The sequence below is a fragment of the Dipodomys merriami genome, unplaced genomic scaffold (genome assembly GCF_024711535.1).
Source record: "Dipodomys merriami isolate MVZ:Mamm:240054 unplaced genomic scaffold, mDipMer1.0.p SCAF_912, whole genome shotgun sequence".
Classification (NCBI taxonomy): Eukaryota; Metazoa; Chordata; class Mammalia; order Rodentia; family Heteromyidae; genus Dipodomys; species Dipodomys merriami.
The window spans coordinates 1-59,239 of record NW_027206527.1 but is presented as its reverse complement, the minus strand read 5'-3'; the positions used below and the strand labels follow the sequence as shown (position 1 = coordinate 59,239).

Genomic DNA, 59,239 nt, shown 5'->3' with positions numbered 1-59,239 from the left:
GTGTGTGTGCGTGTGTGTATATATGCACATGACCCACTGTGTGCTTATATATATTTATAAATGAGGTCTCTCTTCCATCTATGAGAAACAACATGTGAGCTTTTGTCTTTCTGGACCTGAGTTACTACCTTTAACATAATTTTTTAGCCTGACACCGCTGGCTTACACCTGTAATCCTAGCTACTTAGGAGGCTGAGAGCTGAGGATCATGGCCCAAAGCCAGCATAGGCAGGAGGGTCCATGAGACTCTTATCCCCAATAAACGACCAGAAAACTGGAAGTGTCACTATGGCACAAAGGCTAGCCTTGAGCAGAAAAAGCTCAGGGTCAGCATTCAGACCCCAAGTTCAAGCCCCCCATCCAACAGAAACAAAACCAACTATAATTTTCCCCAGGCCCATTCATTTCTAGGCAGCTTCCTTTTCTCCCTGTATAGGCATTTGCAATTGCTGGCTACAGAAAAAGCTATTTTAACTCAAAAAAAGTCTGGTACCTCACAGGGCTAAGGGGAGTGGTGAAATGATATAGACAGATCCTTGATGATATTATTAAAATGCAGAATCCTGCTAGCCTTGAAATTCATTTAAATGCTATACTTACCAGTTCTATGATCCTATAAATCCCCTTTATTGTTTAAATCAATTTGAACTGTACTTTTTTCTTATTTCTAGCTCTAATGCACCCCAAATGCTATTGACCATTCCATTAAGGATAGCAATTTGACATGTTCAAAAGTCTTAAAAGTGTGTATTACCCTCCAAGCCAGTACTTCCTCGTCTCAGAATTTATCCTAGGTAAACAGTTGAGTGGCTATGAAGATATTTACATACTTAAGCCCATACATAATGTTTCTCAGAACAGCTAAATACTGAAAGTGATTTAAATGTAAATATAAAGACACTGCCAAACACTGTCCAGCTCATGGATTATGATAAACGAAATAATTAAACATAGTTGACAGTGAAAGCTAGACCTCACTGATTAACTGGTTTTGATAATCTACTCTTATTTAATCTACTCTTATTTAAAAGCCATAAAAGAAATGCAAATCAAAACAACATTGAGATATCACCTCACCCCCATTAGAACGGCAAAAATCAAGAACTCTAACAACAACAGATGCTGGAGGGGATGTGGACAGAAAGGAACCTTACTTCATTGTTGGTGGGAATGTAAACTTGTTCAACCACTTTGGAAAGCAGTATGGAGGTTCCTCAAAAGACTTCACATAGATCTCCCCTATGATCCAGCAATCCCACTTTTGGGCATTTACCCAAATGTTTACAAACAAGACCACACTAAAGCTACCAGCACAACTATGTTTATTGCAGCATTATTTACCATAGCTAAGATAGGGAACCAACCCAGATGCCCCTCAGTAGATGAATGGATCAAGAAAATGTGGTATATATACACAATGGAATTCTATGCCTCCATCAGAAAGAATGACATTTCCCCATTTGTTAGGAATTGGAAAGGCTTGGAAAAAATTATATTAAGTGAAGTAAGCCAGGCCCAAAGAAACATAGGTCCCATGGTTTCCCTTATTTGCAATATCTAGTATAGGTATGAGTCAAGCGGAAAAGGTCAGATAATGTGATGTTAGGAAAACGAACCTTTAAATGTGTATTTTAATGTTTTCGTTTCTTTCATGCATGTGTTTCTAACGCATTTATAAGATTATTTCTTTGTTGCTTTGTATGTCCCTCCCCCACAGTGTAACCCCCGCTTTCACTATATTTGATGTCAGTATAACATGTGGAGGAGATGGGGACAAACAAGTCGTTTAAGGATTCAGGTGGACCTGTTGCAACAATGAGAAGTACAAAATGTCATGTCAAAACCAGCTTTACAATGTCGGTGTGTGTGGGGGAGGGGGGTATGATTGGGTGGGGGGGAGGGGGGAGGCTGGGAAGGGAGGTGAAGGGTAAACAAAGGAGGAGTCTGCAATGCTTGGTAAGAAATATATGCATTATCCTGCCCATGTAATTGTAACCCCTCTGTACAGTATGTTCTCAAATAAAATAAAATAAAATAAAATAAAATAAAAATATAGAACAACAATGATGTATTAAAAATAACTTTTAAGTATCAAAGTCATTACTTCAGAGCTTCTCATCCCTGTCTATATATTAATTATCTAGGAAAACCATTTAAAATTGGGCTGTCTGGTGATATGCATTTGAGTGGTTCAAGTGTACAGTGAAACGTAAAAATTATTATTTTTTTAACCAGTAACTGGGCTTGAATTTGCTGCTTATGGCTAGGTGCACTACTGTATGAACCATTTCTCCAGCCTTGCTTTTTGTTGGTTATTTTGGTGATGGGTTTTTGCAGACATTTTTGCCCAGTCAGGCCTCAAACTACAATCCTCTAAGTCTTAGTCTCTTGAATAGCTAGGATTTCAGACACAAGCCATTAGTGCCCACCTTACTACTTCTTTAATCCTCAGTTTTGCAGATTGACAATTCTTCTAAATATTACTAGTGTCACCTGCCTTGTGTTGATGATCAGATCTCAGATAACTTGTTAGTGGCTTGTGATACAGAAGGGTCTAGACTGTATGCAGAGAAATTTGATTTTAAAAGCCATCATGTTGACAGTAACATTGAATTGTCTTTTAGTGCATGAGGATCAACATGAGAGGAATTCTGGAGCAAAGAAAAAAGACTGAAGCCAGGTACCAGTGGTTCATGCCTGTAATCTTAGCTACTCAGGAGGCTGAGATTTGAAGATTGCAGTTCAAAACAGAAAAGTCAGAAAAGTTCAGAGCAGAAAAGTCCATGAGACTCTGATTTCCAATAAACTACTCAGAAATTGCCAGAAATGGTTCTGTAGCTCAAGAGGTAGAGCACTACCTTTCATCAGAAATGGCTTTATTTATTCAAGGATGTGGGCTGAATGTTGAGCTAGCCAGCAAGAATTAGATTGGCTCCAGAAGGAAAGTAAGGTAGTTCAGAACCATGAAAGGTAGGAGGATCAACTAGCTTTTAGGTACAGCTACATTTAGAACTCATGTTTCTTACTGGTCATCATATGGAAAATTCTAGAAAGTGTCAGACAGAAGATGGTGTTCTGTCTTTGTGTAAAACCCTGAAGAGCCTCAGAAGGAGATGGAATACTATAGTGTGTGTGTATGTGCGCGCGCGCGTGCACGCATGTGCACACGTGCGCATATATGAACAGACCTAGGGTTTGAACTCTGGGTGTGGATGCAGCGTCTGAGCTTTTTTTTCTTTTCTTTTCTTTTTATTTATTTATTTTTTTGCTCAAGACTAGCACTCTACCACTTGAGCCACAGCTCCATTTCTGCCTTTTTTTCTTGGTAGTTATTTGGAGATGAGAATCTCAGAGGCTTTCCTGCTTGGGCTGACTTTGAACCACAATCCTACCACTACTCAGCCTCCTGAGTAGCTTGGGTGACAGTTGTGAGCCGCTGGCAGCTGGCAAAGGATTGTTTTGAATAGTCTAGAACTTTGGTTGGGAGAGGGGAAATGGTGGTAATTATTGGCTGCAAATACTTGGAGAACTAAGATATGAAAATAGAATAGATACTTTTATGTGCAGCAGAGAAGATAAAACCAGAACCAGTGCAAAACTGGGAACTGGTGACTCACACCTATAATCCCAGCTACTCAGTAGGCTGATATCTGAAGAGAGTGGTTTGTAGACAGCCCAGGTAGGAAAGTCTGTGAGACTCATCTCCAATTAACCAACAAAAAGCTAGAAGTAGTGCTGTGGCTCAAGTGGTTGAGCACCAACATTGAGAAAAAAATTTAAAAAATCAAAAGCTAGGGGACAGTGTCCAGGCCCTGAGTTCTAGCATAATTCCAGTATGCATGTGCATGTGCTGTGTGTGTGTGTGTGTGTGTGTGGTGTGCTGTGCGCGTGCGTGCACACACACATGCATATAGACACAATTTTTTAAAAAAGATCAATGCACAATTAAAGAAAAAAAGATCAAGAAACAGCTTTTAGCTTAATTTAGGTTGGTCCCAAATAGAATGCATACACTTGTATAGAAGGAGGTTGTCCAGTCCTGGGAATGTTCATGTTATTCTGTTTCATAGGCTAGAATGCTTTCTAAATGGATTATCTAATTTGATCTCCCTAGGGGGGAAAATACATTTAGTCCCATTTCGTAGATGAGTGTCCAGACCTCAGGAATCCTACCTTCTCTGCCCAAAACAAAACAGTGGTGTGTGGGTCACAGTCACACACACACTCCTTTTCCAGGTTTTTATTCATCTTGTTGCTACAGAGATGGGGGATAGGTAGATTCCAGTTTCTTTCTGAGTTTTCTCTTTTCTGAGAGTCCAGGGTATAGCATCTCTGCTTTTCACTTCCAGCGTCTACACATGTAGTGCAGTGACTGACCGCCTGCTTCCTGCTGAGTCTTAGGTGGCTAATCTAAGTTTTTGAAAGGCCAATTATACAGTGTGTATACCTGGAAAATTTCAACTTTGTATTTCCTTCCAGTCTACTAGAATCTTCTCTTTCTCCTCCTCCTCCTCTTCCTCCTTTTGTACCAATCCTGGGGCTTAAACTTAGGGCCATGGTGCTGTTCTCGAGCTTTCTGGGGCAAGGCTAGTCCTCTAAAACTTGAGCTGCACTTCTGACTTTTTTATTTAGTCGTTTATTGGAGATAAGAGTCTCATAGGCTTTCCTGTTCAGGCTGGTTTTGAACCTTGATCCTTAGATCTTAGCTCCTAAGTAGGTAGGATTATAAGAGTGAGCCACTGGTGCCTGGTTTTATTATTCTCTTTATACACAGTTGTAGTCTGTCTCTCAAGGTGCAGCTCAAATCTCATCACCCCCTAGAGCCTTCTTAGGGAATGAAATTTGGGACTTCTTTGAGCACCTGTAGTATGTATCCTGTGTCCTGTTTGTCTCAAGTCATGGAAATTCTGCTCTCCATGCTTCACATATGCCAGCCATAGCTTCTTGCTTGTGCTGTGGAATCCTCTATGGTGTATTTTCTTCTCCTTTTCTGGGGAACTGCACACCACCCACGGCAAAGCTGGAGTTGACCCAAAAATGATAAGCATCTACTTGATGATTTTTTGTTTATCTCCATGGGGTTTTGATCTTCTTATTAATAACATCTTACAATATGCCCCAAAACATTATAGAATTTCAACTCCAGCACTCAACCATCTAGTGTTTGACTTGTGGCTCTGCTACTTTCTACAAATGTAATCTTTATTTTTTGTCAGTCATGGGGTTTTAACTCAGGCTCTGGGTCATGTCCCTGAGCTTTTTTGCTCAAGGGTAGCACTCTACCACATTGAGTCACAGTTCCACTTCCTGTTTTCTTGGGGTATTCTCATGGGAGGTTGGCATAAGACAAAGAAGTGTACACTCTGGCTAGTTTCTTAGGACTGGGTCACCAGGACATTTCATTTTCCTTAAAAGATACTGGAGCCTCAGCAGTTTGCTTACTGAGAGGCTAGGATTACAGGCATGAGCCAGTGGCACCTAACAAGGACCCTCACCTAAGTGAGGCCCTATGAAATTAATAAATAAGGGTTCAGTAGCCATCTTGCAGGCCTGTGAAGTAATGTAGGTAGAGGAAAGGCTGCAACTTGAACTTGAATTCAAGGCCTTAGTGCTGTCCTTTTGATGCTCAGTGCTAGCACTCTACCCTTTGAGCCACAGGTCCAATTCTGTCCTTTTGCTGATTAATTGAAGATGAGTGGCTTTAGAGTTTACTGACTAGACTGGCTTCCAACTGTGATCCTCAGATCTCAGCCTCCTGATTAGCTAGGATTACAGGCATTTACTTTGGACAGACGCATACAAGCCTCTTCACAGAATTTTCACAGAATTGTAGAGACATACCTCATCTGTTTCTCTGTCACTTTTATACTACCATGTAGGACTTAGCCAGTCCCATAGTGTCCTCTTAGTTCAGAAAAGGAGAACCATAGAGTTGACTTCCTTCTCTCTTCCTCTTGGTACAGATCCCTTCACCATAACTGGGAGGAAGATGAACAAGTAAACCAGTAAGTGGATGTTGGTACAAAAAGAAGTTCTGTTCCTGAAAACTGGGTATCTTTGAGGCTTCTGAACCAAAGTGCAAGTTTGTTTGCCTACCACTTATGAGGGTTGATGCTTGGCACTTCAGTGAATGCCAAATAACACAGTTGTGAATGTGGTTGCAATTGTGGATTCTCGTGGATGACAGGGAAAGCAGTGTGCAGAAAATCAGATCCTGTGGGGAAACAACATTCTCACTGGCTATCACAGGGTGAGTTTTGGAGAATTGTCTTTCAGAAGCTCCTGGAAGTATGTTGTGATGATCATTCTGCTCCCAGGAGTCTCCTCCCTTTCTCAACATGCAAGTCTGCATATATGATGGACTGCCACAGCATGAGTCCTGGCAGAAAGGGGCTGTGGTAGAAGGCTCAGGATTGGGAGGTCAGGCTCTAACTTTCCTTGTCACCAAACTGCCCACAGCATCATTTGTTTCATCTTCACTCTGTGGATGGACTTGTACAATGATGACTTTTATGAGCGTAAGGACCATGACACCCTGAAAGAACTTACACAGTATGTCAAATTCAACTTGCTGTCTTCGGACTGGTCTTCCCCTTACATATTCTTCTTGACAAGCTGGAGGAGTGTGTGACCAGTGAGTCCAAGAAAAAGAGGAAGAAGTCCTTGTTTAGATGCCTCATAGCCTATGAATAGGGTTGGAGCCTGGGTGTCTAGGGATAGGCCTGAATGGCCAAGAGCCCCTAGTACTACCCGGCTTGGCAAAATGTTCTTTTATGGATATTCTCTGCCAGGTAATTTTTCTTTTTGAAAATACATGAACATAGCCACTCATCAGTGTTCAGTCCAAGTTCAAACTATAGAGATCCCCCATTAGATCCTCATGGAAGTTTAGTTGCACCTTACCTTCTAGATTCCACTCTAAAATCCTGTGCCTATTTCCATTCTCAGGTTAGCATTACTGTACAGCAGCTTCTCCTGAACTCCAGATAAGGAATCTATTAGTGATGTTGGTGTTGGTAACCAATGGAGATCAGGAGCCATCCCTGCACTCCAGAAAGCATGTGAACATAGAGGGGTTTATTCCATTGGTAGCAAAGCCCAAACAGGTTTTGAGTCCTGTGCATATTCCAGTGGTTCTGAACCCCACATGTGATGCAGGTGTACCTGCATGAACCAGCAAGGAAGAACATGATCCAGAATGACTTCCATTGACGTTTAGAATCCACCTAGATCTGCTCTAAACTAGTCAAATCAGCACTTGTTTTGTTGTGCAGGATAAAGTATTACCCATGGGGCTAATGGAAAATGCCCCCAGTCTATGTTCAGGAGAATCAATAAGTTCCCAGCCAGTGATATCTGGAAAAATCTGAGTTTCTACAAAATCATATAATGAGGTCCTAGAAAAGCTTTGAAGCCTGACTTAAATGTGACAAGCAAAGAAATTGGCCAGTTTGAGGCAATTTAATATCCTGGGTGGTATTTATTGTCATTTTGGGAGTAGAAATCAGACATTTATGGCCTACTAAAGTACTGTTCAATTGTGCTATAGGCTCTGAGTCCAGAGATTCAAATTTCTTTTTTTTAATTTATTGTGAAAATACTGTACAGAGGGGTTACAATTACATGGGCAAGATTTCTATAACCTATTAGCTCTCCATCATCTATACCTCCATTTCCAAGGAACACAAAGTTTTACAGGACTTCTACATTTCTTCTTCTGTTTCCACAACTGTTCCATTTATATAATTGTTGGTTTGTAAATCTGGTAGTAGAGCTGCATACTTATAATCAATCACAGCTTTTGGAAAGGCAAATCTGAATGCCATCCCAGGGCAAAAACTGAACACCTCATCTGAAAATAAACAAAACCAACTGCCTAGGGCAGGGGTCAAGTAATAGAATACCTCCCTAGTCAACTTAAACTTCTGAGCTCTATGCCAGGACAGCTTATTATTTTTTTCTCTCTCTCAGTGATTCCCAAATTGAGAACACAAAATTCCTTACATCATTGCATTTTTTTCCACAGTGTTTTTGTCCAGGATCAAAACCGTCTGAAGATAATTTCTCCTACATCAGAACAAATAATAAAAGTATTACACACCTCTAGCCTCTAGCTTCTTGGCTTCAGCATACCTGCTCACTCGGCTTAGTCTTCCAACTCTTCTAAAACTGCATCTTTCAAACTATTATTCCAGCCAGGTGCTTGTGGTTCACACCTGCAGTCGTAGATACCAGGATGAGATCTGAAGATTACAATTGAAAGCCAGCCTGGGCAGAAATAATCTGCTCTAACCATCCAAAAAAAAAAGCTGGAAGTGGAGCTGTGGTTTTAGCACTAGAGTGCTTGTCTTGAGCAAAAAAGCTAATGGACGGCACACAGGCATTGAGTACAAGTCCTTGGCCAGAAGAAAACACAAAACCCCATTATTCATAAAAATATCCTTTTCTTGTTCAAACTGCTATAATTTTGTTTAAATTTTAATTTCAGGTTTTAGTCTTTTATTTTTGTATTATTTCCTTAGCTCCAGTTCTGTCTCAATTTTCCTAATTCAGTCTGTTTACCCTTGAGTCTGGATACGCATCGTCTGGACTAAATACACATTACCAACTTAGGTTATTAATTGTCAGGACTAGTTTAGTAATAGAAAATGGTTTTTGTTGCTGTTGTTGCTATGGTACTGGGATTAGAACTCAAGTCTTGGATGCTCACAAAATGCTCCCAACTCCATAATTGCAGAGGTCAGCATATATTGCTTTTCTTATAAAATTCTTCTTAGGTTTACAGTATTTTTTTTTACAATTTGGCTATGGCTCCATTTCCTGTTTTTTTAACTAATTAAGTGAATATGATGGAGTTATACAGGCTTTCCTGCCCTGGGTGACTGAATCCTAGCATCCTCAGAACTTAGATTACAGGTGAGTCTCCAGCATACATGAAATTGATTTTTTTTTTAAATTGTATTTTATTTTATTTGAGAACATACTGTACAGAGGGGCTACAATTACATGGGCAGGATAATGCATACATTTCTTACCAAGCATTGCAGCCTCCTCCTTTGTTTACCCTTCACTTCCCTTCCCCGCCTCCCCCCTCCCCCACCCAATTTTACCCCCCTCCCCCCACCCAATTATACCCCCCTCCCCCCCCACACCGAAATTGTAAAGCTGGTTTTGACATGACATTTTGTACTTCTCATTGTTGCAACAGGTCCACCTGAATCCTTAAACGACTTGTTTGTCCCCATCTCCTCCACATGTTATACTGACATCAAATATAGTGAAAGCGGGGGTTACACTGTGGGGGAGGGACATACAAAGCAACAAAGAAATAATCTTATAAATGCATTAGAAACACATGCATGAAAGAAACGAAAACATTAAAATACATATTTAAGGGTTCATTTTCCTAACCTCACATTATCTGGCCTTTTCCGCTTGACTCATACCTATACTAGATATTGCAAATAAGGGAAACCATGGGACCTATGCTTCTTTGGGCCTGGCTTACTTCACTTAATATAATTTTTTCCAAACCTTTCCATTTCCTAACAAATGGGGAAATGTCATTCTTTCTGATGGAGGCATAGAATTCCATTGTGTATATATACCACATTTTCTTGATCCATTCATCTACTGAGGGGCATCTGGGTTGGTTCCATATCTTAGCTATGGTAAATAATGCTGCAATAAACATAGTTGTGCTGGTAGCTTTAGTGTGGTCTTGTTTGTAAACATTTGGGTAAATGCCCAAAAGTGGGATTGCTGGATCATAGGGGAGATCTATGTGAAGTCTTTTGAGGAACCTCCATACTGCTTTCCAAAGTGGTTGAACAAGTTTACATTCCCACCAACAATGAAGTAAGGTTCCTTTCTGTCCACATCCCCTCCAGCATCTGTTGTTATTAGAGTTCTTGATTTTTGCTGTTCTAACTGGAGTGAGGTGATATCTCAATGTTGTTTTGATTTGCATTTCTTTTATGGCTAGGGATGTTGAACATTTCTTCATGTGTCTATTGGCCATTCTTCTTTCTTCTTCAGAGAAGCTTCTCTTTAAGTCTTTCGCCCACTTATTTATTGGGCAGTTGTTTCTTTGAGGATTTGTTGTTGGGTGGTTTAATTTTTTGAGTTCCAAGTATATTTTAGATATGAGACCCTTGTCCGTTGTATGGCTAGTAAAGATCTTCTCCCAATCGGTGGGCTTTCTATTGATCTTGCCAGCTATGTCATTTGCCCTGCAGAAGCTCTGCAATCTTATGCAATCCCATTTGTCCAACCTTTCTTTGATTTGTTGTGCTTCCGGGTCTCTATTCAGAAAATTTCGACCTGAGCCAAGGAGACCTAGGGTTTCTCCTATTCCATCCTGTAATGTTTTCAGAGTGTCTGCTTTGAGTTCAAGGTCTTTGATCCATTTGGAGTTGATTCTGGTGCAGGGTGATATATAAGGATCTAGCTTTAGTTTTCTACATGTAGTTAACCAATTTTGCCAGCACCATTTACTGAAGAGGCTGTCTTTCTTCCATTCTATTGTTTTAGCTTCCTTATCGAAGATTAGATGGCTATAGGTCTGTAGGTTCATTTCTGGGTTTTCAATTCTATTCCATTGGTCCTGAGGTCTGTTCTTATGCCAATACCAAGCTGTTTTGATTACTATGGCTTTATAGTAGAGTTTGAAATTTGGTATTGATATTCCTCCAGCAGTGTTCTTTCCGTTGAGGAGCGTTTTTGCTATTCGGGGTCTTTTATTGTTCCATATGAATTTTTGGATTGCCTCCTCTATTTCCTTGAAGAATGAGGGTGGAATTTTGATAGGTATCGCGTTGAATTTGTAGATAGCCTTGGGAAGTATTGCCATTTTCACGATGTTAATCTTGCCAATCCAGGAGCATGGGAGGTTTTGCCATTTTTTAAGTTCTGTGTTGATTTCCTTTTTCAAGATTTTAAAGTTTTCATCATAGAGGTCCTTCACTTCTTTGGTTAAGTTAATTCCTAGGTATTTTATTTTTTGTGGGGCTATTACAAATGGAGTTGCTTTCCTAATTTCAGCCACACTTTTCTCATTGTTGGCATATAGAAAAGCCATTGATTTTTGGGGGTTAATTTTATAACCTGCTACTTTGCCAAAGTTTTGAATCAGCTTGAGTAATTTGGGAGTGGAGTCTATGGGATTCTTTAAATACAAGATCATGTCATCTGCAAAGAGGGAGAGTTTTATTTCTTCTTTCCCTATTTGGATCCCCTTTATGTCTGCATCTTGTCTTATTGCTGTAGCTAGGCATTCTAATACTAGATTGAAGAGAAGTGGAGAGAGTGGGCATCCTTGTCTTGTTCCTGAGTTAAGAGGAAATGGCTTTAGTTTTTCACCATTGAGTATAATGCTGGCTGTAGGTTTGTCATATACAGCCTTTATTGTATTGAGGAATGTTCCATGGATTCCTAATTTTTCCAGAACCTTCATCATAAAGGGGTGTTGGATCTTGTCAAATGCTTTTTCTGCATCTATTGAGATAACCATGTGGTTCTTAGTCTTGCTCCTGTTGATGTGATGAATAATATTAATTGATTTGCGTATATTGAACCAGCTTTGCATCCCTGAAATGAATCCTGTTTGATCGTGGTGTATGATTTTTTGGATGAATTGTTGAAGTCGATTGGCCAAAATTTTGTTGAGAAGTTTTGCACCAATGTTCATCAAAGAAATGGGTCTATAGTTTTCTTTCTTTGATGAGTCCCTGCCTGGTTTTGGGATGAGGGTTATGATGGCTTCATAGAATGTGTTTGGTAGTGAGCTTTCTCTTTCAATTTCATTGAAGAGTTGGAGGAGTATTGGTGTGAGCTCTGCTTTGAAGGCCTTGTAAAATTCCGCTGTAAAACCATCTGGTCCTGGACTTTTCTTAGCTGGGAGGTCTCTTATTGCTGTTTCTATTTCAATGCTTGATATGGGCCTGTTAAGCTGGTTTAACTCATCTTGGTTTAGTTTTGGCATGTCAATATTTGCTAGGAAAAGGTCCATTTCTGTCAAGTTCTCAAACTTATTAGCATAAAGTTTTGAGAAGTATTCCCTTATAATGTTCTGAATCTTGGTTGTTTCCGTGGTGATGTTTCCATTCTCATCTCTGAGTTTATTAATTTGGGTGTGCTCTCTCCTTTTTCTGATAAGGTTTGCTAAGGGTCTGTCAATTTTGTTAAGTTTTTCGAAGAACCAACTCTTTGTTTTCTTGATTCTTTCTATAGTTTTTTTGGATTCTAATTCATTTAATTCTGATTTAATTTTGATTATTTCTTTCCGTCTACTGGATTGGGGTTTATCTTGCTGCTCTTTCTCAAGGAGGTTTAGATGTGTCATTAAATTGTTAGTTTCAGATCTCTCCAATTTGTTGATGTAGGAGCTCAGAGCTATAAACTTGCCTCTGAGTACTGCCTTTGCTGTGTCCCAGAGGAGCTGGTAATTTGTGTGTTCATTTTTGTTGAATAGCATGAACATTTGAATTTCCTTTCTAATCTCTTCCATGACCCACTCATGATTCAGCAGTGTGTTGTTCAGCCTCCATGTGATACCGGACTTTCTTTGGTGGCTTTTGGTGTTGAGTTCTAATTTTATTCCCTTGTGGTCAGAGAGAATGCAAGGTATAACTTCAATGTTTCTGAATTTAGACAAGTTTGCTTTGTGGCCTAAAATGTGGTCTATTTTAGAAAACGTTCCATGTGCTGCTGAGAAGAACGTGTATTCTGATGCTGCTGGGTGAAATGTTCGGTAAATGTCTGTTAAGTCTAGTTGATCTATGCAGCTGTTTAGATCTGCGGTTTCTCTGTTGAGTTTTTGCCGAGTTGATCTATCTAGTGGGGAGAGTGGTGTGTTAAAATCCCCAACGATTAATGTCTTTGGATCTATCTGGGATTTGAGGGAAAGTAGTGTTTCTTTGATAAATTTGGGTGCTCCATTGTTTGGCGAATAGATATTGAGAATTGTAATATCCTCCTGAAGGAGAGATCCTTTAATTAGTATGTAGCGACCTTCTCTATCTCTTCTCAGGAATTTTAATTTGAAGTCTATTTTATCTGATATTAGGATTGCAACTCCCGCCTGTTTATGAGGGCCGTTTGCTTGGTAGATTTTGTTCCAGCCTTTAACCTTGAAAATATGTTTGTTTTTACGGGCAAGATGTGACTCCTGCAGGCAGCAGATAGAAGGGTCTTGTTTTTTAATCCAACTAGACAGTCTATGTCGCTTAATTGGAGAGTTCAGTCCGTTAACGTTAAGAGATAGGACTGAGAGGTATTTGGGAGTTCCTGCCATGTTATCCACCTTCTTGGGGGCTGTGAAAACTGCGTTCTTCCTAAGGTTCTTGGATTCTCAGTTTGGGTGCAGTTTCTTGGCCTTTGTTGCGTTCTTGTTGGTTTTCTATGTGTAGGACATCTTTAAGAATCTTTTGCAGGGCTGGTTTGGTGGAGATGTATTGTTTCAATTTTTCTTTGCTATGGAAGGTTTTTATTTGGCCTTCAGTTATGAAGGAGAGTTTAGCTGGGTACAGTATTCTTGGTTGATAGTTGTTTGTTTTTAGGGCATGGCATACGTCATTCCAGGCTCTTCTTGCTTTGATTGTCTCTGCTGAGAAATCTGAGGTAATTCTAATTGGTTTCCCTTTATAGGTGATTAACCTTTTCTCCTTGACAGCTTTAAGGATCTTTTCCTTGGTCTGGGTTGATCCTGTGTGGATTATAATGTGACGGTGGGATGTCCTATTCTGGTCTGGTCTATTTGGGGTTCTAAAAGCTTCTTGTATCTGAATAGGCCTATCTTTTTGTATGTTTGGGAAGTTCTCTGCTAGGATCCTGTTAAACAAATTTCCTAGACCATTAACTTCTGTTTCTAGGTGCTCCTCTACACCCATTATCCTTAGATTGGGCCTTCTGATGGTGTCCTCCAGGTGTTGGATAGACCTATCATATTTCTTGGACTTGTCTTGGATGGTTGTATGTTCTTTCTCTATAATATCTAGGCTGTCTTCAATCCCTGAGATTCGATCTTCTGCATGGTCTAACCTGCTGTCAAGACTCTCTACTTTGTTTTTAATCTCTTTTCCTTCTAATTGGTCAGCTTTGATGGCTTCAAGTTCTTTGTTGAAGCTCTGTTTTAGGTCTTGTATGAATTTCTTTACTTCCTTAATTTGGTGTTCAGTGTTTGTTCTCAAATCACTTAGTTGATTGGTTATGGTTTCTTTGGACACCCATTCCTTCTGTTGGGTTCCATTCAGCATTCCCTTTGTGGTCTCCCTGACTTCCTTCAGCTCTTTGTTAATGGATTCCATGAATGTCTTTAGTGATCTTTGTGTATTCTCTACCTGGTCTCTTAATTCGTGAATTACTCTTTGATTAGTTTCCTCCCTTCTGTGGGATTCCTGCAGTTCTCTTTGAGTGTTCTCTGCCTGCTCACGCCATTCCTCCCTTTCTCTTTGAGTATTCTCAAGTTGTTCACGCAAATCCTGTATCAGTTTTTGAGAAGCTTCCTCACGCTTATGATATTCCTGTATAAACTTCTGGGATGCCTCCTCTCTCTCCCTATCACGCTCATACAGAGTCCTTTGTACATTGTCAAACTTCTCATTTATCATGTTTGCTATTAGTGTTTGTAGAGCTATTTGGGAACTCTCCTCTGGATTATTCTTTATCTGTTCTAATCCCTGATTATCAAGGTTGGGAATTGAGATACCCGAGTTTGCCATTTTTCTTGTGTTTTTCCGGCTTACTCGGCCCATTTGAGATAAAGATTGCACCAGTTTTGTGCTAGAACACTATCTTAAGGCAACTATCAACCAAAGTTTGCATTTGTACAGTCAATAGTCTACAGATACAATCTAGTTCAACAGATACATCTATTCAACATCAAACGACTATATGTTAAAGGACTTCGAACCGCAGAAAAGAATTTGGAAAACCAGAAATTATTAGGATTAGGGAGAGATGTGGGTAAAAAATAGGAATAGATTGGTGTGGGGAGGCACAGGGAGAGTTAACTATGTCCTAATCACAATGCAGGAAATGGGTTGGGTAGGATGCAAGTAGAGAGAGAGAGAAAAAGAAGAGATGGAAAGGGGAATAAAGAGAGACCAGAAAAAGAATAGAAACGTAAAAATTAATGTTATTATAGAGGTTAAAAGACCGTCTATTTAGAGAGGAATGTGAATATGTTCAGAGAAGGGGAGGGACATAGAGGAGATGTGAAAAGCTTTAAGGGAGAAGAAAAGATCAGAAGTTCAGTAGAGCTAGACAAAAAACTAAAAGATAATTAAGAAAGAAAGAAAAAGAGAAAGAAGACAAGAAAAGAAAGGAAAACTCTCATTCACGTAATTCTGAAATAAAAATTATAAGATGAGAAAAAAAAAGTTACTGGAAAACAATTATTTTTTCAGAAGAGGCAAAAATTAAAGATTAATAAAAGTTTTAGAAGGGAAAAAAATTTATATACATATATATATATATATATAAGGTAACAAAAAACAAAAAACAAGCAAAAAAAAGAAAAGAAGAAGAAGAAGAAAAAAAAAAGTCTTTTGATTTTTTTTTGGGGGGGGGGAGGAGTGGGAAGAATCCTGTATCTCCCTTTTGTCTGCAACCAGTCTCTTGTTGGAGTCTCTGGTCAGCTTGAGGTCCTGTGGCTTGATTGGTTTCTTAAGTCGGTTGGTTGGAAGAGGCAGAAAAATGCTCTGCTTTACCCAAGATTTTGAGATCCCCCTCCCAGGTTAGTTTAATGGGAGGGTGGTCTGCTTTGAGAGTCACAAAAGAGGGGGATGTGGTGATGAGGCTAGGTTCTGGGTAGAGTTGAGGCCTTTCAACAAACAGTAGCTTTTCCCTGGGGCTATTTTGTGATAAAGCTCACAGTGCCCAGCCTGGAGCCATTCTCAGGGTTTCTGTTTTTCAATTGATTGTGGTGGCTGCTAGAGGGAGGGGCAGCCTCTGGCTCTGGTTACCCAGTGAGGCTAGGCACTCTGATGGCTGGCGCCTGAGCTGGGTGACTTTTCCCTGGGTGGAGCTGAGTCTGGCAGGTCACTTCGCAGTTAAGTTCTTGTGACCTGCTTGCTAAATGACTCGTTTTATTCCAAGGCCTGAGCTGGAGCTAGCAGCTCCTCCGAGCTTTGTCGGTATCCAAGATGGAGATCACCGGTGCTGGGGGGGGAGGGGTGGCCTTCCTTCCTCTGCTCCCTGAGGAGTGAGGATGTCGGGCTTGTACTCACGCCGAGTCTTGGATCCTGGGTCGTCTCTGGTGCCGAGTCTTGGATCCTGGGACGTCTCTGGTCTGCAAGCTGCAGGGTGAAGATGTCCGCTCTTTGTTGGTTCTTGCTGGTGTTGAGTAGAATCCGCTCGGCCGCTGCGTCTGGCTCCTTCGTCCCGGACTCTCTGTGTGAGCGCTCAGGTATGGCCCCCGGCTGTGGTCTCTGCCGCTTGCGACCCTGCCGCCGCCGCCGCCGCCGTGGCGGCTGCTGGCGACCACTCGGGTGCTTCTTTTTGCCTTGGCTTCCCCTCTCTTGTCTAACTCTCTGTCCTGTGATGGCACACTTGGTGTGATTCTCTGGCTTAGGACTGTTCACTGGAACTCTAAAGCTGCTTTCTATGCGAGAGCTTGTTCAGATTCCAGCTTCTCCTCCGCCATCTTCCCGGAACTCTCTGAAATTGATTTTTTGAAGTTGTCCCTCACTATCATTTCTAAAATAGTTACATTGCATGTCAGATCTGTAAAATTTAGGAAAATGAATGATTGATGTCAAGAAGTCCACCAGAAAAGCAGTATGGACAGACTCCAGATGGACAAAAGTAGGGAACTAACAGTGAAATCAGAAGTAATGGCAGGTACAGGGCAGGGAGAGGATAGAAAGGGGGATTAAAATGGAAACATTCAATACAATACACATTTTAAAGGATATGTATGCCTATGTACATATAGACAGACACATATGTACACAAACCTACCCAATGTAACATATACATATATTTCTTCCCTTTTTCTTCCTTTCCATTTCTTTATTATGCTTCTGAGTAATGACCTAAGGGTCTTTTACATACTAAACACATCTGAGCTTCCCTGCTGTCATTAAAGAATGACAAGCCAAATGTTTTCCTTCCATGTCAGTCTTGAGTAGCTAGGAGTACAGGTGTGAGCCACAAGTACCTACTCTGAACAAATTCTGGTATATCAAATTGTTAATGGAGAAGACTCATACACATGAATTGTTTTAAAAAGGAGATTGATGATGAATACTTGCTTGTCTGAGAGAAGGCATGGATTGAGACTAGAATAGCTGAATTCTAAATTTGTGATTGTTTTCTGTTTGGGTAGTGCCTGTAAGTGTTGATTCCAATATATTAAGTCTCTAAAGATTTTGGGAAAAAAAATGCATGGGTTGTGGAGGTTTGGGTTGTGGAGGTTTTTTCCTTCCCACAATTTCCCATTCTTCCTTTTTCTATTATTTTATTTCTATCATCCTAGTTGTATATTTTAATTATTGAGGCTTTGTAACTCACCACTGTGAATTTTGCAAGCCTTATTATAATAATGTATTTCCTGACAACAGTAAAATAGATTTAGATTTAGACAATTATCATTGTCTAAATGGTTCTGTAATTAATTGGGAAGGAAATCCATAATTAAATTAGTTATATGTAAATACATGTTATATTCTTTACACTATATTATATATAATATATTATATAAGACTGAATATGATTTTTTCAAACTATGAGAGCATTTAACATTTTTAGTCTCAAGGGTATTTTTTCACAAACCAATGTAAAAATTATTGGAGAAAGTGGTGATATAACTTTGATTATAATTATATAAATATATATTTGTGTGTGTGGATATAATACTGTTTATTAATAGATGAATAAATACATGTGTATATACATTTGTGCATCTATGTATGAAGTGAATATAATTAAGTTGACCACATTATGTCCCAAAAAAGGGCTATGAGTTGTATGTACAAGGTTCAGGCCTATAATCCTAGTTGTATAGGAAGGTGGGTTCTGAGTTTTAGCCTCTTTTACCATCATGGCATTAGACTTTGAGAGGAAGTCTGGGCCCCTCCAGGATAGCAAAGACACATATGCCGTTGGATCACCCTCCCTGACCCCAGAGAAAAGTCAGTAGAAATAAGGACAAGCTTCTTATCCTATGATAATCTACTCAATTCCTGTACCAAGATGGCCACCTGTAGATGGAAAGTTAGCATTCTCTCCAAAAGAGTCTCAAAAGAGCCTTCTGAACTATAGTCTCTGACTATACTGAATTAAAGATTATTATTGTTCCCAAGCTGCAAACACATATAAATATTCCAATGGCTCCAGAGATGGACAAAGTCTAACAAATACTCATATAAAATTATATATTATGTTTCAATAATTCTGTGACAAATCATCAAAGGCATGTCTTGATTTTTTCTTTTCTTTTTCTTTTTTTTTTTTTTTTAAAGAAATGGAAACACACTGAGTGCATCAGGGGGTGAGGGATGGTTTGGTTGCTGAACTTTTTAATGTACTTCTGGGCATGGGAGATCCCTGTCTGGGTGACCTTTTGTGGGGGTGGGTGTCCTCACAGCTTCACAAAACAATGGCCATAACTTCTATGACATCACAGATACTTTTGCCATGGCAGCAGATAGGTTTCAGGCACTGATCTGGCCATCAGGTGGACTCAGCTACACAGAGAGCACAAAGGATGAGAGGAAATGACTGCTAGACACCAGGCTACAGCTTGATGAGCTGTCCTGACTGGTAGCTAGGATTACTTGAGCTGGAACAGGCTTATTCCCATGCTAAGGCTCCTGAGCACTAAAGACCAGGCACTAGGGGTTGGAGAAACAGAAGTGAATGTGGCTGCCTCCATGCCTATTTCATGCTGAGAAGAAAACCAGAAATCATAATGACAATTTCTATAAATCAGAGGCATGACATTGGTGGTATTGTGGGTACAACTTCACAGTGGGGATAGGCAGAGACATCCCCGAGGAGGGGACATTTGATCTGAAAGCAAGGCCATCATCCATGCAATTTTCTAGGAGCAGATGTTCCAGGTAGCAAGAACAGCAAGTACATCCCCCATGGTGGGAACGGACCTGACTTGTTTAAGAAAAGGAAGACAGCACTGACATGCTGAGGTTCATGGAACAAGGAAGGACTGGTACAATGAAGAAGAAAGAGATCAGAGATGAAGACAGGAATAAATTAGATATTGTGTGCTACTTGTTACAGGAAGAAAAGTTCTGATTTTACTCTAAATCTGACATGACCCACCGGAACCAATGTTCTCAAATTGTAACCAGACACACCAGACTAACCTAGAGAATACTTTTAAAATGTGATGCTAGCCGGGTACTGGTGGCTCATACCTGGAATCCTAACTACCCCCAAGGCCAATATCTGAGGATGAGGTTTGAAACAAGCCCAAAGAGGAAATTTGGTAAGACTGACTTTCAATTAACCACCAAAAATCTGGAAGTGACGCTGTGGTTCAAGAGGTAGAACATTAGCTCAGAACAAAAAAAAAACCTAAGGGACAGTACCCAGGCTCAAAATTTAAATTTTCACAAGACAAACCAACAAACAAAATATGACCCGTTGTTCATCATTGGGCAATCTAGTTCAATATATTTGGTATGAGCCTTGGAAATTATATCCTTAGCAAATGCTCTCCTCTGAAATTCTGCTTCATAGCCAGTTTTCAGAGCTCCAGCATCACCACTGTCTCCTCCAAGTTAGCACAGCAGCCTACCACTGGAAATTTGAAGAAATCTTTTTAGTAATCATAAGAAATCTGATCATTTGTCCACATACATCAAATCAGTAGTTGCCACATTCCACTATTCTGAATGTATTTAATCCCTTTTTGAGTTAATAAGCCTTAAGGAATAAAATCTATAGAATAGTTACTAAATTAATTCAACAATCATCATTCTTCCAACCAGTCTTATAAGTTTATAAAAGCAGAGACTGCCGGGCACTTGTGGCTCACGCCTGTAATCCTAGCTATTTAGGAGGCTGAGATCTGAGGCTCATGGTTTAAAACCAGCCTGGGCAGGAAACTCCGTGAAACTCTAATCTCCAGTAAACCATCAGAAAACTGGAAGTGGTGCTGTAGCTCAAGTGGTGGAGCACTAGCCTTGAGCTGAAGAGCTGAAGGAAAGGGCTTAGGCCCAGAGTTCAAGCGCCACGACTGACCTAAATAAATAAATCAATAAATCAATAAAATAAAGCATAGACTATACTGAAGAGTGCATATGATAATTTCTAACTATAATACTCTCATGAAATTGGGTTTTACAGAAACATCTTGATTGCTTTGCCAAAGCAAAGGATAAATGATTTAAATAAGCTACCTAACATCTCAGAAGGAAAATGTTACTGGGTTTAGATCAACTTCATATACCCAGTACTGAGGAAATAAGTTTCAGAAATGGCAGAGGCAAAGTATTATAAAAATCACTTTATCATGAGGTACAACCAGGCTGCCTAGATCAACCTTGCAGGAAAAAAGGGATGAATGAAAAGCAACTAAGGCTTCTAAAATGAGCCAGTTGGTGGTGCTTTATGCTTGTAATCCTCAGAAGCCTGAAAGCAGAGGGTTTGGATTCAAAGCCTTCCCAGGAAGAAAACCTTTTTCTCTGCAACCAGCAGATAGAAAACATCAACTCTGTGCCTACAGCCCAGCTGGATGCCTTCTTCCCACAGAGCTCCAGACAACCAAGACCCCTCATCTGAAATATTGTCAAATATATTAAAATATTATCTCCTGTTTGGGAGATAATATTTGAAAGATATATCAAAAACATTTCACTGACTTCTAAAGAAAGAGTGAAAGAGGAAATATGTGCTCACTAAAGGGTAAGTTACCTACCAAAATGATATTAATATGGCTAGATGCCCATTTGGAAACTTATCCACTCAGCCATCTTTCCTCACATCTTGTCAGTTAGCCTGAACTGTCAGATTTTTGGATGCAAGGGATGTGTATGAGTATGTAGGTTGTAAAAGTAATAATGAAAAGCTAGACACTGGAGGCTTAGGCCTGTAATCCTAGCTACTCAGAAGGCTGAGATCTTAGGATCCCAGTTCAAAGCCAACCCATGTAAAAAGACCCTTACCTCCAATTAACCAGAAAAAGACAGAAAGCTGAGCTGTGGTTCAAAAGGCAGACTACCAGCCTTGCAACAACAACAAAAGTTAAGGGACACCATCCAGGCCCTGAATCCAAGCCTCGGTAGTGGCTCTCACACACAAAAAATAACCATGATACCACCAGAGGATGTGCATATCTTAGGGAAGGATGCAGATGGATGGGATGATGAATGTATTGTAGCCCAGTCTATGAAAAACGCTAGGTGAAATCTTTCCTCAATACATCTTCATTTCCCTCTACACATTTAAAATCACACACACACACACACACACCCACACCCACACACACACACACACACACACACACACTTACATGATTATATTTGTCTATATAATTATGTAAAATACATATCATACACACTTGCTTCAGAATTTTGTCCATCTTTTGGTTTTATAGGTAGTACAATATATCCAGGGTTTGGCTCATTCTTGTAATTTCAGCTGCTCATGAAGGTGGGATCTGAAGATCACAGTTTGATGCCAACCCAAGGAAACAAATCCTCAAGATTCTTATTTCAATTAAGTAGCAAAAAGCCAGAAGTGGAAATGTGACTTAAATGACACAGTGACTGCATTGAGCACAATAATCTAAGCAAGATACCAGACCTCCGTTCAAGCCTACGTACTTGCCAACTACCACTCCAAAAGCCAAAATCCCCAAAAGACCAAACCAAAAACATGTCAAAATATTTTATAACTTTTGAAGCAAAATCCAATGAGGCAATGTAGTTTGTTGAAGATTTGGTGGTAAAATGTTGAAAAACCCCAAATTCCACATGTGTTTAAATGATGCAACAGACAAGCAACCAAGTAAAAATTTCCCAATAATGTTCCTTAGTATTCACTGGGACCCTTGACAAAGATTTTTTTGTATGCTTTTCAAAAAATCAGTTAATTTTCAGTAGTATAAATCTTTATTATAAGTTATAGAAGTTTTTTAAAGTTCCAAAGTGAATTGAATGTAAAACAAAAAGCACTTAATATTACCAGTTTCTATGACTCTGGTAGAAAACATGTAGTACTGTGGCCTTTATGAAGGAAGAGAGGGAAGACTGATCATGAAATGTTGGGAAGAAGAGTTTCCAATTGACTGTTTGAAACCCAATCTTCTGCCCCCTACCCCAACAGGCAGAGGCTTGAACTCAGGGATTAGGTGCTGTCTTGAGCTTCTTCTGCTCAAAGCTAGCATTCTACCACCTGAGCCATGGCACCACTTCTAGCCTTTTCTGAGAAGTTTGTTAGAGTTGAGAGACTTACGTACTTTTATGTTTGGGATTGGCTTCACATCTCAGTCTCCTGAGTAGCTAGGATTATAGTCGTTAGCTTCCCATGCCTGGCTTACATTCCACACTATTGAACACATAAAATTCAATTAGGAGGCTAAGATCTGGAGAATGGTGATTCAAAGCCAGGCCAGGCAGAAAAGTCTGCAACTCCATCTTCAACAAGCAAAGAGCTGGACTTGAGCAGTGGTTCAAGTAAGGTGAGTATGAGACCCTGATTTCAAATACCATTATGGGCAAAAACAAAACAAAATAAAGCAATGTCCCAAATTAAAATAATAAAATTGCTCAAAACCAAAATAATGGTCATTAAATAAGGGTTTGAAAAGTAGAAAACAAATACAACCCTCCATAAATCCACATATAAAAATCTTCCAGCCAGATACCGGTGGCTCAAGCCTGCAATCCTAGCTACTCAAGAGGTTGAGATCTGAGGATCATGGTTCAAAGCCAGCCCAGGCAGGAAAGTCCCTGAGACTCTTATCTCAATAAACTACTCAGAAAACCAGAAGTGGCACTGTGGCTCAAGTGGTAGAGTGCTAGCCTTGAGCTGAAGAACGAGGGACGGTGCTTAGGCCCAGAATTAAAGTCCCATGACTGACAAAACACAAAACAAAATCCAAAAAACAATAAACAAAAAAGAAACTTTCACAAAATATTTGAAATGGGTGAATTTTCAATAAGGAAACAACATTTTTCTTTCCTTTTTTTTTCTTGCAACAGCAAAAGAGATGGTTTATTGTACATGTGTCACACTTGGCCACAACTATGAACAGAACTAGTCCAGAATGTCACAGGTCCGGGGCACAGGACCATCAGGGGATGCTTGGTTATGATCAAGGTGTGTCTTTCAGAGATGATCTTGGCAATGAAAGTTCTGGATCCACTGGGAAATCACAGCGGCATGCAGTCCAACATCTCAGCATCCCAGCCTATGGCATTCCTTATTCCTCCTGCTCCTCTGGCCTCGATGGGTGCACAAACTGGTTTACTTAGACCTCTGCCTCCTCTTTCTTCTTTTGCCCTTCAGCCTGCGCATTCGCTTCCTCTACTTGGCTCTCATGGTGCTGTTTTTTCTAGGAAGATGGTGCTAAGGCAAAGAGCAGGAAACAACATTTTTGTACCTAAAGATGTCTGTGGGGAGAACAGTGGAAGAAATAGATTTATTCCCAGATATTTAGACCAACATGCCAATTCTGATATATCTATGATGATAGAGACTAGCTTTAGAATGATAAAAATAAACCAAAGGATTACATCCCAAACTATTGGACAAGGCTAACAAAACAGAGTAGGGCATCAGGGTATAGGGTAAGAGCTATGTAGAAAAACTAGTTGTTCCTACAATGAAAAGTATTACCAGGCCTAGCAATTCAAGTTCGCCATACCAAGTAGATTTTGAAAAATAGTCTGTTACTTATTATATTAAAGAAAAATTTAAACTTGTAGGCTCTTCAACTTTATATCAGACAACCTAAACTTTGCTCAGTGGACTTGGTACTTAATATTTGGATCATCAAGTGCCAATTCCAAATTTAATTATACAAATAATAACTCTACTAATAGAGAATGTTAATGGTTTCTTATAGATGGAGCTGAAGGTAAAACTGTTGAGACTTTTCCCACGGAAGAGACTATTCTTATTACACCTCTTCCCATGGTCTTCCAACTGCCTCAGTTCATTAATTTTTTTTTTTACAAAACTCGAAAATTTCCACTTTATTCACCCAGATGTCTTTTTAACACTTCAAAGGCTGTTTTTGAGAAATAATAAAAATTTCAAAAGCACAAAAAATGCCACCCAATTAAGAAGTTTTGAGATCAAGCAGATGAAAGGGAAAATTTGAGTAAGGAGCGAGTTTAGTGTCCTAGCCATGACAAAATCCTAAGAGTTAGTGAGTGAACACATGACTCTGCACATATCCACAGAGTTGAAGTCACATGATGATTCTGGCTCCTGGTCCTCCTCTTTGCCTTCCTGGTCTGACACACCATTCTCTGGGATGCTGAGCTCTTCTTTAGGCTTTCTTCATTCCCCTCCAGTAACTCCTGCTTTATAGGCTTGCACAAGATAGGCTTTTTCTTCATTTTGACATTTGGTTTAGGTTGAGAAAGCTATTTTTTTCTCCAATTCAATGCTGTTTGCCTATAAAAATCACAATAAGAAAAACCCAACTAAGACAAGCATCCTTGGTTAAAGGCATTCTAGGTTGTAATCTCTGAACTTTTAGGACCTACTTTACTCTTGGCTTTGACTGTCTTTTGTCTTCCTTCTCAATCAAACTCCCCCCACTCCCACTCCTAGGGCTTGAACTCAGGGCTTAGAATCTGTTCTTGTTTGCTTTTTTTCCCCCTCAAGGTTAGTGATTTTCCACTTGAGCTGCAGTTCCACTTCCATCTTTTTGGTGATTAATTGGAGATAACTAAACCATGATGCTCAGATCTCAGCCTTCTGAGTAGCTAGGATTACTCAATGAATTTTCAGGAAGAGGCATCATGATGTTATGGGATTTCATGAAGTCATAAATATGATGATACCCAAAACCTTGAACAAGGACATTCTCAACTTCACCCCAGCATAACCATTGAAGTGAGGGATTTTAAACACTTATACATTAGTACTGCTCATCCTCCCCTCAGACTTCAGGATCACACATCACATTTGACTATCAAGCCTCACTGGTTACCTGGAACTCGCAACAACATTTTCTGCTTTCCTTTTACTTGGAGACCTGAAACTTGAAGATTAGGATTTACTTTGTTCAATTTTGAGTCTCCTCGGTATTTTTCTTTAATTTTTGTTAATCAGTTTTTAACTTGAAGTGATACTCTGCTAAGATCAAGGCAACCTAAGACATAGCATATCATTTTTAATTGTCTCTTTGCTTAGTTTACTTTAATCAAGGGATTAAGAAAGCTATTATAAGGTTTTTGGTGGGGGTAGCATTGTGAGGGGAAGGGCAAATGGACAAATGTGGTGGAAGTACTTTATGTGCTCCTACAAAAGTAAACAATGAAGGTGGGGGAAAGTGGCTCACAACTTTAATCCCATCTATTCAGAAGCTTGTCAGCAGGAAAAATCAGTGAGTTTCATCTCCAAAAAACTACCAAAAGAAAGGAAATGGGTTGTAGCTCATGTGGTAGCATGCTAAGATTAAGCAAAAGGAGCATAGATATGGTACTCAGGCCCCGAGTTCAAGACCTAGAATAAGCACAAAACAAACTAACAAAACCTGCTGAAATTGCTTTAAGAAGGGTCTATGAGAGAAAAATGGTTAGGGTAGATTTGATTTGGGAACATTTGGTATCTGTCACAGTATATGCGAATAGATCCACTATAGGTTGCTGTGGAAATATTATTCCTTGTTCCATTATGAGCTATTTGGATTCACTATTTCAGTGTGAAATGATATTTCTTGAGAGAAAATTGTCAGTTTGGAGCCCAGCACTGCTGGATCATGCCTATAGCCTTAGCTGCTCAGGAGGTGGAGATCTGAAGACCAATGTTTGAAGCCAGCCCATGAAAGAAAGTCCATGAGACTCATCTCCAAAAAACTACTAAAACACTCCTGGAAGTGGTGCTGTGACTCAAGTGGCACAGCACTAGTCTTGAGCAAAATTAGCTCAAAGACAGCATCCAAGCCCTCAGTTCTAACCCCAGGATCAGCATATACACAGAAAAATTTTAGTATGACTTCTGAACAAGGTTTTGTACCATTTTTCCATGAGTTCATTTTCAGACAGCACTATGTTCTGTGGGAGGCTTCTGTGTTCTGGCTTACATGGCATTTCTATTAGATGATATGTAATAGGCATGTACACAAAATTCCCTCACTCAAATTATATTTTTCAGTTAACAATCTATTATGGGAAAGAATTGAATTTCCCCATTTTTTAAGTACTCAATGAATTTAACAGTATAAATTTGTAGATTGCTATTTAAGTTATATTCAATTTCTATTAATTTACTCTTTTAAAGTTCTTATTCTTAGTTTATGTAAGTATGTATGTATGTATGCATGTATGTATTTTGTTGGCCATGGGGTCTGAACAAAGGGCCTGGGAGCTGTCCCTCAGCTTTTCAGCTCAAGGCTAGTGCTCTACCACTTGAGCCACAGTACCACTTTCTGCTTTTCTGCTTATGTGGTTCTGAGGAATTGAACCCAGGGCCTCATGCATGTGAGGCAAGCACTCTACCATTCAGACACCTTCCCAGCCCCTCTTTGTTTAGTTTTAAAGTGCCTTTAATGACCTTTCTTAATATAAGATGATATAATTCTATAACTATATCTAGTTTTTAATAGGTTGATGATTTCCCATAGATTCACCGCCATCAAAAGATACAAAGTATTTCCTTCACCCTTAAAAGAACAGCCAACTTCTGTTTCCTCAGAAGTTGCACAGAGGTTCTTCCTGCAGAGTATCTCATACTTATATCTAACACCATGTGACAGAACAGACAATAACAATGTCTTGTTATTCTGTTATCCTCAGAAAATAAAATGCTATTCAAAAAGACTTTGGACCTTTGTTTCCTCATGTTATTTATAATTTAAGGGAGCTCAATGCCAGACATTACTATTTTCTGTAGTTGTATGTTACAAGATCTACATTCATTCCCATGGAATATTTTATTTTTGTTGGGTGTGGTGGTCCTTGTACTAGGGCTTCAACTCAGAACCTGGTAATGTCACTTCAGTTTTTTGCTCAAGGCTGGGACTCTTCCACTTGAGCTACCTCACTGCTTCTGGCTTTTTAGTGTTAACTGGAAATAAGACTGGGTAGGTGATGGAGTGGGTATGACTGTGATACATTGTATCCATGTATGGGAACGTCACAACCTCCTTCTTGTACAACCAATACTTGCTAATAAAAAGAAAGATAATTAGAGGTCTAATTGTTCACAGTAAGTTTCTTGTAATTTCCCTTCTTATGTCTTTCTCATTTTTTTCATGCTAGCATGTGCTCAGTGCTGACCCTTAGCTCTTTTTCTTATGGCTAGTACTTCAGCCACAGCTCTAGTTCGTTTTTGCTAGTTAATTGGAAGAAAGAAACTATCTGATATTTGTGCCTAGGTTGTCTCTGAACCTCAGTACTCAGATCACAGCATCCTGAGTAGCTAGGATTACAGGTGAGAGCTACTCAGATCCTTGTTGTCTCCTAAATTATCCCATGTCCATTTCACAATGGCAGTCCATTTCCATGCTTCCCAGCTTTGCAGAAATAGCTTAATTATAATCCAACACCAAGTCTAACCTCACCACAGATGCTATTTTTTGTGTCATACTCTGACTATAGACACCCTTCTCCTGGCTGATGCATTGCAACAACCTAGATGGCTCTCATACTACGCCACAAGGATAGGAAGCCAGGAAACACTAGCTTAGAAGCTGTTAAATCAGAGGAGCAAAAAGATATCGTAGTGCATTCTGCTGTGATCTTATTCTGACTTAAACAGCCTTGTCATCTATTACCAGGAGTAGCTTTGACATCACATTCTGAGTAGTGACTGGGTGTAAGCTGGTGTGTCCGAGCTGACTATAGTATTGTCCTGAGCCTGTGCAGACTGAAGAGACAAGCCAGTGCCAGTAGCACACACATTGGAATAACAAAGCAACCTATAGTTAGGCATTGCCACTCTTTGTTCTAGAGTAATGAATGAATGACTCTCTAATTTCTTGACAAGAAATTCCTGCAGACCCATATGCAGCTGCCTCATCAGAGCAAGTAAAGAGCCTGGTGCTGCCTGGAGGAAACACTGTGAGAAGCTGCCAGAAAGCATCTGTTTACTGGACTCATGGGGCTCCTCTGTCCTCTAGAATTAATGACAAATGAGGAGCAAACACCTCCCCCTCTAGACAGACATACACAGGAAGAGCATTGCCACAGCACAACAGGGGACTCTCAAGACAAACACTTGATCTGTGCTGTCAGAACTGAGAGGTTATTTTGGGGGGGGAGGGTCCGGTTGTGGGGCCTGAACTCTGGGCCTGTGCCCTGTCCCTCAGCTCTTCAGCTCAAGGATAGTGCTCTACCACTTGAGCCAGAGCGCCACTTCTGGCTTTCCATTTTGCTTATATGGTGCTGAAGAATCGAACCCAGGGCCTCAGGCACGCAAGGCAAGCGCTCTACCACTGAGCCAACTTCCCAGCCCCAGAGCTGAGAGTTTTTAATGACACTTCATCCCACAGTGCTCCCTAAAACCTTCATCCCAACCCTGCTCCTTTCATGTCCCTGACAATGTTTATAGGCATCCCACATCCAGACTGAAGATGTTCCTTCATGTTTGGAGTAAGTCTGATCAGACTTTATATGGATCCACTGCTCAGTCAGAACTCTCGATCCCTCCCATCCCCATTTTGATACTGTGTGTCTCTTGACCTATTCCTGTCTTCTCTTTTCAAGATTCAGTCAGGGCCGGGTACAGGTGGCTCACACCTGTAATCCTAGCTACTTAGAAGTCTGAGATCTGCGGATCGTGGTTCAAAGCCAGCTCAGGGAGGAAAGTCCGTGAGACTCCTATCTCCAATAAACCACCAGAAAACCAGAAGTGGCTCTGTGGCTCAAGTCGTAGAGTGCTAGCCTTGAGTTGAAAAGCTCAGGGACATCACCCAAGCCAAGCCCAGAGATCAAGGCCTATGACTCAAAAATAAATAAATAAATAAATAAAAGAAAGCAAAAACATACAAAGCTCAGAATGGCAAGCAGCTGAAAACAGGATGGAATAAACCAACATTATCTATGACAGTTTTCAGGTTATGCAGAGAATTGCCTGCATTGTTGAAGCCCAAACCCACCTGATAGCTGAGTTTTAGCTGGCTGGCATGCCCATGATGCCAGGTAATGATATTCACAAGTTTTGTTATATTATTGGATGAGACCAATAGGCTTCAAGTTGGGAAGCTGAAAATTTTCTATTGATCTAGAAGGAGAAATATATCAGGACAAGAAATGGGATTAACACAATGCCAAAAGCAAAAGGCCATCCAATCCAAGGAAGACAGAATAACTCTGTCTCTGAAAAGATGATTCTCTCAAAGGAATCCTGAGCTGAGTATGGTGGTCTATGTTTGCAATCTCTGAATTTAGGAGGCTGAGTCAGAAGTTAGGTTGAGACTAGCCTAAGTTCCATGCCAAGAGAAGAACACAAAACCAAACCTCATCTTACAAAATAAAAGAAGGACTGGGAATGTGGCTTAGTAATAGAGTGCTGGCCTAGCACATACATGAAGCCCTGGGTTTGGTTCCTCAGTACCACATAAAGAGAAAAGGCTGGAAGTTGTACTGAGGCTTGAGTGGTAGAGTGCTAGTCTTGAGCAAAAGAAACTCAAAGTGAATGGTGTTAGGAAAAATGTAAAATTAATGAAATAGCATCTCTCTCCCTCCCCTATATCCCTTCCTGCTTTCCTCCCTCCCTCCTTTTCTCAGTACTAGAGTTTATACAAAGGATTTCATGCTTAGGCAGGTGTTTAACTCTTAATCCACACCACGGCCTTTTTGTACTTTAGTTTTTAAGTTAGGGCATCCTGTTTTCTTCCCATCCCAGGACCAGCCTCCCATCTAGCTGAGATTATTGGAATCAGCCCAGCTTGATGATTGTGATCAGATCTCACTTTTTGCATGGGTTGGTCTTGGATTGCCGTCCTCTCAATCTATGCCTCCCAAGTAGATGGTACTATCATGCTTAGCCTTTAAAATGATCACTTAGAACTGGGCGCAAGTGGCTCCTGCCTGTAATCCTAGCCACTCAGGAAGCTGAGATCTGAGGATCGAGATTCAAAGCCAACCAGTGCAGGAAAGACCATGAGACTCTTATCTCCAATAAACCACCAGAAAACCTAAGTGGTCCTGTGGCTCAAGTGGTAGAGTGCTAGTCTTTAGCTGAAGAGCTAAGGGACAGCAGCACCCAGGTCCAGAGTTCAAGTCCAAAGACAGACAAAAAAAAATCACTTAGAAAGATAAAAAAAAAAAAAAAACTCCCGAATTCTCACATTTATTTAAATAACGGCTGCCAGTCATATTTTATAAAGCACTTATGGGGCCCATGAAGTCTTTTATTTTTAAAATACAATAAAATAGTACTAGAGCAGTTGGGATAGTGTTCTGCCAGTAACACAACTCTAAGAGCCTCGGAGGGAGCAAACAAGCCGGCTACAGGCCAGCGCCGCCGCCGCTTCTTCTGAGCAGCAGTGAGAAGCAGCAAGCAGCCATGGCTGGGGCACAGGCTCCTCAGGCCAGACCCTGCAGGCAGGGCAGCCCCTCCAAATCCCCCAGGTCTCAAAGGCTCCAGCGCCGAGCTTCCTGGGCTCATCCCTAGGCTGGAGGTGCAGTGTGAAACAGCAAAGGAGCCAGCGAGACTCCTCCAGTGTCAGGGCAACCAGGCAGGAGTGGAGCCAAATGGCCAAACTTGCAGCAGCGACTGCAGCAGTTGTTGCTGCCTCTTGCAGCATGGGCCAGGGCTCCTGCAGCTGCTCAGGCACAGCCAGAGGCAGAGAAAAACTCCAGGACTGACACAGCCTCCTTCCACCCAATCTGCCTAAGATCTGGGAGCTGGATCGGGAGCAAAAGGAGAGGGGTTCATATGGGTGTTGGAGGCATAGGCCTGCAAAACCCCATCTGAGCACCTGTGTGCTCTGAGGGTGCATGCAGGCATGCATTCCTTCCTTCCAATTTATTTATTTTTGTTGGTCGTGGGGCTTGAACTCTGGGCCTGGACGCTGTCCCTCAGCTCTTCAGCTGAAAGCAAGTGCCCTACCACCTGAGCCACAGGACCACTTCCAATTCTTCTCGGGGAGGAAGGGTCACCCTTTCCTCCATGCTGGCCAAAGGTTCTGCCCCCGGTGCAAGGCTCAGGTAATGGTTTGCAAAAAGTACCATTCGTGCTTCATCTTCTTAATCATGTAGAACAGCACCTGGAGACCCCCCCTATGTGTAATCAACTGTGCTTTACCTGCTTTTACAACCTTGATTAGTGGAACTGCTCCACTTTTGTTGACAAGGATTAGCTTTTTCTGTTTAAACTCTCATTGTCTGTGCTCCCATAAAACTGTTTAACTCTCTGCCCCTGACTGAAGATTTACTTCTCCTGCTTGTGTGCTGTATATAAACATGTGATGTTCCAATAAATTTTGTCTATACTCACATGGTGTAGTCCCTTCTTGCCTATACCACACATCGTGTTCCCAGATCCCGTTGTGGAAACAGCAACAGATGGGGTTATGCCGGTTGATGCCTCTGACATCTCCCCCCTTTTTTGTTTTTTAAGTACAACCGTAAGCAAGAGATCCTTTGCAGAAGGGATTTGCAGAAACTATTTTGGAATGTAGACAGCAATATCTTGACAAGACATAATGCAATCAATCCTGTAGAAACACTATGGGTAAAACTGTGCCACCAGGTATGAGGGTCCAATTGGTTTAGCACAGATGCAATTCCCTCAGCCAGACCTTCATATCCCACGCCAGGGAGTTGTGCCAAGAAAGTCTCAATGACTTCCTGCTGTAACTAGTGGATGTCCCAAGTCAAATTTCCTTGCAAGACCGGCAGGTGGTAGTGAAGTCCCTGCCAAGTAATGTTAGAAGTGTTGAATCAAGTAGGAGTGATGCACAGTTTATTGAGCTCTAATCACACTTGAAGGTTAGCTGTTTCTGCAGATCAATTATCTGGTCTCCCATCCACTGCACCGTGTGTTGCAGGGTGTTCAGACGGGAATCAATGTCCTGTTTAATATTGTGCTGATGAGTCTATAGCTGGTGACAGTCCAGCCACTTCTCTACAAAGTCCTTGGTTTGGATGGAGGAATGCAGGGCCACTCCGGCAGTCGCAGCAGTCATGGTGATAGCAGTCATTTCAAGGATCACAGCTACACTCAGACCCAGGAATCTCCTAGTTCTCTTCAGCAGTTGCTGGAAGACTCCTGTCAACAAACCAACAGTGGGGCTCTCCTGCCAAGGTCGGGTGAGATTAACAGGCACCCAGACCCCTAAGCGAGATCTTAATATCAGGAGAGACTGAGAAGGCATTTTAAAAGAAATAGTATGATTTAAGCATGTAAAGAGTCCAGGCTGCGTGGGTTCTCATTGATTGACACTGTCCCTGTGGGCTAGTACATAGGAAAGTTTAATACAACCCTGTACAGTAAAAGAATGGTTCCTGTAAAATGTATAATTTGCCTCATGGGCCCTAGTAAAGTGACCAACCCAATTCTGAGTTGTATAAAATTGCGTGGCAAGTTTTATAAATGCCACTGCTCAGGCCCTAAGTGTCCCCTGAAATTTATATGTGGCCTATGAGGCACAAGGCCTCCATCATGTCAGGTGAGCAAGCCAATGGGTTCTACATGATTTATAACTCCATTGTATAGACGTCACCATCAGAAGAATTATTAGTATACCAATCACCAACATGCTTTTCAGAATAATTGGCAATGAAACATCCATGAGGACCTCAATCTATAAATGAGATGTTATCATTATGCTGTATAATCTTTCCTCTAGGGTTTTGACACTGAGACCACTGAATAGAAACATAAACAAAATTCAATAATTAATGTCCTGTCATACTAGGTTAGGTGGTTGCCCAGTCTTATTTGTATAAGAATGATCCTTACCAATAAAATTTAAGGAAATTGTGCTGAATCGCCCCATATGATTGTTGATTTTATCATCAGGCAAGATGTATGCCCATACCTGTCTTCTGGTTGGTAAGCAAGGTGATGTCCCTAAACACAGTGGTAAAGACTCAAATCCTAAGGAAATAATATAAGGTATTCCTTCCTCACCTGGATGATTAGGGTCTGCATGATCCCATGGTGGAGGAAAATACGTGCTGTCATTTGTGTACGCCACTGGACCTTGGTCTAGCTAATCCACTAATTTTAACAATGGTGGGTGAGTGATATAGGCCCAATATGCATGTTCACTACCCACTGCAGAAGTATTCACAAGCAGTGCAATCATGGCCAAAACAGATATTCAGGTATTCTAGGGGTTTTTGTACTGACCAGGGTGGCTTCGGTCTTGTGTCAACACCTTATTCTGACCCCATGTTGCTGGGGTCAAGCTGGTTTTCTTAAGATAAGGATGATGGCTTCCTCCGGACTTCAACCTTAGGTATGCAAAGCTGCTTACTAGATCTTCTTCCTCAGGGTTGTGTTGTGTTGTTTTTGCTTCTCTGGAGGTCGGATGAGTCAAAAAGGGACCCAGATGTTGCCAGTGGATCCATCTGGAATGATAGAAACACTGTTTTCCCTTATGGGGCATTAGTCTTAGTCTTCATTGATTAAATTTTTTAAACCATATGGGAATAGATAGTGAGATGCTGCTAGAGGGATAAAATGCTTTTCAGCTTTAGTGAAAGGATCACTTTGAGTGAAATTTTAAAAATTTAGAGTAAATAAGGTTAAGGCAAAAGTTTCCCTTAGGGATTCCCCTTTTTTGTTTTTTTAATAATTGAAGCTTAAATGTTTTATGGGTGTGTAAACAGTTGGCATTAGTCTACACAGGTTGATTAAAGAAGTTTTACCTAGGGACTAACTTTAGTAAACTCTCCTAATATTTTTCTGATTGTACACTGGCTTTTATAATATAGTGTGGGGTAGTTTGTCAAGGTGACAACTTTTTACTAATTACATTTTATTCCAAACTAGAGTTTAGGCATAATTTTTTAACTTTTCATAACTGTATGGACCCTTTTGGGGGGGGGCTATAGCAGCATAGCCTGTTTAGTACTTTGGTTTGTAAAAGATTTAAATAGTCTAGGATGTTTAAAGGTAAGATCCATAAGAAGTTCCACTTGTAGGTGTTCAGTGGCAGTTTTGTAATTGACAAACAAGTTATAAAAGCAGAACGAACAGTTAGTGATTACAAATTGCATCAAGGCAAATAGGGTGGTTAAGTCCACACAACTGCCTGTAGACATCCTGGTATCTAGGCTGGAGATGGGGGCATTGCACCCAGTTTCAAGGCCTGGAGGTGGGACAAGTCTTACCTTGAAATCCTAGGAAAACATTACCTCCCCAAATACGCCAAAGCATTGTTTAGCTCCTCAAATAGCCTAGGAGGGAAAGGCCATCCTTTGGAATACAGATGTTTAGTGTGGCTCCTGGTGCTTAACTCTCTACTTAAGCCCTTATCTTCGAAAATTTAACATTTGGTCTAAATCTTGATATAAATGATCTTTTTAGTAATTATCAGACCACAATTTTGTTTTATTTTGGTGTTTATACCAATGTTTCTCTCCTTACTTGGGACTTATTTGTCTCAGTTAAATTTGAATTTTCTCCTTCCTTGTTCTAATTAATACCCTATCTGTTTACTTTTGATCTGGTCCTAACAATTTCATATTTTATTCTTAAACAAATTTATTTGGTTAGTGTCAGCCCAGAATTTACTGCCAATTATGGTTTTAAGCACATACAGAGCAGTTTGGATTTAAGCTATTCCCCACATTTCACAACCTCAGCCTTTTACAGCCAACTATTACAAATGGTTGACAAGTTCTTGCCCAGTTAGGCATGCTTATAAAGTAGCTTGCCATGACCTCAGCTCTGATCAATTTTAGAAGAGCCAAACATTATTGCCAAAGTCCCAGGAGTGCTTCTTTCTTTGTTAGGGTAAACGCAACCTTGACATTTCCCTTGGTCACTGGACTTGAACTTAGTGCCTGAGTGCTGTTTTTCAGCTCTCCAGTGCAAGGATTGCACTTTGCCACTTCGGTCTCCAAAGCAACTCTGCCCGCTTTTTTGGCACTCTGCTGGCTAGTTAGAGATGATAATCTTTCTCTGCCTGGACTGGCTTTGAACTGCAGTTTGTAGATCGCTCACCTTTGGTCCTCAGCTCCACCCTCATCTGGGCCCCCTCCCATTTCTGGAGTTCCCTCCATACAACTGGTCTCTCCCTCTCTCCACCCAGATCCACCTGAACTCCCATCTACCTCACTTCCTTTTCTCTCAGATACTTCTGCTACCAGGATGATGATGGAGGTCATGTGCTCCCTCTTGGGGGAAATATGGCTCCTCTAATAAACCTTGTAATAATCTTTCTCCTTTGCCTGCCTGCCTCTGCATGGTCCCATAGGATGGATGTGTCTGATCCTCTTTCACTGGTGGCTCCATACTGGGATAGGTTCTCCAGTGCATTTGCTCCCCCTGCACTTCTGAAGGGAGTTCAAACAGCTGCCCTGGGACCTATTCTGAGATCCTTCACTCCAGTCACCAGAGGACCATCAAGGTAACTTTCTCCTGACTGAGTGCTCTACCAGCCCATCCAGCCCCACTAATTAATTCCCACTCCAGGGTAAGTGACAAGTTTGTCTGAGGTTGGGGTTTCTGATTCCAATATCAGTGGTAAGGCCACCTGAGCCTTTCTGGGCTAACTGAGCCCCACCCTCATCATCTGACCAAAAACTTGGCCAAGTGCTGGAATTAGCCACTAGAGGCCTACCATGGCCCAAGGACCCACCTTGGACCAACATAAGGACAGTCTCCACTGGTGGGGCCACCACCTATTTAGGAGCCAACCTGCACTGCAGAGGACACTCTACTCTAGGCACATGGCTTCAGGTCACTTACCATGGGAAGGACACTAAATTTCTTTACATTAAGGCCACCTGGCCTTGGAGGGCTGTTCAGTCCCCATCAGTTAAATTTGGCCCCACATTTAAAACTCCACTTCTGAGAATGCTTGAGCAAGTAGCTCTCTCTCTCTCTCCCCCTCCCCTTAAACTCTGCCTCTTGCCAAAATTACCTGCTTGTAACCTCTTTCACAAGTATTTCATATGCTAAACGCTTTGGTTAAGCCCTGGAAGAATGTAACCAGTAATTGCTTGTTTCTACTCATTAGATAGGAAATGGGTGAGTTTAAGTCTAAACTCCCCGAAATAAAGGCCAACAAGTTTGGATATTACCAAAAATGTATTACTCTTCTCTCTAGCATTGAGCAAGTGGTGGATGTGCCAAATTGGCATCTTGGTACTTCAGCTTGGTACTACCCCTCCCCCCTCCCCTGTCCTGTGGCGCCATTATGCTAGGCCAAGTGTATGTTCCTATTGCCTCCTGTTCACTAGGTTTCTTGTTGGCAAAGTTTTGTATTTTAAACTGACCACATGGTTCCATCATAATTAGAAAAGTAGTTCCACTAAAATTTCAAAACTTTAAAAGTCTATTTTAAAATCTAAGCACGCTCTATAATCTGTGCACAAACATTTCTGTCTGTGTCTTATTTGACTATATGTAAGTGATTATGGTTTCAAGGTTACTCTGCCTACTAAAAATCTTTGTCAATGGAAGCTGTGAATTAATCTAAATTGCTTTAAAACTTTGTGACCTGACTAAGCCAAAGAAAAAACAGGCAGTTTTAAAAGACCTTGGAAAAGGACTTAAAAAAGACAATGTCCTTTACAAAGTAAATGAAATTGGTAACTAAGTTGGCTGTGAATTATGTCATTCCTATGTCCATCTATGCTAAAAGTTAACTATTGTACACTGACCATGGCTAGTAAACTAAAGCTAAGGGTTTGATTCTCTAGTTTTCTCCCCTGTGTGCCGATCAACTTCAATTAAGATCAAGGGACCAGAGTGACTAGGCCCAGGCACAGCTGCCTAAACCAGTGGCACCAGCCTGCAAAAGCCAGTGTAAACCAGGTCTCTAACCAGTATATGTAGAAATATTGCAGGTTACCAACAGGAGGTGCAACAGTCCATACATGCTGGGAGATGCCACAGTCTCTCTCAGACTCTGGCCTTGCTTCATCTCACATGACCAAAAGCCTGTTAATTAAGGGTAAAACACAAGCCACATTAGATATTTGGATCTGTAAATGTTCATCGCCAGAAGTTAGACCATACGGGGTCTATGAGCAAAGGATAGAAATTGATTTCTATACTATTTTACAATTGGAGGTAAATTCCTAAAGGTAACTCAGACTGCAGAAAAAAAATGGCCACTCTTTCTATTCACTGCCCACAGGACAGCCTACAGGCAAAGAATATACAGCCCAGTGTTTCAATGATGCATTTAAATGCAAATTAAAATAACTTTACAAAAAGGATTTAAAATGACATCCCCCTTGTAAAAATTTGAGAAGTTGTGGGGAGTGGCTGGCCTCCCAGACAAGTTTAAAAGATAAATTTTTCCTAAAGGTTTATTTCAAAGTAAAAGTATTCTAGTTTGCCCTTAAAGTTTTTTGTAACAGTTGCCAGAAGGCCCACAGTAAAAGATAGGGCAAGTTTGTCAAATGTAATTTAATAAGTAAAACCATGCTTATAAAACTACTTCCAATGACCATCTTTGTTGCTTTTAGTTGGAGTAAAAGTGACTGTTTGTAAAAAAAAAACAAAAAACTCATTGATCTGCAGTTCGAAGCCAGTCCAGGCACAGGCAAACTAAAGTCCCTGTGAGATTGTCATCTCTAATCTGCCAACAGAGTGCTCAAAGCTGAGTTGTTTTGGAGTTTAAAGTGGCCAAGTGCTAGTCCTGAGCTGGAGAGCTGAGGGACAGCACTCAAACCCTGAGTTCAAGTCCAGTGACTGACCAAGGAAAGTGCCAAAGATGTATTTATCCCAACATAAGAAAGGCACTCCAGGGACCCTGACAATGTTAAAACATCCAGATGCAATTACTAACAAATGTTTGGATGACAAAAGTGGTATCAGGTCCTGAGTTACTTGAGCTTGGTCCTCCAAAAAATTGATCAAGCCAGAAGGTCATAGAAAGATAAGTTTGTAAACATGCCTATCACCCATGTTGGTCTAACTGGGCAAAACTTTCCAGAGATCTGTGATAGTGGGTAATAAAAGCTAAGATTGTAGAATGTAAATCCCAAAACCCCTGTATCTCCTCAAAGTCCTAATTGGCAGTAACTTTTGAGCTGGTTAAATTCATCTGTTGAAAAGCTTGTAGAGCTGAGATTATGTTCCTATTGAGATCTGTCTAAAGGCCTACATAGGTAGGCATTCCTCTGCCAGACAGAAAATGCTTTTATAAACCAGGGTGTTAAACAGGCTATGCTGCTGTAGCCCAAGAAAAGGCCTGTACATTTGTTATAGGTTAAATGTTGTCTATAAGCCACTTTAAGCAGGCTACCCAGAGGCAGTGGGTCATAGAGTGCCAATCAGTCTCAGGTTAAAAGCATCTACTGGGCTTTCTTTTAAAAATCTCTGACAAGTAATTGTTAGTCAATTGTGAACAAGTTATAGGTAACCTCCATCTCATTGATCTCCTTGTTGCTTTAACTGGAAATAAAAAGAGCTTTTGTAAGAAAGTTCAAAGCCATCCTGGGCACAAAAAAAAAAAAATCCTTCTAAAACTCCATCTCGCTACTAATCAGCACAGAACGAGGACTATCCAGCCAAAGGCTGAAAGTGGCATTGTGACTCTAAGTAGTAGAGCATTAGCCTGGAACAGAAGGACTCAGGGACAGTGCCCAGGCCTTGAGTCCAAACTGTAAATGCCAACCGGGACAAGCTATCCCAGGAATGGATGTTGAGACAATGGCCAGGACAAAGTCAGTCCTGTCCATGGAAAACCATGGAAAAGAGTGAGAGATGATACCCTAAATGGAGTCACTTTATGCTTTATGCATTGTTTCTGGCAAAACTGGAGCTTCAGTTTCCACCCCCACTACAAAGGCAGAGGAGGGGTCCCGCAGAGCAGTGGGGACCTCACAGATGAAGTCCTTCAGGGGATGAGGCCTCACAGAAGAGGCTGCAAAAAGGGGTGTACCTCACTGGGAGGCCGCAGAACTGCGGGTGCCTCATGGGGAAGGCCACAGAAGTGAGGGTGTCTTGTGGGGGAGGCCGCAAAAGAGGGGAGGGCCTCACAGGGGAGACTGCAGAGGAGGGGAAACTGCAAAGGCAGTACACAGAGGAGGAGTTTAAACTTAAACTCATCCATACTTTTATCTTCAGTTGCAAGGGAAAGAGGGAGAGGGAAAGAGGAAGAGGGAGAGAGGGAGAGAGGGAGAGAGAGAGAGCCAGAGCTATCTGCCCAAGCACTCACAGAAGTGGAGTTTTAAATTTGGGGCAAAATTTGATTGAAGGGGCTCAGCAGCCCTCCAAGGCCCAGGTGGCCTTAATGTAAAGAAATTTAGTGTCCTTCCCATGGTAAGGGACCTGATGCCATGGGCCTATATTAGAGTGTTCTCCACAGTACAGGTTGGCTCCTAAAGGGGGTGGTGGCCCTGCCAGTGGAGAATGTCTTCATGTTTGTCCGTGCGCATTCCTTGGGACATGCGGGAGGGGTCCTTGGGCCAAGGTAGGCCCCTGGCACTTGGTCCACGTTTGACTCTGATGGGGGAAAGGGGGGCTCGGTTAGTCACAGAGGCCCAGGTGGCCTTACCACTGAGATATCAGAATCAGAAAAGCAGACCTCAGATAAACAGGTCACTTACCTTGGAGTGGGACTTAATTAGCAGTGTTGGATGGGCTGGTAGAGCGCTCAGTCAGGAGAAAGTTACCTTGGTGGTCCTCTGGTGACTGGCGGATAGGATCTCAGGATAGGTCCCAGGGAAGCTGGTTGAACTTCCTTCCGAAGTGGAGGGAGGATCAAACCCACTGGGGAGCCTATCCCCACAGGGCGACCAATGTAAGAGGATCAGACAAAAATCCATGCAAGGGGACCATGCAGAAGCAGGAAGGCAAAGGAGAAAGATTATTACAAGGTTTATTAGAGGAGCCATATTTCCCCCAATAGGGAGCACATGACCTCCATCACTATCCTGGTAGCATGAGGATCTGAGGGAAAAGGAAGTGAGGTAGATGGGAGTCGAGGTGGGTCTGGGCAGAGAGAGGGAGGGGCCAGTTGTATGGAAGGAACTCCAGAAATGGGAGGGGGCCCGCGTGTAGGTGCTCATACTTCGAGCTCATGACTCTACCTGATTCTGGGGCCTGGATGAGCTGCCTTGATCTCTTCTAAGTCATTTACCACATGAGGGTTTTCTGAACTCATACATCACCGCAAACTGCTAACATTCCTCCCTAGCACATCTCTCAATATATTTTTTCCATCATATATTTAAACATATTTATGTGTATACATTCTCTACCCTCCCCCAACTCCACACACAAAGGCATAGACCTTCAAAACAAAGTTTTTCTTTTTTTCCTTGCTACAGTGTCTAGAACCTAATAAACTCAATAGATACAAAAGAGTGAGTTGGGTACTAGTGTCACACCTGTAATGCTAGCTATTCAGGAAACTGAGATCTAGAATCACTTTTTCCATTTATTTTCCATTTTGATTAAAATTTAAGCATTAAAGGAACTTTTAAAGAGAATCAAGACTTCCTTTTTTCTGGAGGTTTCCTTCACTCCCTTTCACCTAGTCCAGCTAAATCTGTGTCCCCTGGGAGCTATGGCATCCCAGAAAATCCATAGTCCCCCAGACCCCAGTTAAATTCAGACAGAATCCAGCATTGCCTTTAGTCATGTGGTGGGCAGAGCAGAAGGCATCCACCACGTGTGCTACCCAACACCTCTAATCCACACCTGTGCCACTTCCATACTCCCAGCCACATGAGCAGCATTGTGTCACCATCGCTTGCACTGGCATAGGCTTTCGTGGTCATCAGGATAGATGTCCTGAGAGCTATTTCATCTGCACAAGGTGACATTTCCTGGGTCCAGGTATATTGCTGATCTGGGAAATCACTGGCATTGGAGCAAGCCAGGGCTGCTGCAACCGCACCATAGGATGCATCTCTCTGCAGCAAAACCTGAGGCCCTTCCTTCCTAGACACAATGGAGATCCTAGACAATTCCCTGCTTGTCCCTGGATGAGTCCATGAATATATCCACAGCCCTCATCTGTCAGAAATGAACAAAGAGTACAGAATTGTTCAAGTCATTTTCCTTCTTCACAGAAGGGTGCACTATCATCCTGGCCCCCCAGAGCGAGGCAGCACAACAAATGGGCGGATCCACTTGGTTTTCATCCCAACCTAGGAATGATATTGTCCCTTCTCATGTTGCTAAGGAGTCAGGATCACATCTTTGTAAACAATCGGTTACCAGGGTAATAGGGTCATAGAAGGAAGACAAGTCATTCTAACCATCAGTGGACCATCCCTAGTCAAGAGACAGTGTACTTTGAGAGGCCATTGCTCAAAAACAAACATCCTCTTTACCTGCTAATGAAACTGCAACTCCACTGCACCTCACCTTTGTCATTACAACAACAACAACAAAAAGAAAAGGAAAAGGGTGTTTTGGACTTTCTTGTCAGGACTGGCTTGAAACCACAATCCTCAGATTTCAACCTCCTGAGTAGTGCCAAGCTTTTTCATGAGACAATTCTCTCAAATTAACCACCAAGAAAGAAGCTAAAAGAAATAGAGAAAAGTCCAGGACTTGAGCTGAGGCTCAACTGGAAGATAATGGACAGCACCCATGCCCTGATTTCAAACCTATGACCAGCACACCATCATCATCATCATCATCATCATCATCATCATCATCATCATCATCATCATCATCATCATCATCATCATCATGTGAATAAAAAGACTGTAAGAGCCTATTAAGAATATTAAAATTGAGGGCTTGGAAGGTGGCTCAGTGGTAGAGCTCTTGCCTTGCATGCATGAGGCCCTGGGTTTGATTCCTCAGCACCATATAGCAAAAAGGAAAAAAGCCGGAAGTGGCGCTGTGGCTCAAGTGGTAGAGCGCTAGCCTTGAGCTGAAGAGCTGAGAGATAGCGCCCAGGCCCAGAGTTCAAGCCCCATGAGCAACCAAAAAAAAAAAAAAAGAATATTAAAATTGAGTGAGCCAGGCACTTTTTGGTGGCTGACATGTAATCCCAGTTAGGAGCATGAAATCTCAGGATGGTGGTTAAAATCCCACCGGGGCAGGAATTTCCATGAGGCTCTGATCTCCAACTAACCAGCAAAAATGCCAGAAGTAGAGCTGTGGTTCAAGTGGTAAAGTAACAGCCTTGAATGAAAAAGCAAAATAACAGTGACCAGGCCCAGATACATAGGGCAGGACTACTACTAATTAATTAATTAAATACAAATACACAAATAAAAATCAGAGTGGAAGATGAGCACAAAACCAAGAGAATTGGTGGTTTACACCTGGAGCTCAAGCTACACAAAAGACAGAACTTGAAGATCTGGGTTCCAAGGCAACTGAGGCAGAAAAGTCCCTTAGGAATTTGTGAGTATGTATCAGGTGTGGGTCTTGAACCCAGGGCTTGAAATAGAATTTTTTTTTCTTAAAGGTAGCATTCTACCACTTCCTTTCTTTGGGGGATGAAATGGAGATAAGTTTTACGGACTTACCTGCCTGGGCTTTCAACCCCAATCCTCAGATTTCAGGTGCTGATACAGTACTCTTATCTTCTATGAGATTTTTATCTTCCATGAACTGCCAAAAGTAAAAGAAGCCAGAAGTTGATCTGTGTGGCTCAAGCCACAGAGACTGCTTGCTTTGAGGGAAAACAAACAACAAAAACCCTCATACACAGTGGCCCTACCCTGGTTTCAAACCCAGGAAGTGACCAGGCCCTATGTTCAAGTCCTAGGACCACCACCACCAGCAGCAAAAGAATGACTCAGGGACAGGGACTAGGCCCTGAATACAAGGCCTAGAAACAGCATAAAAAATAAAAGAAAAACAAATTCAGAGACTGTGGCTAGGCTCCAGAGTTCAAGGTCTACAACCAGCACCAGGACACACATACACACACACACACACACACACACACACACACACACACACACACACACACACACACACGAAATGAACAATAGTATAAGAAGGCAAAAGAAGAAGAGAAAAGTCAATAAAATATTTTTAAGTAGTGGCTCATGCCTATAATCCCAGCTACTGTGGAAGCTGAAATTTTAGGATTGTGGTTCATAGTCAACCTGGGCAGGAATCTCCATGACACTTGGTTTTATGTGTGCTAGTCCTGGGGCCTGAACTTGTGCTGTTTTGCACAAGACTAGAACTATTCTACTTCCCAGCTCTTGGTGATTAATTGGAGATGAGAGTCTGAACAACTTTCCTGCCCTGGCTGGCTTTGAACCACCATCCTCTGATTTTAGAGCCTGGCTAATGTCCCTGTTTTCCCATGAGAATCTTTTTTTTTTCTTTTTGGTTGGTCATGGGGCTTGAACTCGGCCTGCACACTGTCCCTAAGCTCTTCAGCTCAAGGCTAGTGCTCTACCACTTGAGCCACAGGGCCACTTCTGGTTTTCTGGTGATTTAGTGGAGATAATTGTCTCATGGACTTTTCTTCCCAGTCTGGCTTTGAACTGCAATCCTCAGATCTCCCCCTCCTGAGTAGCTAGGATTACAGGTGTAAGCCACTGGCACTCAGTTTTTTTTTCTTTTCTTTTTCCTTTTTTGTGGGTTGTGGGGCCTGAACTCCAGCTCTGGATGGTGTCCCTTAGCTCTTCAGCTCAAGGCAAGCACTTTACCACTGAGCCACTTCCCAGCTCCGCCATGAGACACTTAACCCTTATGAATTACCAAATTTGTTTTACAAAGCCAGATGTTGAAATGTGGCTTAAGTTTTAGAGCCTGCCAGCCTTGCTCAGGACATGGGAGAGACTCCAGCACAGTGACCTTGCCCTGATTTCAGGTTTAGGAACAGTCACCACTCCCTGTGTTCCAGCCCTAGGATCAGAACCAAATAAATAAATAACTCCCCCATTTTCACTGTATTTGATGTTGGCGTAATTTGTGAAGGTGAAGGGAAAAAACAAATTGTTTAAATAGGGATACAGTTAGACCTATTGCAACAATGAGATGTACAAGAAATTATTTCAAAAAATGAACTTTACAACATTTGCCTGGTGGGGGGGTGTAGAGGACATTATATAAACAAAGCCATTCATGAAGCTGTTGCTCAAGCTGTTACAGTATGCTAGCCTTGAGAAAAAACAATACAAAAAATGCTTCATTCACAGTGGCCCTGCCCTGACTTCAAGCCTCAGGAGAGTGGCCATGTCATGAGTGAAGCCCTAGCAAGAAAAATGAAAATAAATAAATAAATAAAGCCAGAACTTTATCTGTGGCTCAAGCCATGGAGATTGCTAGTCTTGAGAAAGAAAAGGGAAAAACCTCAGACACAGTGGTTCTGCCCTGATTTTATGGCTAGCAAAAGTGAAGGCCCTATGTTCAAGACCTAGGACCAGCAATGAAGAAATAAAAATACAACAACAACAAAAACTTGGCAAAAATGCCCAAGTCCTGAGTACAAGCCATAAGAGCAGCACCTAAAATAAATGCAGAAAGAAAGAAAAATACATATAGAGCCACAATTTGGACTGTCTTGAGGTGGGAAGCCTACTAGTCTTGAGAATAAATTAGGAATAATGACCAGGCCTGGAGTTCAAGTACTATAACAAGCTCAAAAAAAAAAAAAAAAATCTGTCGGGAACCAAAAGGAGTCTCTCAACATGAAGATAGGCTTGACTATCTCACCAGAACATCTTGTGGCTGAGTTTACAGAACCACTCTCAGAAATCCGACCCTTTCATCCTGCCTTATGCAAACATCCTGCAGCTGCTAATGACCACCCTTTCACCCTGCCCTATGCAAAAATCCTGCAGCTGCTATGGCCAATGAAAATTCTTCCTTATTCCAAGCATATAAATACCCCTGTGTGAAAAATAAAAATTTGCAGCTTGACCAGGATCCCTGTCTTGCTGTCATTCTTCGTGTCTCTTGTCCCTTCATTCCTTCTCTGTTAGGTTCATTGCCCTCGTTGACGTCCTGCAGGTTGGGACAAAAATCCACAAAAAAAACTTCAAAACAAAAACCTCAGAAACAGTGGCCAGCCCTAATAATAAGCTAGATGACCCGAACTTACAAAAAAGAGAAAAAGAATAATAAATTAAGTGAAAAGAAGGGCAAAAATATTAGAGCCAATTCAATATTTCAAAAATATGGTTCACACCTATAATCCTACCTGCTCAAATGGCTGAAATCTGAGCATTTGTGGTTTGAATCCAGCCTGGGCAGGAAAGTAAATGAGAATTCTTTTCATTTATGCTATTCCTGGGCTTAAACTTGAGTTTTACTCAAGGGTAGAGCTCTACTACTTCCTACCTGTTGCTGGTTAATTGGTGAAAAACGCCTCATTGATTTTCATGCCTAGGATGGCTTTGAACCTTGGCTCTCAACTTTCAAGACTCTGTATAGTCATCTTGGCTTCCTGTAGTACTTTTTTCCTTTCTGTATTTTTTGACAGTTGTGGGGCTTGAACTCAGGACTTGTGTGCTGTCCTTGACCCTCTTGTACTCAGAGAGCCTTGTGCTCTACCATTTGTGCCATAGCGCCACTTCTGGGTTTTGAGTGGTTAATTGGACATAAGAGTCTCACAAGGACTTTTCTGTCTGGGCTGGCTTCCAACTGAGGTCCTCAGATCTCAGCCTGTTGAGTAGTTAGAGCCATAGAACACTTATCTCATATTTGTTAGGTTTTAAAAAAGAGATAGCTGAGTAAGAACAGCACCATGCACGTGGTATTCAGGTAAGGGGTAGGTTTATTCAGTAGACCTGCTGGGACCAGGCAAGGTTGGCATTCCTCATGGCTGGGAAAGGCCTTGGAATGAGAGAGAGCTGGGAAAGAGAGGAAAGAGAGGAAAGAGATAGAAAAGAGCAGAGAGAGCAGAGAGATGAGACAGAGCAGAGAGAGAGCAGAGAGAGAGAGCAGAGAGAGCAGAGAGAGGGCGTCTGGGCCTGGGCTAGGCCTTATCTAGGGTACGGGTGGAGAAAGGTGTGGCCACATCAAATTCAGATGTGACCTCAGTGGATGCAGATGTGACCTCTTCCAGGTGTCCCAGTTGCCTAGGTAATGCAGGTACTGGGTGGAGACTTTGCTGTGAGGAGGGTGGAGTCTGCTTGCCATCCAGGAGCGGACCTTACAATATTAACCACCCCCCCCCAAAAAAATGTGCTATGGCTCAAATTGTAAAACTTCCATCCTAGAAGGGGGGAAAAGCCCAGCACCTCAAGAAGACTGGCAGGTCAAGCCCTAGGATGACCATAAAAAAATAAAAACCAGGGCTGGTAAAGTGGCTCAGTGGTAGAGTGCTTGCTTGCCTTGGATGCATGAGGCCCTGGTTCGATTTCTCAACATCACATAAGCAGAAAAAAAAGCTGGAAGTGGTGTTGTGCCTCAAATGGTAGAGGACCTGGAGCTGAAATGCTGAGGGACAGCACCCAGGCCCTGAGTTCAAGCCCCATGACCAGCCAAAATAAATAAATAAATAAAAGCCAAATACAAAGAAATAAATACAACCACCAAAAATAAAAAGGAAGAGTAGTGCACTGGCTAAAGATGTAGTGCCTGCTAACTTAGAGGGGGTGGGGTGCGGAGTGGGAGAAAGCATGGAGACTGGAGACTGGCCAGGCCACTTTGAAGCCCTGGGATTAACACAAAGAATAAAAACAACAACAGAAAGGCAGAAAGTGAGCTTTGGCTCAAATAGACTATCAGCTTTAAATCAAAAACAAAAACTAAACAACACTGACCAGGCCCTGTGTTCAAGCCCTAGGTCCAGAACCAAAACATAAGAAAAACCTAGCCAGGTGCCAAAGGGTCACACCAGTAATCCTAGCTACTCATACTCAGGAGACTGAGTTCTGCGGATCACAGTTTGATGCAAGGAAGGAAAGTCCAAGAAACATAATAAACTACTCAGAAAAAGCTGGAAGTGGTGCTGTGGCTGAAGTGGTGAGCAAAAGTAGCTCAGGGACAGAGCCCAGGCAGAAGAGTTTAAGCCCAAAGGCTGGCAAAAAGGAACAAAGAAAAAAAGAAAGTGAGTAATTAAGCTGTGGTTCAAGGTATGAAGCCTGCTAACCTGGAGAAAAAAGGTAAAAAATGTAAACAAAAATATTAAAAAATTATTCCCAGAACCACATGCTCCAGTGCACTTTTCCCTACATCCTTAGTGTGCAGACAACCAGGTCAATGCCCCTGCTATATCCTGTATCTCAATGCCAAAAATTTCAATTATTTGAAAACTGCCTTCCGAGAATTGCCACATAGGGACCACATTGAGAATTATTGACCTCAAAAATATTTATTAACATGATTTCTTTTATTCTTGTGATTTTTCTATGTCCTTCTCATCATTACTTCCCTAGCACCTAGCAAATTAACTAGAATAAAAATATAGAGACATATCTGCTTATTGAACATCTACATGTATATTTGGGATAATAAGTTGGTTTATATGGGGTCATCAACACTGAGCATTTTTTACAATGAGCCTCATACTTTGTAAAAAACAAAAACAAATAACACATTTAACCCTCAAGAACTCTACATTTGCCAGTCAGCTGTCACTCATACCTGTCATCCTAGCTACTAAAGGGAAGCAGGTGCTTGTGTTGTTCAAAAATAGTAATGTTGGAAGTGGCGCTGTAGCTCAAGTGGTAGAGCGCTCGCCTTGAGCTGAAGGGCTAAGGGACAGCGCCCAGGCCCAGAGTTCAAGCCCCACGGCCGACAAAAAAAAAAAAAAAAAAAGTAATGTTACAAAGATAAGGAAAAGCCGAGAAATTATTATAGACTAAAGGAGATCAAGTATACACAACTATATATAATTCATGATTATGTACTGGTATTAGTACTGGAGAAAAAAAATGACAGGGACAGAATTGAGCCAATTGGCAAGACTGAAATATAGACAAAGATTAAGCAAAAGTATGGCATTGTGATTAATTTACTGAAGCCGGTAATTACTGTGGCTATGTAATAACGGGACATTTTTATCCTGAGGAGAGCAAGATTAAAATATGTAGGAATAGAGGACTATGATATATACAAGTTAATCTCAAATGTATGTCCACAAAGAGAACATACACACAAATAAGTGATTAAGCGAATGAAGGAAAATGTTAACTATAGTGAATTTTCATAAAAAGCACACAAATACTGTTTATATTCTTTTTATGACTTTTCTTCAATTTGACCATTTTTAAACAATACTAGATTGAATAGTGAAGAGATGCACTTGAACTGCAGAAGATGAGTTTCCGACGAGTGTTCTATGAGGGTTTCATGGAGAATGCAAATATTAGGGGATAAGAATAAAAGATCAAGTGTTACCATATGAAAAATTATGGAAATCCAAACATTCAGACTATAACAATAAAGTACCAAGAGTAAGTTCACAGACAGAAAATAACTCAGGACTACTGTGGGTTGAGGGAAGGCAAGAGGCATGAATGGCTTAATGGCCCAAAATTTTTGTTGAGGATGATGGATATGTTTGGGACAAGATAAAGGTGATGGTTCTACAATACTGGAAATGTAATGAAAGTCACTGAATTGTGGTTATAATAATAAATTTATTACTATTCCCCTATAAAGAAAAACAATCATCCCATTTTAGAGGCTACTGTTTCCAGGAAACTCTCTGACATTATATACTCACAGGAAACTGTACTCTTTCTTTCTTACATTCATATATTTATTGTTTTTTTTTTTTTAGGTAAAACCCTGCTAGCACAGGCCAGCCTGGAACTTGCAATTCTGCTACTTTGTTGCTTGAGGAATGTCTTTCTTCTACCCAAGACATTCCATAACAAAATTTATTTTCTAATAACAACAACAACCAAAAAGATCAAGTATTAAGGTCCTTACCCTAGGACTTAGGAGCAAACAGGACATCCTGATTATATCAGTTCCCTCTGTCCAGAGAGCATTGTGTGCCTGGGGCTTACTGGTTTACAGAATGTCTCCTGAGCCTGGGAAAGACAGGCATAAAAGGAAAAAGCATCCCAAGTCCTGTGCATGAGCAGGCAATGGAATATATGTTGTATTAAATATTTCTTTGGATATAGAACCTCCCTGCCCACTCTGACCTTGGATATGCACATAGTTCACAAGTCACCAACAAAGAGCAAGGCTTTTGCTCTTACTTCCATATTGTAAATGGTTACTATCTCAGTTTTTATTCACTGAAGTGTCACAAATAAATGAATCACAATCACCAAGAAGTAATAACTTACCCTGGCCAGTTTGTCTGGTTTGCAGGAGATGTGTTGGGAAAAACATCTCTGTTATCTCTTCAGAAAAATCTTCATCCCCTGAAAAAAACAAAGTTTTACATGAAAAACATTCCAGAAAAACTGCTGAGGATCACAAGAAAGGTGAGAAGGAAGAGGAGTGAAGGCAGCAGAAGTATGCATAACAATTTAATGAGCATGGAATATGAGTGCTTATAGAATTTTTTCCTTTCCTTCTCAAGTTTTTATGATGCATTGTTATCATTATCCATTCTTTCACTATTAAACTTAAATGTCCAATTAAGACAAACATTTCTGAGACTTTTCTTCCACCACTGGTTAAGCTGAAGCTACAGGCGTTAGGGATAATAATAATCACTCGGCCTTCTGAGATTTCTGGGCAGACTTTGTGGCCTTGCCAGCTCCTGCAGACTTCTTGTCCACATCTTTGATGCCACACACAGCAACTGTCTCCTATCACAAACAGCAAGATGACCCAAAGGAGGATAGTCAGAGAAGCTCCCCACATACACAAGGCTTGCTGGAACCATATGAACCATGACAGCATCACTAGACTTCAGGAATTTAGGACTAGCTTCCAACTTCTTACAAGATCTCTGTTCAAGTTTCTCTTTCCAGTCAGTAAACTTGCAAGCAATTTACGCTGAATGACAATCCAGGACAGAGGCATAGTTAGCACTGATTTGGCCTGGATGGTTCAGGAAGGTCACCTGAGCAGTGAAGCTAAATGCTTCCTTGGGTGGATCATTCTTGTTGTCATCACCCACGTTGCCACCCCAAACATCTTTGGGTGACATGCTTATAGAATTTTTTTGTGCATAGTATGTCGATAGATGTTCTTAATGGGCTTATAAGAGAGGTGGGCATTATCACACTTTGGCAATAAAGATAATGAAGGCTGGAAGAGGTCAAGAATTTCCACAAGATTTCTTAGCAAAGGTTAGGAGTTAAACCTTGGCCTCCACTCTCAATGCTCTTTGCGTCACATTACAGAAGAATGAATGGAGAGTATGAAGCAGATATTGTATAAAGTAAATGGAATTCAGGGCTGGGAATGTGGCTTAGTAGTAGAGTGTTTGCCTAGCATGCATGAAGCCCTGGGTTTGATTCCTCAGTACCACACAAACAGAAAGAGACAGAAGTGACCCTGTGGCACAAATGGTAGAGCACTAGCCTTCAACACAAAGAGGCTCAGGGACAGAACCCAGGCCCTGAGTTCAAGCCCCAGGACCAGAAAAAAAAGAAAAGAAAAAGAATTTAAAAAATGGAATTCAAGTTTTGGGAAGAGTTTCAGGCAGAGAAAATGAGTGCCAAGATTAGGGGGTGAAAGCATAGCAGGAAGTTTAGTATAATCACAGCATTTAATGTAAACAAAGGAAAAAAGCGACAAAGTAGGATCCAGCAAAGACTAAGCCTTTACATCCTAGTAAGATTTCAAAGTTTCTAACGAAGAGATGAGGAACCACTGAATGATTTTTAGAACAGAGACAAGTAAGATCAAATTTAAATCAAAGGAAGATCATTTTAATGGCTGAGTAGAGAACTGATCAGCACTAATCTAGGAACAAAAAAGGAAGTAAAATTGAGGGAATAATCCATGATCCAAGTGAGCAAGATGATGTTTAAATCAGCGGGAGAAAGGATTAATGTTGGAAGGGTGCTAAGGAAAATGCTATCTTGATGATGGGAAAACAGAACACCTCACTGAAGAAACATGCAAACATATGGGTAAGTCAAGAGCAAACTATAATCAAGACAGCCAAACATACTGTCAGGAAATATTCCTTCTCTCTTTACACACCTAAATCCTATCCATTCACTCACTTTGAGACCAGCCAAAGGTTTTAACCTTTAGAATCTATATATTTCTTAATCATCAGTCTATAGCTTAAAGGGCAAATTGTTACTGCTTTATCTGACCATTGTCCCCCAAATTTCCTGGGATTGGTGGGAAGAATGTATCATAGCTCATTTGTGCCTCTCCCTTGGCATTTAAGAGAAAGAATTAAAATGACTTAGCAATCCCAAGTATAAGATGGATTGTGAAGGTGATCTCATTAATACCATCCTTACCAACGTAACTCATTTAAGCAACATTTAACTATATCCTAATATGAATAAAAATCTAAAACCTGACTCGTAGGTTGTCATCCAACTAAATCCTACTGGGTGCAAGAAATTAATCTAAAAACATAATGACATACCTATATCACAAAATATTGACAAAATGATCCAATAGCATGCAGAATTTTTTTCATTTATATTTATCTCATTCTGTTCTAAAAAATTATTTAGTGTATACTTAGAATGTAAATAATATTCCAATATATACATTTAATTTACAATGTTCAGATATACAATGTATTATGTTTGAGTGTTAATAACTTTTTTTTGGTAAGTGTTGAGAACAAAATGAGGCAGGTCACTGCTGTGGCTCATGCCTGTAAACCTAGGTATTTGGGAAGTTGAGAATGGAGGATTATAATTTGAGGTCAGCCTTGGCAGCACAGTTTGTGAGATCCCTTCTCAGCCATAGTCTGTTACATTAATATGTGCTCATCCTCCTACACTAATGTGAGAGTCCAAAATTAAGAGGATCTCAGTTCCAGCCCAGCCTGGGCAGAAAATTTTAGGAGATTCCATCTCAACAGAGAGGCTGGACACAGTGGCAAGTGTCTGTGATCCTAACAATGACAGGAAGACTGAAATCGGTAATTGTAGTTCAGGCATGCATCCAGGCAGGAAACCATACTCTCCCTGAAAACAGTCAAGGGAAAGCAGGGCCCAAGGCATGGCTCAGTGGTAGAGTGTCTGCTTACTAAGTTTGAGTGAGCTGAGCTCAAACCCCAGTACCATCATAACAAAGGAAAACAATGGTGGAAGATCACTACCAAATACTTTCCACAGAATTAAGTATATATTGGGCAGGAGTGTGGCCCAGTATTAGGCTAGGGATGTAACTCCATGGTAGAGTACTTGCCTGAGGCTTTGCATTTGGTGACTGGCATTGAGATGAGGAGAAGTTGCATCGAAAGTATGTAGGATGGTGCTGGTGGCTCACGACAATAATCAGCTACTCAGGAGGCTGAGACCTGGAGGATGGACGTTTAAAGCCAGCCAGGCAGAAAATTCTGTTTAGATCTATCTCCACTTAGCAAGAAAAAGACAGACTGGTGTCGTGGTTCAGATTAGTAAGACATCAGCTGAGTTCAAGCTGTGGTCCTGGCACCAAAAACAACAATAACAAAATAAATAAATAAAGGAATAAAGTGTGGGCTTTGGAGGGACTTTGGAGAAAGACAGGACTCTCCCAAAATCGGAAGACATATTCTTAGGCAAAGGGATGGCAAGGACCAAGAATGCTGATAGAAAAAGATGACCAACACTACCACAACAGCAGGTTCCTACCTTTATCCCCGTCAGCTACTTCCATTTTTTCAGTACTTCATTGAGATATCATTAAATGCCAACATCACTGCTGAATTCTCAACAAATATCACTGAGGAGGGCTGGCAAAGAGTGAGAGGAGTTGGGCAGGAGTCTCTTTTCAGAGTCATTTCTGGTGAACATATTAGACAAAAATCCAACTGTTTAGAAAATCCCTCAGAGTCCTCTGAATGGTATTTAAAGTTCAAGATTCCCATTCCTACACCAAACAGATGCTGATTACATGAACAAATGCAGTTAATTGCAGAAAAAATTTTATAAATAACACAACTGTCATATTGAGGAGTAATTAGAAAGAATGCAACTATCTAAACACATCACAATGGCTTTATGTGTTTCCTAAGTTAAGACTTCTAAAAAGCAGATTTTTTAATCTATTATATCTTTGGAATCATTAAAATAATTACCATCGCTTGCTTATGACTATTATGCCACTTATTGAATACATTATTTCATTTTTGTTTTGTTTTGTTTTGTTTTTGCCAGTCTTGGGGTCTGAACTCTGGGCCTGGGCACTGTCTCTCAGCTCTTCAGCTCTTCAGCTCAAGGCTAGTGCTCTACCACTTGAGCCACAGTGCCACTTCTGGCTTTTTCTGCTTATGTGGTACTGAGGAATCGAACCCAAGGCCTCATGCATGCAAGGCAAGCACTCTACCACTGAGACACCTTCCCAGCCTCTGAATAAAGTATTTAATTTAGTACTTATTTTAACAACCTGTAAGGAATTAGATTGGGTTACCTTACAGATGAGAAAAGAGTTCAGGATCGCAGGTCACATGGCTTTAGTAAAAGACAGATCTTCATTTTGACTCAGTGGATAACTCCAAAGCCCATCATAGTTAACTGCCATCTCAATACTTATGTTCAAAAAATCTTTTTTCCTTTTTTTGTGCAAGTCCTAGGGCATGAACTCAGGGCGTGGGTGCTGTCCCTGAGCTTCTTCAGCTCAAAACTAACACTCTATCACTTGAGCTACAGCTCCACTTTGGGCTTTTGATAGTTACCTGGGGATCAGAGTCTCACAGACTTTGCTGGTGAGCTGGCTTTAAACCCAGATCCGGCGTCTCAGTTTCCTGAGTATCTAGGTTTACAGGTGTGAGCCACCAGTACCTGGTCAGAAAACATTTTATAAAAAGGAATCAAGCTTTTACATAGACTAAGGAATCATTTATTAGTAAGATGTTATACAATTGTCTAGTCTGACAACAAACAAAAAAGAAAATGTCCCAGTCTGCATAAAATCCATACTAAAGGAGTAAGAAAAGTTTCTCACTGAGAAATATTCGCTTTGTAGAAAACTTGAAGACTAGTTATTTTACAGTTGATGAGAAATAGAAAAAAATCAAATGAGGTTTAGAGATATTAGTGGCAAGCACACTGACAGTTCAAAGAAGTAAAACAGAGAGCCATCTTTAAAAGCACTGACATGTGGAAAATTTTAATTTGGCAGCTCTCAAACTTGCTAGTCTCAGGACCTCCTAATACTCTTAAATTTTGAGAGCTCCCAAAGAGCTAATTAAACAGGTAAGGTGGCTCAGTGGTAGAGTGCTTGCCTTGCATGCATGAGGTCCTGGGTTCGATTCCTCGGCACCACATAAGTAGAAAAAGCCAGAGGTGGCACTGTGGCTCAAGTGATAGAGCGCTAGCCTTGAGCTGAAGAGCTGAGGGACAGTGCCCAGACCCAGAGTTTAGGCCCCAGAACTGACAAAAAAAAATGTAAGTAGAGCCAGGAACTGGTGGCTCTCACCAGTAATCCTAGCTACACACTCAGGAGACTGAGATCTATAGATTGCTATTAAAAGGTAGCTGGAGCAGGAAAGTCAATGAGATTCTTATCTCCAATAAACTACTCAGAAAACAAAACAAATCAAAACAAAACAAACCCAGAAGTACAACTATAACTCAAGTGGTAGAGTGCAGCTCAGAATCAATGCCTAAGTGCTGAATTCAAGCCCCAGGACTGGCACAAAAATAAATAAATTAAATAAAAAATAGGGTATACACATGCATTCGCATGTGCATGCACACACACGAGAGAAACAGACAGATATATTAAAAAGTAGAACTCAGCTAATGAGCAAAGCATCAGGTATTGAGTCCTAGTTTCACAAGCCAAACAAAAGAAAATTTAGAACTCAAGTGCTTATGGTAGTTTTGTAAACTTAAGAACAAAAACACTGGGGATGGGAAGGTGGCTCAGTGGTAGAGTGTTTGTCTTGTATGCATGAGGCCTTGAGTTCAATTACTGAGCACCACATAAGCAGAAAAAGTTGTAAGTGGCGCTGTGGCTCAAGTGGTAGGACACTAGCACTGAGCTAAAGAGCTGAGGGTCAGCACCCAAGCCCAGAGTTCACTCCCCACAACTCACCAAAAAGAAAGAAAAAGAAAGAAAAGAAACACTACTTATTAATATACGCTTATTGAAAAAAACTGTATTTTCCAAAAAAGGTAAAATTTCAGCAGAATAGACCCATTGTTTTACATCTTTAATAAATCACTTCATCCTTTAGCCTAATGAAAGACACCTGTATTCTCTCATCTGTTTTTATACTGTCTGTTGGGTTATGTTGTTTCAAGTATATGCAGAAAATCTACCTTACAAAGTCACTTAGTTAGGAAAGGAAGAAGTATTTTAGTTGCCTTCTCAGATTATCAATAAAGCTAATGCTGGCATACTCCTTAATATTACACTAAAACTCAACTAGTGGTCATCTCTTAAAATTTAGTTGTAATGAGATACATAGCAATGAGCCTGAAGCTATACCATAAGATTTTCTGCTTGGATGTATTAAATTAAAATCAGTTAGTCTTTTCTTTTCTTTTGCCTGTACATGATTTGCTAACATCACACATTAAATAATGGGAAAATACTCACACTGAGTCACACAAATCTTCCAAATGCTGACCAACTGTCCTGAAATCAATGAATATAGCTGTTATTATCAACACAGATTTCATCAGCATAGTCTGTAAACAGCACTGGGAAGCTACAAAGCTCAACAGAGCAATAAATACATTCTATAAAATTGAAACTTAGTTTGAATGTGTATCATGACTCATACATCGTTGCTTTTCTTGTCGTAAAGGCTCATTTCATTCACTTTTAAGAAATGTTCACCAAATAAAATTCTAGTCTCTATGACCACTTGTATACTTCAGAGTGAAAATGTCATTCCATGGCAAAGTAAATAGTTCATTTAAACACTACAAAAGGGCTAGGCACTGGTGGCTCATGCTTGTAATCCAAGCTACTCAGGAAATTAAGATCTAAGGATCATGGTTCAAAGCCAGCTCAGGCAGAAAAGTCTGTGAGACTCTTATCTCCAATGAACTACTCAGAAGAAGCCAGAAGTGGTGCAGTGGTTCAAGTGGTAGAGCACTACCCATGAGAAAAAAAGCTTAGGGCAACATCCAAGCCCTGAGTTCAAATTCTAGGACCAGCTTAAAACTGAATTCATTGGATTCCACTTTCTTAAAATAGCCAATTAGCAGAGAATATGTCTTAGAAATATATCTAATTAAATGTTAAAATAAAACAACCCTTAAGATTCATTTGTCCAGAAATTACATTTTATACTAACTGCCACATTACCTTATTACTATAAAAAATGAGCAGTTTCAACATTCATATTTTCTAAGAGATACAGGCTTTAAATTGTGGAGGCAGGGAGGGGGAAGAGTGTCACTCATGTTTTAGGTACTACCACCTTTTCTGCCTCAATTCAAGATGGGATTAAGGATCCCACAAGTCACGAGGCACAGATGAAGTATCTAGAGATATAAAGAAACATCAGCCAAACTGAGGACAAACTCTGAAAAGAGCAATCTTTAACTGTACTCACTGGTATGAACAATATCAGTATGAGGGATGCTAAGAGGAGTCTGACAGGGGAAAAAAAAAGAAGACATAAGCAAGAGGCTGATGTGTCTGAACACCTAGATGGGGGAAAGTTGCAAAAAGAATTCTACATGAAAATTCTCACTGCAAAAAAGAGAGAGATGCAGGGTACCAGTGGCTATCCTTGTCAGACTGCTACTCAGGCAGCTGAGATCTGGGGATCATAGTTGGAAGCCAGCCTAGGAAGAAAACTCCATGAGACTCCTATCTCTAATCACAAAAAAAACTGGAAGTAGAGGTGTGGCTCAAGTCCTTAAAGGTCTAACTTCAAGCAAAGAAGGTCAGGGACAGCAAGCAGACCTTGAGTTCAAGCCCCAGGACCAGCACAGGCATTGTGCATGCACACACACAAACACACAAATTACTCTAGTAATAATAAATAATCTAGTAATAATAATAATATTAATAATAATAATAAATACCGCAGTAATAATAAAGACTCTAGTAATAATAAATACATTGCATCTTCCCACTCTGATTATGAATTTTCATATTACCTTTTTTCTCTTCTTTTTCTTCCTCACAAAATTCTGCTAGGGAAAATGCTTCTGAGTTGTTCTAATTCAAATATTAGAGCCTCTAATTCTTCTCCACTCAGAGAATTAAGGAAAGATTTCACCTGAATGAAAATAATAAAATATTGTGTAAATATTAATGAAAAAATCTCATAAGGAGGAAAGACTGAAGAGCTCATGCCAGCACAGCTCTGTCTGTGTGTGTGTGTGTGTGTGTGTGTGTGTGTGTGTATGTGTGTGTGTGTGTGTTTGTGTTGGTCCTAGGGCTTGAACTCAAGGCCTGGGCGCTTAGCTTTTTTTTTTTAATTTTATTTTATTTTATTTGTGAACATACTGTACAGAGGAGTTACAGTTACATGGGCAGGATAATGCATACATTTCTTACCAAGAATTGCAGCCTCCTCCTTTGTTTACCCTTCACATCCCTTCCCAGCCTCACCGCTCCCCCCAATCCCAATCCTTCTCCTTCCCCCCCCTTCCCCCACCTCCCTGCACCAATGTTGTAAAACTCGTTTTGAACATGACAACTTGTACTTCTCATTGTTGCAACAGGTCCACCTGTATCCTTAAACAACTGGTTTTCCCCCATCTCCTACACAAGTTATACTGACATCAAATATAGTGAAAGTAGGGGTTATATTGTGGGGGAGGTACATACAAACCAACAAAGGGATAATCTTATAAATGCATTAGAAACACATGCATGAAAGAAAAAAACATTAAAATACACATCTAAGGGTTCATTTTCCTGACATCACATTATCTGACCTTTTCCGCTTGACTCATACATATACTAGATATTACAAATAAGGGAAACCTTGGGACCTATGTTTGTTTGGGCCTGGCTTACTTCACTTAATATAATGTTTTCCAAGTTTTTCCATTTCCAAACAAATGGGGCAATGTCATTCTTTCTGATGGAGGCCTAGAATTCCATTGTTTATATATACCACATTTTTTTTTTTAAATTGTATTTTATTTTATTTGAGAACATACTGTACAAAGGGGCTACAATTGCATGGGCAGGATAATGGATACATTTCTTACCAAGCATTGCAGCCTCCTCCTTTGTTTACCCTTCACTTCCCTTCCCCGCCTCCCCCCTCCCCCCACCCAATTTTACCCCCCTCCCCCCACCCAATTATACCCCCCTCCCCCCCCCACACCGGCATTGTAAAGCTTGTTTTGACATGACATTTTGTACTTCTCATTGTTGCAACAGGTCCACCTGAATCCTTAAACGACTTGTTTGTCCCCATCTACTCCACATGTTATACTGACATCAAATATAGTGAAAACGGGGGTTACACTGTGAGGGAGGGACATACAAAGCAACAAAGAAATAATCTTATAAATGCATTAGAAATACATGCATGAAAGAAACGAAAACATTAAAATACATATTTAAGGGTTCATTTTCCTAGCATCACATTATCTGACCTTTTCCGCTTGACTCATACCTATACTAGATATTGCAAATAAGGGAAACCATGGGACCTATGCTTCTTTGGGCCTGGCTTACTTCACTTAATATAATTTTTTCCAAACCTTTCCATTTCCTAACAAATGGGGAAATGTCATTCTTTCTGATGGAGGCATAGAATTCCATTGTGATATATACCACATTTTTTTGATCCATTCATCTACTGAGGGGCATCTGGGTTGGTTCCATATCTTAGCTATGGTAAATAATGCTGCAATAAACATAGTTGTGCTGGTAGCTTTAGTGTGGTCTTGTTTGTAAACATTTGGGTAAATGCCCAAAAGTGGGATTGCTGGGTCATCGGGGAGTTCTATGTGAAGTCTTTTGAGGAACCTCCATACTGCTTTCCAAAGTGGTTGATCAAGTTTACATTCCCACCAACAATGAAGTAAGGTTCCTTTCTGTCCACATCCCCTCCAGCATCTGTTGTTGTTAGAGTTCTTGCTTTTTGCCGTTCTAACTG

The 59,239-nt window shown here is 40.9% G+C and overlaps 1 long non-coding RNA gene across 4 annotated transcripts; it reads right to left on the bottom strand.

Moving 5' to 3' along the window:
- Positions 1-24,130: 24,130 nt before the first annotated feature.
- Positions 24,131-55,865, bottom strand: LOC138821413 (uncharacterized). 4 transcript variants are annotated; one of them, XR_011370150.1, is made up of 6 exons: positions 55,756-55,865; positions 52,842-52,992; positions 42,726-42,810; positions 33,451-33,671; positions 31,591-32,364; positions 24,131-24,594 (listed from the first exon to the last, which is right to left on the bottom strand). It is a non-coding gene; the product is annotated as an uncharacterized lncRNA (long non-coding RNA). The 4 variants fall into 4 exon arrangements; XR_011370151.1 differs by lacking the exons at positions 52,842-52,992; positions 55,756-55,865 and adding an exon at positions 45,053-45,539; XR_011370152.1 differs by lacking the exons at positions 52,842-52,992; positions 55,756-55,865 and adding an exon at positions 29,246-29,370 and having other exon boundaries at positions 42,726-43,116.
- Positions 55,866-59,239: the final 3,374 nt, after the last annotated feature.